We start from the raw sequence: 69407 nt of genomic DNA on the forward strand, positions 1-69407 counted from the left end.
AATATAGATTGTGTAAAATGTAAAGCAACTGTATGCATCCCAAATGTTTATAGAGATGGAAAGGTGTCATACTTCTCTACAAGAAAAGAGATTCCAAGAACACAGTTGATACAACTTTTACCCCACTTCACCAACAATTAATATAAAGCAAACTTTCACAGGATGCCCTAAATCTTGCCCATTTCTGTTTCCATTAATATTCTACCAGGGTGGGTAGGCATGAAAATTACCCCAATAGTTAAATGAACACGAAAAAGGGAACAGGAAAAGGGGGAAATTAGGACTTTAAATTTGTATGTTAATATATGCTAGCATAGCTATGATTTTCAATCATCCACAATGAGAATATGCCACTGCTTTGGGCACCAGAACCTCAAAGCCATTTGTTTCATGGAAACAATCCAAATGCATTATTCACATGTTGTCTTCAGTGAACAGTGCAAGCTCTCTGTTATGCTAATTAACATCTTACATATGCAATATTGGGAGTACAAACAATTAAAGAATGAAATTTTCCTCTTTCAGAATCAGATATTGGCCAGCCATTTAAGGCACAATTAAACAGGCGTTCGAAGCTGGGATGCAAGAAACTGCTATACTCCTAGGAGTCATAAACAAAATGGGACAAGAGAATTTCAGGCAAACTGCTTCTGACAGAGTGCGTACCTCTTTTGCCTTGCTCTGGGGTGCAAAGAAGTGAAGTCATCTAAAACTACAGAAAACAGGCCTGTGAATTCTATCTACCAGACTACAGAAAACATGCCTGTGGTGCAACAGAATCAGAAACAATTAAGTACATCACCCTGAAAAAAATCTGACTTAACAATTAACAGTCTGTTGTCAGTTGTCCACCAGAAGTCTGTTTAATAGTTGATCAGCTTTATAGTTACAGCAAGATGCATGCTGTTATGAAGCCATATAAATGGAAAAAAAGATCCTTGTTGGGACTTTGATTTCATTTAAAGATCTGTGATGGTAAATACTCCCAGTGTTGTCTATGCAGTAAGTGAAGGGAAATTATGAGTTGAGTGTCTTGTCATGGCTTCATATTTTTGAAAAGAGGATGGAGCAAGGCATCCTTTGCAGTCATTCTTGTTGCAGGATTTAGGTCTAGCAGCTTATCAAGAAGATTATAGGCCTCATCAGGGACCTTGTCCCATCCTTTCAGATCAGCTGCTGTTTCTGAAGTCCTAACATTCATGCCATCACCGTCATGACAATTTTTCTTCTGATACTGGATGTATTTTTGGGGTGTCTGAGACACAAACTCTGAATTATTGCTTATTTCAGGTGGTAACACATGTTCCTGAGAAGGGTTGATCTGTACATCACCTGTTGAAACATCAGAGCTAATACTTTTTCCTCTCAGCCTTTCACACAACTTTCTTAAATCCTGTGCTGGGATTTCTTTGCTGCACAATATTGATTTACCTGTGTGAAAAGCACAATGGGTATAATGTTTGTTACTCAGCATGCCACTGCAGTTTTCAAAATACACCATTCTAATACTAACACAGAGACTAATACTATATACACATACTTTAAAGTTATGTAGAGCTACACAGATGCCAACTAATGTAGCTTAACTGTCACTTCTAACCTTTCATAGGAATGTAGCATTTTTCTTCTGTGAGTTTACTCCGCCCTGTGCTGAAACATTTTTTATATAGAGGTTTGATGGCCAGGATCTGTTTCTGACATATTACTGTTTCTCAATGAAACATAAAACAGCTAGCTACAGTGGGGCAAGTCCAGATTAAACAAGCTGAGGCCCAACACAGCAAAAGTTCATATTGGAACAGATGGCTGGAGTCCTAGCTTCTCCATGCTGAGGGCATTATTCAAGGCATGCCTACCTATACTGAGACACAATAAATGGTAAAGAAAGGCAATTCACTGTGTAATATGAAGTTCCGGGAACACCATCCGCTTTAAAACACACTAAACAGATGAATTTACCCATCTGCTTTTATTTCCACTCATACATCTGTAAATACCAAACTGATTTTCTGTTTGCTTGCTCTCTAATGTTCACATATGGTTATTCGAGTACTTTTGTTATGAATAAGTTTCTAAAACACTAAGAATGGCTGATACCTGATAAACACACATTATGATGCATGAAGGTGTTCTTTGAGTGAGATGATAACAGTGCAGTTACTGGCCATGATTGACTGTGCATAAATATATCATAATTCTTGAACTTAATTTATAATATTTTTCATTAGCTGAGCTGCTACAATTTCTTTGAAGAAAAAATAAAATGCACAAATCCAACATGTTCTGAGCCTGGCTCCCACCAGATTTCTGCTTCATCTCTTCCCATTTCCCTGTTCCCCACAGCAACTGTCATTCCTATGAGGCTTTTGTCCCCCTCCACAAGTCTCACAATCCTCAGCATGTTTAATGTTCAAGAAGGGTTCCTCTCCTCCCTCTTTTCCCAGTGAAAATGCTGGTAGGATATAGCCTCTAGCATTTAAAATAAGGAATTCCAATGCCACGTTATATGAGGTTATATAAGTATCTGGGAAAATAGATTATCTATAGAAGACAAACTAATAACTACAAACAGACTGAGAGTACTTTTAACAATAAAAATACAAAATTTGCATACCAAATGTTTTAGCAGCCTGAATAGTTTCCTTGGAACCTCGAATAGTCATGATCTGTGCCAAAGCTGTTAAATCATCACTTGCTTTATAAAATGGATACCGGCCACTCAACAGAGAAAGGAATACAATTCCTGCAGCCCACATGTCAATTGCTACAATAAAATAAAAAAAATAAAAAACAACAACCCTTCAGCAACATATAACTGCAGTTTTTCTCCCCTGTTGAAGAGACTTAGGAGTGGTAATCACAAGTTGATTTTAAAGTATATTTGCTCACTCATTTAATTTTATATATAGTTCTAGTTCAGGAAATTGCTCTACATGAAAGGACTACTGATCTAAGCAAAGCTGCATATGTATAACTGTGACACTAACAAGGTACAGCCAGTGACAAACCTTACTGCATATGTAACCAATGGCATGTTAACTTGCAGGTCTTCCAGATCCTAGTCCAGCACATTAACCACTACAACACACTGGTTAGCATGTTCAACTGAATATTGAGGAGAGTGTGCTTGTCAAAACGTTTAAATGGTCACTTTGCAGAACTGTCCCAATTCAGAACTCCACATACCCACATCAAGATCCTTCATGTCTGCATTTCTCCCTACACTTCAATGTGATATATTGAGTCATGGGCTGGAAGCAGTCAGAGCTTGAAGCTAGAGATCTGGGATGTCACATGAAATCAAGATCAATGGGATTTCACACCCTCAGTTTGGGGCCCTAAAAATCACCAGTGCACAACCTCTCAGGGTTTGTTCATGAAGTTTGGTTGGCTACAGAATGTGGATTGGCTATTCCACCTTCCATGTAACTGGGATAGGGTTAAAAACATACTGTTCAGTCTGTTGCAGGGAAGAAGCCAGGAAGAAAGGAAAGGAAACCAGGAAGCAAGGGGATGCGAGAGAATGTGCAGCATCTATTGAAGAAGGAAAGATGCTCCAAGGGCATCTGTACAATGACTCCTGCCAGGTCCTTGCTATCCCTCAGAAAAGGTGATGCCATGTATGAATGTACACAGTGTAGGTTAGATTATTATCTTGTTAGCTTTATTTTCTTAGATGAAGTACTTGTTCTTGTAGCTCTAAACTCTCTGTACATCCAAGACTTATGCTATCGTGCAACACCAGAAGCACATGATAAGGGATTATCTTTGCAGGTGGGGGTGGCAGAGCCTCTTGGAAAGCTCAAGGAGCTCTGTTGGAGCTGTGGAAGAGAATAAAAGAATTCCACTGAGACAGGGATGGGATCCTAAGGGAAGAAACGCCACAACTTACTCCAGGCACCTCTCTATGTTTTGGCAGCTAACTATCACAGAGGAGTGACAGGGTAGGAAGAAGGGGAGCTTGACCTGAAGGGATTATGACTCTTCCCACCCCGGCCATCCCTGCAATCCTTCTTGAATGCGTCTGACCTTGGGCCCAGCAGATCGTAGATACAGTGGGGGTGATTCTAAGGCAAGCAGAGGAAAACACAAAAGACATACTCAGACCTCATAAACTCTGCTTCCTGTCTATTAGACAATACTGATCTAGGAGGCTGGAAAGTTTCTTCCCAATGTATGTGAGCTGCTTTATGGAAATCTAAGGAAGAATACCTATATGCTAGTTGTACTAATACTGTTCAGTTGACATCCAGTAATGTAAACATTGCACATTAGCTTTTAAAGTATTTTAAAAGCTATTTGTAAGCACATTAATTATGCATGAACCAACAGCCACACTGACTGGATATGATCTCTCAAAATCTTTGAAATATTAACAGTGAACACGTTAAAAATTATTAAATGGATGGATGCAAACGAGCCTTGACTACTTACCATGAGGGCTCATTCTGCTCTGAAGGGCATCTTGCAACTTGTGGGTTCTTCTTATCCCATGCCTAGGGAGGCAGGATCAAAACTTTATTTTCTGTTTTCCTGGGCGGAGATTGCCCAGATAGCCCAGTTTGCAGACTCACTGAGCTAAGACAGAGAAACAATGAAAAAATGCCCAAGAACGGGCCACAGCAAAAGACTTCAGTAAACAGTAATGAGTAAAAAACACAAGAAACAATACTTTGCGACAAAGTCACCATTCTGGAACACAAACAGAAAAGTAGTCAGAACTTTGCTCCTGAAAATAGATGGCCTTATAGTAACTCTTTGCTTTACTGATGTCCGAATGATGCTTGGTATGTTGCGTTATACTTGTCCACATCTTCTGTTCCTCTTCCATCTCTTCTCTGGGCGGGCAAGATGCCCTTCTGACCTCAGAGCAGAATGAGCCCTCACGGTAAGTAGTCAAGGCTCGTTCTCGCTCTGAAGGAAGGGCATCTTGCAACTTGTGGGATCTCCAAGAGCTAACAGACAGGGCAGGCCTTAAGAAGCATCCAAACGTGCTGCAAGACCCTACAACCAAATGCCATGTCAGCAGAGGTGAAGGTGTTAATCTTGTAGTGTCTGTTAAAGGTGGAAACAGAGGACCAGGTGGCCACACGGCAAATCTCTTCTATAGAAGCTTGCTTTTCGAATGCAACAGATGTTGCCGCACTGCGGACCAAGTGAGCCGTGATCTCCAGAGGAACCGGAATATTGCTGGCTTTCTATGCCTCTGCAATACATTGTCTGACAGCATAGCTGACGGCCGCTCGAGACATCTTCTTTCCCTTACTGGAATTAGTTAGAGAAATGAAAAGAGCATCCAAATACCTGATGTCTGCTGTTCGTTTGAGATACACCTGCAGAGTCCGTCTGAGATCTGAGTTGTGCCATTCCTTCTCCTGCGGATGTTTTGAATTAGGACAAAACAATGGTAGCTGTAACTCCTGTTTGCGATGAAAAATGGAGTTCACCTTGGGTATGAAGGTGGGGTCAGGTCTCAGCACTACCTTATCTTTGTGGAAGGTGCAAAAACCAGGCCGAGTGCAGAGGGCTCCCAGCTCGGAAATTCTGCGGGCTGAGGTGACTGCTGTCAGAAAGATGGAATTCATTCTTAAGAATTTGAGTGGAATCTCCTTCACAGATTCAAAGGGCAGTTTTGTAAGAGCCGCCAGCACCACGTTAAGTCTCCATGTGGGGAAGCGATGAATGACTGGAGGCTTGTTCTGTATCACCTTTGTTAGGATGGATATGACATGCGGGTGTCTGCCTAGCGGGAAGCTGTCCATGGATGGAAAGATGGTTGCTAACGCTGCAACTTGTCTGCGAAGAGTGGCTGCCTTTAAGTCTTGTTTCACTCCATCCTGTAAGAATTCCAATATTTTTGCGATGCCCGGGTTCAAGGGATCTATTCGTTTCCTATGGCACCATAAAACAAAAGCCTTCCAGGATGTATAAGTTACGCCTGGTAGATGGACTTCTGGAGTCAGTGATGGTATTAACGATCTCCTCAACGCAGCTGCATCTTAGAAGCCTTCCCCTTTCATTTTCCAGGCGGTCAAGCGATACCATTGAGGGTCTGGGTGGATCAGCGGACCCTGCTGAAGGAGATACTGAGATACCGGGATTGTCCAAGGTTCTTGTACAGAAATCTCCTTCAGGGTTGGAACCATGGTCTCCTTGGCCGGTAAAGGGCAAGTAGGATGACCAATTCTGCTCTCACTAGCCTATCAAAATACTCGGGAAAAGGAACAAGGTTATTCTGATTCTAGTTCCTAGGGAAGTATTCCTTAACACCCTGTTTCTTAGATTTTGGCTTAAGCTCCTCAGGGGAGTCAGGCTCTTTATTTTTAATCCAGAGCCAATAAGGTTTTAGAAAGAAGTCCCTGAAACTCCTCAGCGGCAAACAGCCTAGGCTGTTGCTCCTCTACAACCATGGGTTCCTCCTCATCAGAGGCAAACTCTCCTTCCTCTCTCTTCGCAGTCTGAATCTGCTGACGAGGAGCACTCATTGCGGTTGCTGGGCCCAGCACCAGAATATGCTGCTCTCATTGCAGCCTTAGTGGGCCACTGTTTGCCCAGTCTATCTGAGATGGCCTGTTCTTCCCCTCCCAATGGGCTCTGTGTTGAACACGAGAAGGGGAAAGGCTCCCATGAGGGACTCTGCTACCTGATTGGGAGAGGGGGGCAACATCCCTCATGGCCTGTAATGCTCGGAACTGCCTAAGGCCATATTCACAATATCTAACACCTCCGCATGGGTGATTGGGCTAACATTCTGTCCCTCTGCAAGCTGGGGAGAAATTATGTTACCACCCAGAAGCCTGTTTGTAGCTGCTGCTGCTGTTCTTTTCTTGCCTGATGAAAGGCAGGCCGCTCCAATGGCTGTTCGCCTGCTGTGCGATTTCGTGCCTTTTTCAGAGGCCCGCCTGCGCTTTCTTGGGCACACAGGGCCCACCAGCGTCCTCCTCTGTGGGACCACATATGCAGCAGTTAGAGGTCTCGTCAGAAGTCTGCCCTGCAGAAGCAACGAGGGCACAGTCATAATCCTCCTCGGAAAGGAGCTCGTCCTCAGCATTTCTCCTCCCTTTGTCGGAGCAAAGCAGGGAGGGAGCCATAGGAGGAGGGAAACAGGAAAGAGGAGGAATGGGACGAGCAATTTAGAAGGGAACAGAGACTACAGAAAGGAGGACGAAGGTAGAAGGTAAACAGCAGGAAGGGAAGAAACTGAGTTAAGATGAAAGTAATAGGTTGAGAGAAAAGTTTCCTATTAAGAATATCGGAAAGGACTTTTTGGGGGGGGTAGAAAAAACTGGTTCCTGAGGCTTTGGGGGCCGTGGCTCAGTGGTAGAGCCTCTGCTTGGCATGCAGAAGGTCCCAGGTTCGATCCCCGGCATCTCCAGCTAAAGGGACTAGGCAGGTAGGTGATGGGAAAGACCTCTGCCTGAGACCCTGGAGAGCCACTGCCAGTCTGAGTAGACAATACTGACTTCGATGGACCAAGGGTCTGATTCAGTATAAGGCAGTTTCATGTGTTCAGGTGATGGGCAAGAATTGGAGCTACTCTCCAACACTGCTCTCCCTCTTCAAGGGAGGACGGAAACTGGGCTATCTGGGCAATCTCCACCCAGGAAGACAGGAAGTAAAGTTTTGGTCCTGCCTACTTGGGCATGGGATAGGAAGAACCCACAAGTTGCAAAATGCCCTTCCCTCAGAGCGAGAAGCCAAATGCATAGGAGTCTTCTGCCTTCTCTTCCTTTTTAGAGTAGACATGCTGCTAATCCAGATACTGTATGGGTCTCAAATAAAACACATGTCCTCAATTAAAATATTTTTCTCTGGAATAAAATTAAATAGTTTTAGATAGGAAGTATCTATCTGATCTACTGTACCTGTAGTTTGAGTAGGGCACTTGGTTAATACCTCTGGTGCTCTGAATCCAGGTGTGCCTGCCCTTGGGGCAACCTGCTGACGCCTTGGGAATTAAGACACGAAACACAAATTTAGGAAGATATGAGCTTTTTTGTAGCTTGACAGCAAAATACTAAGATATGCCTTCCTATAGTAACATTAATTAACACTCTGCAAGAAAACAGAATCCCTCCCTTCTCATCCCAAGCAGGAGGATGAAATTCTCTCGAATCAGAGTCAGAAAAGGGTATTTCTACCCTCAGTAATAGACTTCTGCAACTCTAGGAGTATAGCTGCACACACGGCTTGAAGACTTACATTTCTTTAGCTGAGACAGACTTCCTCTTAGAGAATTGTATGTGCACAAGATTTGCACTATCAGCTAGGACAAGCAGTCTGTAATTGTGAGGAGCCTGCTCTTGTGGGCAAATCCCATCCAACAAATCAGCTAGAGCACAAAACACTGCAAGTATTATTTACCCTACAGTTGCACGTTGCCAGTAAAACCAACATTTCATAACTATACTTCAGATAGCCCCACCTTCTGACATTAAGGGGGTGGAAACCCAGGAGAGGGCCTTCTTGGTCATGGCACCATGGGTGCTTATGCAGACTACCTTTACCTTTATACATATACAACAGGTCTCCGGGGCGCATGCACCCAGGGACGCCAGCTAGTTTGCGCATTGCCTGGTCCTGGCCTAGGCCGCGTTTTGGGTAGGGGCGGTGGGCCTGGTGCATGCCATGGGCTGCAAGCAGTGCCACAAGCAGCAGCAGAGGTATGAGAGGGGCCCTGATGGCTGGCCTGAAGGTGGCTACCTGAACATCGTGAAGGAAAAGGAACTGTTCAAGTGCTACTACCGGAAGCTGCAATTGGTACCTCCAGGGGAATGGGGCAGCTTCATGGCAACAGTGGGAGCCACTCCCTGTCACCCTCTGCATCACCGAGCACAAAAGCCATACCAAAGAAGAATAAGCATTGCAAGGAGCTCGAGAACCAGGAAGTAGATGGTCAAATCCATATACAACAACCAGCACTTAAATGACAGGCCACGTGATGTTTTGTAGATTGTATAGAGGAATACTGACAAGATTGTATAGAGGAATACTGACAATGTAACAAACCTTCTACATAAAATTATTTATGCAAATATACAATCAGAATGTGTGCATTCTGAGAATACCACTGAAGTTGAACACCTGTTTGAAATTGTCAACACAAAATGAGAATTTGGTATGCATCTATGCAAAGGGCTTTGTCTATGTCTCTAACATTCTTTACAGCACAGAGGTTAGTTTTACTGCATCAAAACTAATTACCTTGAGAGACAAATACTGCAGACTCTGTCTTTCGCATAACAGTTGCAAGTCAAGTTAGCTGGACAAGTGCTGGCAGCTTTCTTGGCTAAGCCATTATTCACAGCAGAAGTTATCTTCTTCTTTGCCGACAGTTTTTTAGATGCAATATCAGTCACCCTGGGATGCTTTATGAGCTGCATTTTAATACAGGACATATTTAAACACAACTTTGACTCTAGTTACTCTTAAAGGAATAAAAAATGTATTATGTAGCATTTATGAAGGCAGCTTGCCAAATTCACAAAACTTGCTAGCATAAATCCCAATGGCTATTAAACATAGCAAGGTATTTCAGGAATTCCAGTTTTAAGTGGATCGAAATGAAAGTAGACATTTTACTAACTGCTGCTAATATCCAGCATATTTTAACACCAGGGAGAGGCTTGTAAACACTGGGGGGGGGGAGCAATCCCACCTCACAATGCCCCTCCTCTCCCAGTAGCACATCATTATGGGAATAGAACCGTGCCATACATTCCCCTGCCCATATTACTTGTTGGCATTGGGGTGGAGAAATGCATGTCCCGATGGCATGTCACATGCTTCTACACATGCACATTATTGAAGGAGGAATTAATCACTTCATTGGATTTCAGTTTCTGGCGGCTGCCCTAGGTCTGTAATCAAATTTAGTTCTTCCCTTTGCTGCAATGAAGTTTCCCATTGATTCCACCGGGGTTTAATTCTGACTAATTGGCTTGTGTCCTACTACTCTGCTCAGCACAGTCTGAAGGCTTCCTCCAGCATAAAGGGGCCTTTCTCGCAAGATAAGTGGCTCTTTCTGCAATGGAAGAGCCACTTGTCAGAGCCTTCAAACTTTGCTGAGCAGAATGGTAGGACTCATGCCAGTATATCTAGACCTGGGCTGAGTGGTTAGCCGGAAAAAAGAAATACTCTACCAATTGACCAAAGCTTTCCCACCTGGCTGCCTAAAAGGAATTAATTGCAGAGCAGACAAGTAGCTATTAACAAACCTGAGGAAGAAATCATTACTGCAATATTACTACCACTACACACTTCTATTTCCAGTTATGCATAATCTTTACAAAAGTTACCTGAAATCTAACTTTGTTTCTGTCTGGCTGTCAAGAAGAAGAGTTGGTTTTTATGCCCCACTTTTCTCTACCTTTAAGGAGTCTCAAAGTGGCTTACATTCACCTTCCCTTCCCCTCCCCACAACAGATACCTTGTGAGGTAAGTGAGGCTGAGAGAGTTCGGACAGAACTGTGACTAGCTCAAGGTCACCCAGTAGGTTTCATGTGCAGGAGTGGGGAAACAAACCCGGTTCACCAGATTAGAGTCTGCTGCTCCTAACCACTACACCATGCTGGATCTCAACATGCAACAAATGACTAACATCAGTCTATGTAGACAGAGGATAATAAAATTAGTAATTTTGAGCATTTATTATGAAAGGCTATTCAAGTTGTACAGTTAAATATTTTTGACAAAATTAAATACATTCAGTTCTCTATTATGTAGGGCATATCTGGCAAATCCAAGCAAAATGTTTCTTACAGAACTTTTCTCTGTTGACCAGCAATTACAAAATGAAAAAAAAAAAGTTTGACAGGTTTTTGGTATTGTCTTTAGTTAGAGCGGTGCATTACTAGAAGAGCACTTGAATCACAGAAAAGTAAAAGTTCAGACAAGGAAACAGACATACTTGAAGCACGCCAACTGGTTTTCATCCAAGCAGTCTGAAAACTAGCATCATAGGAATATGCAATAGATTCTGAGTAACTAATGTTCAGTTTACATTCCATAGCCACCTAATTAGCTTAATTTAGTCTTAAAATACAATTAACTGTAAACGTGTTACGAATATTGATGACTTAATTCATTTAAAGCAAAGTTTACCTTAACTGTTGAGCTGTCTTGAAATGTGGAACTTCGGACATTGAAATTTCTCTCACCAAAGACAGATCGCTGAATAGAATGGCACTCGGACCCCTCCTACAGTGTCAGGAAAAGCATAAGGGTTCTATCATTAATACACTGTCAACTGTAATCTGTCTTTTAAAAAGTGTTAAGTAAAATAACACAAAAATCAGCTGCATGTACACCACTTCAGCAAAGTAACTTCTTGTGAAGAGAGTAATCTAGACTAAATAATAAGCATTCTTGCATAGTGCATCGTGCCTCATTTAACAGAAAGGGGCAGGCATTTCTACTGCTATACAACATTCTCATTATAAAAGTTCACATAAACAAGAGTCCTACTCCTCAAAATTCACTGTAAGATCTCCAGCTATCCAGAAGCCATGTTTTCAAAATTGTGATAGTATTTGACAATTTAGCTAAACGAGACTGAATTATATACATACTGAATTATATACAGAGCAACATTATTTGGAAAGTATTAAATATGGAGCTAGGCTATACATCTAAAATTTTAGTTTTTTAAATTACTACTTCTTGCCCAATGCAGGAAAGAAACAATTAATTTTGGCAACAAAATAGTCGACACATGAATTATGCTTACATGGGAACACTGACAGTCTCTTAATATGGTTTACTTGTCCTTATAGACAATTAGAACTAGTAAATTGTGGGCAAACGTGCCAGCTTGGAGCCTAAGTACCCTTTCTGCTAGTGGTAGGCACTTCCAATTGTGGAAAGGGGGAGGGCGATTTTCACCAATTCACCCCTCTCATGATGTTCCTGGGGGGCCACCGGCCCACAAGGACATAATTTCAGGAGGCATAGATGACTGCAGTGGGAAGGGGGAAGACAGTAAAGTTACTGTTTATACAGTGCAGTCCTGCTTGTGGTACATAGGATCCAGGCCAAACACTTCTGGTTTCATACATGTGTTTATACTGGACTTCTTTCTCATTGTTCATTGTCTAGCTGTTCCGTACACTAAGCTTTATTCCCCTCTTACTACTTCAAGAATGGGATGGGGGGAAAATAGCTAAACACTGACACTAATATTTGAAATACTACATCTCAGTACAGAGAAGTGACTGTAACAGAAGGATCCAGATGCATGATATTTGTTACCCTGTGATAATTTATCTTATAATTTACAGTGTTTTTGCAAGGCCTCCAGATAAATGCTGTGCAGGAATAATTACTACAGAGAGAATAGTTGCAGTTTTGAGAGTTGCATGATTTTATACATAGTTTTTATTATAGAAGCACAAAGAATCTGAATCAGAGACTGAAATTCTATTCTAGGATTACAACTCCCCCTGTTGGATGAAGTAATAATTAAGCATATTAACACAGACAAATTAAGGAAGTAGTACAGAACCTTTCTTTTGTGTCCTTGTTTAATCTGTGCTTGTGGAAAGGAACAGGGCCTTTTAGGGGCAGTTTTGGAGGCTGACTGATGAGCTAGCTGTCTAGATGCTGTGGAAATGACAGAAACCTGACTTCCCAAAGTTAGGTGAGGCTTGTATGCAAAACTTCCCTGCTGGGCTTCCGACTGGGCACCTTTGAGAAGATCTATTTTTGTGTCAGGAGTTCCTTGTGCCAGACCAAAGTCAACAAGGGCATACCTAAAAGACAATTTAGGAAAGACACAACAATAAACAATTTTAAATTTATACTTCAAATGCATGTGGGTATATCAGAATCCCTGCCACAAACACCAGCAGTTTCTGATGGGGCCCCTCGTGTACTTTAGCTGCTGTCTTGAAGAAATAAAGGAAGGCTGTATGTCTGACTGTGCTGTAGCCTGCATTCCAAATACATATTTAATTTAAATAGCATCTTTTTGGCCCTCTTTGTGAAAAGGATAGTTATTTCCTCTTACTTGCTGAACCATAATCTTTGGGCGGGGGGGGGGGAGATTCCTTATATTAAAATATAATTTGCATAACATCACACATGATAAGTTTCAGATGGGATAATATAAGGGATCTTAAAGGGAATTTCTACTTCTCTCTGGACAAATGCTGAAGGAGACAAAATACTGGAGAATAGCAGGATGTGGTGAACCCTCAACACAGGCCATGGAATATTGAGCCTACAGTTCCCTGGCAACTAGAAAGGGGAATATTTCAGTTTGGTCTGATGTCTGATCATAGAGAAGTATTAATTAGGGATGAATTATATATTTGGTTGCAGGCAATGACTCAGAGCTGCAATTGCCAAAGAAATGCAAAGGTGTGCGTGGGGGAGAGTTTGCGGCAGAGAAACCAGGGTGGGGGTAGAGAAGGTTAACCTTCTACTATTTTCCTCCTGAAACCCCTTCCCTCTGGCTGTAACATGTATAGATTTGGAAAACAGTAAGGGGGAGTAGCAAGCAGAGAAACGGTTAAACACCCCCTTCCTCTGCCTGTTGAAATCACGTCTTCCCCTGCTGATTTGCAGTTGTTTAGCAGCAGTTCATAGCCCTGCATGTGCCACTAAACACTCAGGGTGGACTTAGCTTTACTGACTAGGTACATGTAGTGCTGGAGCAGGGAAAAAGCTAAGTTTACTATGTTTCCCATATGAGACACATATTCCCCATATGAGAGCATTAACACATTCAAATTGGAGCAGACTTACTCTTTCAGCTGTCTGTTATATAAGAAGTTACTGGGTTTGATATCCCGGTGAACAATACCAAAATGATGAATGCGCCTCAATGCTTTAATGAGGTTGAACATATAATCTCTTACTTCTTCAAAAGAAAGAGAGTTCAAGATGTCCTGAAAGAATTGTAAAATAAATAACTAGGCAATTAATTGTAATTGTAAGTCTTGTAATTGTTTTAAAAAATAAATTTGAAACTTACCAAAAAGGATTCATGTTCCAGATAAGGCATAACAATAACCACATGGTCATTTTTTCTAATGCAATATTTAACTCCCATGACGTTATCCTGCCCCCTAAAAGGGTGGGAGGGGGGAAACACAAACGTTAATGTCCACATACAAAGTTTCCATTGCCAACATTTGAGAGCATAACTTTTTCCCCATACTCCACTGTGTTGTGTCCAAGACAAAAGTCTTTGCATACTAACAGTGTCTCAGTTATTGACATGGACTTAGATCCTGTCCATTTATCTGATGCCAACACACTCTTCTGGTGTAAGAAGCCTTCTGCCGGCAGAAGAACCTCTTCTGCTAGCAGAGGAGCCTCTTGGGGTGACAGGACATTCCTTGCGTCAGTAGAATTGACTGGTAGGCTCTAACGCATACAAAGAGCTCAAGCAGGAAGAACTATGCAAAAATTATGCAGAATGTTTATTACCTTGACAAAGAATTAGAAAATAAATCTTAGTGTATAGTACATGCAGGCCTGCCAGTACACACTGTCAAAATACTTCACTGGAAAACATTGCCTCATGAATCATGTTTTGATATACTGTGTGTATGCGCCTAACCATGCCACTGGTACTTCATTAAAATGTTAAATAAGAATACAGCTGTACTTTTCTTCCACTAAAATAATCTGGCTGAACAATGTACATATAATAAATACCTATACTGGGATGTAAATGGGATCTTTTTTTTTTTAACACAATACATCAGAACAACTGCTAACTAGACTGCTATGTTTCCTTTCAAAAGCTGACTTTTGCATAAAATAAACTACACACACACACACACACACACATATATATATATATATATAACAAATCAAGACTTTTGCATGTTTCTAGACCTACCCAGCAATTATAAGACACTGAAGTTCAGCAGCAATTCGAAAAGGATGACTGGTAGGCACCAGGTGTTTCAAAGCTACTTTTTCTTCACGACCTCCTCGTAATTGGGCTATGGCCAAATAAACAGAGCTAAATGTACCTGTAAAAAGGTAAGTTTATTTAATACACATTTCACATTCTATAATTTAAAATATATAGCTAATTTTATATTTCTATAAAGTACTTCTGTTTCAATAGTGTCATTCTACAGTTCATGAAGTTAAGAGTCGCATACATAATCAGGAAAGCAATGTTATTTAAAGCCAGTATTATTTGATCACAAAGGCAGTCAGATGAACAGATGCCCTGTTTTCATAAAAGACAGCTTATCTATATTTGCCAAGAATATCAAAGCAACCATTACAATTACCTTCACCAATTTTTCCCTTAATTTTGAACATATTGCCAAGCTGCGGCACTGCTTGATACAGCTTTTCAGTATCCGTACTTGCCCCTGTTAAGACATTAAAAAAAAGATTTTGCTAATTCGAGGATATCACAGAGAATACTTGAAAAATACCCATGTTTTAAATAGTGAAATTTAAATATTAGCATACAAACTCCTCTAGTCATAAACAATCCACTCCAATTAAAGTTTGTAATTCTCATACCCCTAAAAGTCTATAATAATGATTACAACAGACACGTGTATTCCATTAGAACTGCTTGTCAAATAGGAACAAGCACGACTGTGGCTGCTTAAGGGGCTACCAGCACACCAGAGTTTCTCAGTTCAAAGCTTGGCTTCTAAGATTTTAAAGTTGGTGCTTTTCATATTCCTGTCACTAGATGGCACAGCAAGGATGTTACATTGCATTTTTTATTTTTATTTTTTTTGCAAAACCAAGGCAAGGTACTCAGGAGCCATAGTTACATTACAGAATTATTCTCTGTTACATGTCTAAAAATGCATTGACAAGAGCCTATTTGTTCTGAAACTTACAAAAAAGCCCTGTAACCAGATTCTATTAAGTGTTTCAATACTGTAATTTTACAAAGGACAGTTGTTGCCACCGCAATAAGATTTAAACAAGCTTATAGGTGATATAAAGAAAAACAGAGTTGCACTTACCTGTAACTGTTGTTCATCGAGTGGTCTTCTGTGCAGGCACGCATGGGACTGCGCTTGCGCAGGCCAGCCGCGGAGAACTGACTAGAAAGCTTTTAGGAGCTTCAGAACGCCTGGAGCGCTCCCCCTCCCCTCCGTCCCAGGCCGAGAGCGAGCCGGCTTCCCGCCCAACGGTCATGTGACGGAGGGAGGAGGGGCGCTCCCCCCTCAGTTCTCCCTTCGCCGCCGTGGAAGACCACCATAGCCACCAAGCAGTAGCCCACAGCGGGGAAAGGAGGGAGGGATGCGTGCCTGCACAGAAGACCACTCGATGAACAACAGTTACAGGTAAGTGCAACTCTGTTTTTCATCTTCGTGGCTTCTGTGCAGTCCCGCATGGGAGAATAGCAAGCTCACCTACCATGGAGGCGGGTGTGGGCTTGTCACCTAATTAAAAGACAACTCTCACAAACAGCTGTTTCCTCCCTGGAGACCACATCTACAGGGCAATGCCAGAGGTATGTGGATCGAAGGACCAGGTTGCCACTTTAGAGAAGCCTCAGAAATCTGTCATGGCAAGGAAAACAGCGAAAGAGACATGAGCCCTGTTGCAAAAGGCCTCCATATGGAGTGGACAGCATAGTTCAGCATTGCTATAAACACCATAGGGAAACAGTTTCCAAAGAAGCTGCTGGTTCAGCCTTCCATGCACTAGACCAATAGGTTGTTTAGGTGCTGCATGGAACCTGAAGGACATGGTCTTCAGGCACTTGATTGCATGAAGAGATTGCTCAGTTAGCGACTGAGGATTTAGAAGAAAACAGGTTCAGCAACGGGACCTTACCCAAGGTCGAACTTCAATCTAGGTAATACTACCTTAACCTGATGAAAAGTGATCACAGACCAATAATTTAAACAGGTTAAATGACAGCAACCAAAAACAGCACCTTAGTGGATAAAAGAAAAACAGGTTAGATGGTGCCATTATACAAAAGGTTTAAAGCATAATGCAAAGAATAATAAGGGCATTAGCGTAGGAAAAAAATTAGACTAGCCAAGGCCCTCAAACCATTAGCAAACTGGTGTTGCAAATACTGAATAAGAATTAATCAGGAAACAGAGGGCTGAGATGACCACCAGATGTGCTTGACGGGAATAACAGCCAGGCTAGTATCATTTAATGAGTAATGACACACCACATATAAAGGTGAAGTAAGAGGTTGCAAACCGTCTGACCCTGATCATTCAAAAAAATGAGCCCACTTGGCAGCATAAGATGACTATCTGTGTGGTATGCATAATACTGTTAACAACCTTGTGACTCTAGGTAGGTCCCGTTAGATGGTTGAGATGACCACGCCACCCACTGTAGTGAAGCGACATTGTGGCAGAGAAGGAAGGGGCTATACCCTGATCAGCTAGTCTTCTTGAGAAAGTACCCGAAATCCCCATCAAAAGTAATCTACAGATTGGGAACACAAAACATTGTGGTCAATAGGGACCTATGAGCATCACTGGTGTCCTGGGTCTGTGAAGCCAGGGAACAAAAATGCAGCATTAAAATAAATGTGACCAGTGAAACTGGAGAATCTCTCCGACGGCCTCATGGCATCCAGTGTTCTGTAGGAAGCAGGGACATATTGCATCTGCACTTGAGATAATAGGACTCTACCTGGGAAAAAACCATTCCCTTAAAAAGGGAAAGCAGGGAACATAGAGTGAGGGATTACTTGTGGGTTGATGAAACCTGTCAGCTTGGGAAATCAGAGAGTAGGCTTCTCTCACCACCTGGACGTCCAGGAAGGAAACGTTGTGCTGTTAGGTCCTTTGCCACAACCGGAAAAACCTGGGACAGCAGGACAGGGAACTCTCCCTCATGCTATAGATATTTACATTGCCATGCTATATACACTCATAGCAGTGGCTGAAAAAAGGTACAAAATGGTACTGGATTGTCCTGACTTCCAGAAGAATAATGTGATTTCATGAAGGAAAACATTCAGGTAAACACCCTTGCACAAGTGCTTGTGAGAACCTTAGTACTGGAGAGAACACAGCACAGTTCTGGATATAGGAAGACTATGTCTTCAGGTGGTATTAGCATAGTTGCCCTGTCAGACAGGATCTGCACCACTAGTCTGGGAAGGAGCAGGAACCAAAGCGATATGCAATAGAACCAACCGTAGTAGGGGACGATGAATGGAAACATATATATTTGTTTGTTTGTTTGCCTTTGGTAAGGTATGTTTTTTAATGTTCTCTTGAAAACCCTTGTTTTGTAAATTCAGGTACCAGAGGTCTAATGTTCTTAGACTGATGATCCACAATACACACAGAGGAGTATTCCCTAGTCTCAGAACCAAGTTGAACCCCATTAGTTGTTGGTCTTGTTTTTGTTTTTTAATTTTTATTTTATTTTATTTTGAAGCCTATCGGTAGATACCCTAGGATATAGACCAGTAACAATGGTGATCAAAATTATTCCTTTTAAGAACTGATCTACATTTGCACATAAATCGTGCAGCTAAAGGGACAGAAAAACCATGGGCCCTTGAGTTGTTAAGGGCTCGAAGAAAAAACTTTCAAAGTAGCAAAAAGAATGCTATCCTTTGAGTAGGGAGCAATTGGGATTACACAAATTCAACTAGCAAATCCAACGACACATAGGGCTGACAAGGTTAGAGAAAGGCAAACCTGCAGGACTGGTAAAATGAATTGTCCAATAGCCAATAATCCAATTACGGATCAACAGCACCACCTGCTGACAGGAGGAAAGCAAGTGCAACAAGCCTGTAACATACTGTAACATACAATTAAGATAATTGTCCTTAGATTCAGGACTACAACCAAAAAGGCTCCCAGGCAACTGAGGAAGGACATCTGAAAAGGGAAGTATCCTGAAATGTGGGCACCTGTGGATCCATATTAAGGAGTCTGAGGTCCAGTCGGGGTCCCTTATCAGCATTTTCCTTTATCCAAGATAAAAATACATAGATTAAAATTTGCGTGTTCCTAAATAAAGGGGTTTATTTGCATTGCAATATAGAGATCTCAGCTGCAATGAACTCAATATGGAGGGAACCCAGTGCCTTGGATGGTTAAGAGCACCATTCAGCATTTAGCACAAATCTACCCAGGAGTTATGCATTTATTATCCTGTAGTCATGCCTGTTTGTCCCTGTATGAAAAGTCCTTGGGAAGTCAAACACCCTGTGAGTTGGGGACGTCTCCCCTTATGCTGGATAAACGCAATATGTACAAGACTTATCAGTGTACATAATTTGCTTAGGCTAATTACAGCCCTAACACTGAAAAGTGTTCTTAATGGGAGATTCAGTGCTCCTGCCCAGAGTCAAAGTGGGCAGCCCCAGCAACCCCCGGATAAAAATGGGAACCTGACCCATATTAAGATAGAAGTGTCCCAGCAACTAGCAACTGGGTGAGGGATACTGTAAGAGGAATCAAGCATCCTCTTTTAGCTTTATATAGATTTCCCACCTTCTAGGGAAAAGAAGCCAAATGTATACCATATTGGTTTCGCATAACACAACTCCTTGTCAGATCCGACTTCGAATCTGAGGGAGATTATAAAATCTTCCAAGCCTATGCCATCCAGATTAAGTATTCTAAATAGAGCTGAATGACCCCATGGGTGAGACAGGCAGGAACCCAGATGGGTTACACATGAGAGGAAGCGTATTATGAGCCCTCGCTCCTTGACGCCAAGGTGACCATGTAAATTGACTTCGAGGTCGGTGGGAAGACACTTGTCACAGAGGGGGTGAGTGTCTATACACCCATGGGGATATATGTATTCCCGCAGGAGCATCCCACGGAGAGGCTCAGGGAACATAAGGGGGGGGGGACGGAACATGGCTGAGAAGCCTTCCCCACATGCTGGACAATGCTTCAGCCCAAGCTTGCTTACCCCACTAGCGACGGCGATGCCTGACGTTGAGGGAAGCGGGGGGGGGGGGAGCTGCAACGCTGAGATTCCTCCCCTTCTCCGAACAGATGCCGCAGCAACAGACAGCTGGCATGGAGGCAAACTCGAACCCGCTCATCTCGGCATCGAGGAGGAATCGGTGTATGACATCGACAAGAGCCAGGTGGCTGTTGTGTTGGTGCGTCAGAGGTGAGCCAACGTCGAGGCTTTTACACCCTGAGGAGTAGGTGTTCCCACCTCCTTGGAATTGCTCGACCTCGAGACCTCTCTCTGCACGTCATGCACCTTACCTTACCTTACCTTACCTTAGGGGACTGATCCCCTAGTGCTGTAGACTAGCAGGCTTTCCACGGAACCTGTTGACGTCGAGACATCATCCATGCATGTCATGGGGTCCAGAGCCCCTAGCCCCACAGTAAAACGGCTTTCCACGCAGCCTGTCGACTTCAAGGTCTCATCCATGCACATCGTAAGAGACGGAACACCGAGCCCCTAGTGCAACCATACAGTGGCTTTTCTCAGCCTGTCGACTTCAAGGTCTCATCCATGCACATCGTAAGGGACGGAACACCGAGCCCCTAGTGCAACCATACAGTGGCTTTTCTCAGCCTGTCAACTTCAAGGTCTCATCCATGCACATCGTAAGGGACGGAACACCGAGCCCCTAGTGCAACCATACAGTGGCTTTTCTCAGCCTGTCGACTTCAAGGTCTCATCCATGCACATCGTAAGGGACGGAACACCGAGCCCCTAGTGCAACCATACAGTGGCTTTTCTCAGAGCCTGTCGACTTCGAGGTCTCATCTATGCACTTCATAGGGGACAGAACCCCTAGTGCTGCAGCATATCCAGTCCTTATCACAGCCTTTGGGTTGAGACCTCTTTCCACACACGTCGTGGAGATAACCTAAGCATTAGTAAAGCTGGATTTCCTCATAGACATTCGAACTGGAGAAACACAGCCTGAATGACTTGTAAAAATGAAAAAGAGACAAGATTAAAACAAGTATCTGAAACAAAACCGACCATTAATTAGTGGCATACTTATTCTGCATTTGGCAGAATTGTCAAAGAAAGTGATATTGGCAAAACAGACATCAAATGCTGAAAGAAAAGAATTTCTGAGGTAGAAGAAAAGACACAAGTCTCTCAAATAGAACAAGCATTATTAATTTGTACCATACTATTGTACATTTGGCAAATTTGTTAAATAAAGCGACATCGACAAAAGAAAAGAAATCAAATCCTGAAGAGAAGACCTTTCTAAGTGAAAGAAAAGACATAAGTCTCTTATACAGAACATAATCATCGTTATTTTGTGCTATAATCCTTTCATATTTGGCACATTTGGTACATCAAACCATATTGGCAAAAAGGAAATCAAATCTGAAGAGAATTTTTTTTTTTTTGAAGTAAAAGAAAAAGCACAAATCTCTCAAACGTAACAACAGTCATTATTTTGTGCCATACTATTTCTACATTTGGCACAGTTGTTAAATAAGATTATATTGGCAAAAAAGAAATAAAATCCTGAAGAGAAATTTTCTCTGAGGTAACAGAAAAGACGCTCTGAAACAAAGCTAGTGCTCTCTCCACGGCGGCGAAGAGAGAACTGAGGGGGGAGCGCCCCTCCTCCCTCCGTCACATGACCGTTGGGCGGGAAGCCGGCTCGCTCTCGGCCTGGGACGGAGGGGAGGGGGAGCGCTCCAGGCGTTCTGAAGCTCCTAAAAGCTTTCTAGTCAGTTCTCCGCGGCTGGCCTGCGCAAGCGCAGTCCCATGCGGGACTGCACAGAAGCCACGAAGATGAACATCTGACAGTCAATCTGGGTCATAACCAGCTATTCGTTTTGAAACCCTTTCATGTTCACATCAGTACACAAATAACACGCACACAAATTTGGCAGTTGTGTATTATTGTATTTAACTAGCCCTAGTTACTAAAAGATACTTAAAAAACAAACAAACATACATGTATGGGAACCCGATGGCCTACACCCAAGCTCAGCTATTCCCATTCTGAGTTCTAGAAAGCTGTAATACATTGCTCTTTCCCACAACAAATGTTTTTATAAGCCATGGCAAGCCCGCCTCACACCAAATAAAACACATATTGCATCCCCAACCACAGAACGCTGTGCACACTTTTCTCAGCTGGATGCCTTCTAGGGCAGCTTACTCAGCTGCCTAAGGCTAGATCTACAAGGCAGTATCATCTCCAGAAGCTCTCCATTTGTGTTTCACCCTTTCTTAGCCCATTCCAAGCCATGTCCATGCATGCAGTTCACACATGAAAAACTGTAATTTAAAGTCAGAGGCCAGGATTCAAAGAACTCTAATTATTTCCATTACCCCAAGAGGGCTTTCAGTTTGTGTTTTTCTAGCAGCAGTCTCCCATGCTATATGTAGAAAAAAGGCTTTTGATATTGAAGCTAGCTTTGAAAGAATTTTGTGATATGGAGTCAGCTGTTCAAAGGGAAGGAAAGGCAAAGATTCCAATGATCTACTGCTTTAAGTTTTGTAAGTTCAAGCAGTGATTTGGATTTGAGCCATATACTCCTATAAATCAAATACTCTTATAAACCTCATCACTTTGACCTCTGCATCACTCTCACGTTACACTGTTTTGAATGAGCTTAAATATTAAAAAGTAGGATTTTTTTGAATTTAAGGGAATTAACATGTACATTTAAAATGGTCTATTACTTTAAAGTCCACCTTCCTCTACAGCAGTGGCTCCCAAACCTTTCGGGCCACCATCCCCTTGTTTCCACAAACTCAAACCCAGCGCCCCGTATCCTATCCAACTACACAGTTAAAAGGGGCCACCTCTACCACCCCCCTGCTGCCCCCTTGCCTCTTAGTGCCCCCCTAGGTAATCCCACTGCCCCCCAGGGGGTGGTACTGCCCACTTTGGGAACCACTGCTCTACAGGCTTGTCTGTACTATAGCATACAGTCATTCCTCAGCTCCAATCAAATTTATATGAATTGTGTTAAAATAATCTAATCATCATCATTGTATGCCAGATTCCTATGCTGAAGGGAACCAAGAGGACAATAAAGGGAGCACTAATGAAAAGCGCAATGAAAAGGGTATCATGATATGTTAAATTCCAGAGAAGTTGGTGTGTTGCAACTAAAACAAAGAGCCTTGCAGCATTTTAAAGACTGGTACATTTAACACTGTACACTTTTTCATGAATTATAGCCCACTTATCAGATCATGTGTTAAAATGCATACCTATCAGTTTCTTGTTGTGTTCATATTTCTTACGTGGATCTTCACAATGCAGGTGAGGGCCATCCTCATGAGCCGCTTCCATTGCAAAACTACCAAAAAGCCAGCAAAAAGACTGTGAGAATGGTGAGTGACATGATCTTTTCAGGATTGGTGGACCATGCTTTCCAGGGACAGACAGGTTCAAATAAATCTTTTCCCTTCCTCAACAGCTTCAATATAAAGAGTGACACCACAAGATGTTAAGGAAATGGTATATTCATTATTTATTTATCTATGTACACCCTGCCTTTCCTGTTGGCTTAAGGCAGCTTGCAAGTAATCAAAACATTACAATTAAAACAAAATACAATAAAAATGCCCAATACCTTCCTCCCCTTCCTAAAAACTGACTGCTCTTCACACCCCATCATATGCCCTGGCTAACAAACAAGCCTTGCAGTGCCTCCTGAAAATTTCCAATGAGGGGGCTCCTATCATCTCTTCAGGGAGCCCATTCAATGGAGTGGGGGCCAAAATGGAAAAGGCCCAAGCTCTGGTTGATACCAGGCTGTCACCCTAAGGGGGAGAACAGCTAGTAAGTGGCAGCCTGAAGATAATAGCTGGCACAAATGAACATACAGGAGGAGACAGTCCTTTAGATATGCAGGCTCTGGCCTGAGGGCTTTAAAAGACATAACCAGCATCTTGAATTGGACTTGGAAACAAACTGGCAGTGAATGTTGCTTGAAATGGGCAACATCTGTACCCATCAGCCAGCTCCAGACAATAACTGGACTGCTGTATTCTGGACCTGCTACAGTTTCTAGGTTATCTTCAAGGGCTCACGATGTAACACACGTTAAAGTTCTCTAACCTCAACTGAGGTTACAAGAGCATGGTTTCCATGCGGCCAAATTGGCTGAGTCTAAGAAAGGAGAAAGTTGGCAAACCAGATGCAGCTGATTGAAGGTTCTCTTGGCCAATGCACCAACCTGCTTTTCGAACAGCAAGGCTGGGTCCATGAGCACCCCAAGCAGTGCACTTGCTCTGAAAAAGCCAACGCCACTCCATCCAAGACAAGTGGATCCCATCCCTTTACAACATATTACGTATGTTACATAGCTTAATTTGGAACGTCTCTCATAGTCCAATGACAGTAATGCTAAATAAGTGTACAAAGGACTTTAAAGTGATTTGCACTGCACTGTGGAAAAGCATTAAAGAACGTTAGTTGAACTTACTGAATGTAACAATACAAAGCAAATTGCTAGAATACACAAAAGGATAGGTTATTGGTAATACAAAGTTCTAAATTATTTTGATTACTACTAGTCATATGCAGCCCTATTAAAACATCTAAGGAAGTAGACACTAGAATGGCTATTTGTAGTAGGAAAACACCTCCTCTTGTAAAACTGTTGGAAAAGTCAGTTGCTTTGGCAGTCAGCAGGTGGCACCCCTTGTTACTTTTAAGTACCATCGCCTTGAGAGAAATTGGAAGTGAATAATTTAAAATTGCATAATATTTAAACTGCATTTCATAAGAAAAACTTTATGCAAGAAATCGTGTTATATATGTCATCTAATAAAAACTATTTTAAAACAAACAAATATAGAAACAAAGATATTATAAGGACTGTTCCACCTCTCCTTCCAATACTCAATAAATAATTATGATCGTTTAATTACTCTGATCTTTTCATATTAATCAGTTTTAACAACGTGGCTATATCCCAGACTGAACGAGTTGTACAATGAGGGAGCTGACAAATCAGCAATTAAATACAAAGTTTTGATGTTTTGTGAAAATCTTTCTTAAAGTTGACAACAGTTGGTCATTTTTTTCTAGAAAGTGAGTGTGTGTGGAAATTAGGTCTTGATGCATTAGCAGTGCGATCCTATATAGTTACTCCAGTCTGAGCCCACTGAAATCAGTGGGAGTAACTTTGCATAGGATTTTTATTTATTTATACTTATATTTATAGCTCGCCCACCCCCAGCACAGGGCTCAGGGCAGGTAACAACAATTTAAGACACACTGAATAAATACACAGATTAAAAACTAAGTTAAAACCCCAGGATTACACTGGGGTAAAAGAACAAAGTTTTCTAATTTTAAATTGCATTACAGACCACTAGTACCATCTTTTTAAAGTGGCCAAATCTGCGATGCTACTAAAAGACTGTAAATAAAATGTGCCGAATTTGGAAGTACTAGTGCAGTCCCCATTCTTCTTAAAGGCACTTTCATAGGCACATTAGCGCAATGAAAATCTGGACTAGTTGACAGTCTTGTATAAAATGCTAAGTAATGAATTTAGATACAGTTGAGTGTCCCTTATCTGGACATCCAATATCCGGACTCACCTGAAAATCAGACTTTTTGAGCCAGCATGCAGGCATTACTCAAAGGCCCTCAGCAGCACGCCAGTTTGCTTTCTGATGGTTCAATGTACACAAAATTATTAAAAATATTGTTTAAAATTACATTCAGGCTATGTGTATAAAGTGTATATAAAACATATGTAAAACATAAATGAATTTCGTGTTTAGACTTGGGTCCCATCCCCAAGAGATCTCATTATGTATATGCAAATCAAGCGTTCAGTATACTATGTTCTCCACTTTCTCTGATCTAAGAAAAATACCTTCAATGGTATAAGCAGCCATATAAATCATTACTGTGGGACAGCTTTCCATCATCTACCCTCTCCTAGCTAAGACCCCTCTCCTCATTGCCCCCCCCCAATTTTCTTCTAAGAGAGGAATCTCCCTTTGCCTAACTGTATTAAGACAACTAGGTTCTATAACAAGAAAAAGAGGACCACAGAAAGTCACATGGACATCCATGTGGTGTCTGTGCACTGAACAGAGCCATATGGTTGTCATATACATAACATTATCTCTCCCCAGCAGTCATATACTTCTAACATAAACATTGGTGGCAGGTGGGATGGGGAGAGCATGTCCAACGCCCAAGGTGAGGACACATGAAAAGTTACCCAATCCAAGACCTAGAGAACAGAAATCTGTTATATTATTTTGGTTCTTTACCCAGGGTAAATTATTTGACAGAAAAGAAAATTCTGAAGCACAGGCTGACAAGGAAAAAATTGAGCCAGAGAACAAGGCATTTAAAGTAATCTGATGAACCTGAAAGCTGCCACTTGCCTAGCCAATTAACCTCTATGACATGTACTAATTCCATATATTTTAGAGGACATATACTAACAGCATAGTACATTGCTGAAGTACTTCGTTCTTGTACCAATGTACTCAATTTTTATGTTAATGAATAATCAGACTTATACAGATATTATTAAAATACTCTTTGTGGACAGGGGATATCTCAGGAAGCAGATAACGAAGCAGAAATTCCTTCACCTTTCATGACATGGTCCAGAGTCAACCCATTTCCTTAGCGTTTGGAAAGTATCACTGTCCAATTGCTATTTGGAAGATGTTGTACCATGTTCAGATGGACTCAGTTGAGACATTCTCTGTCAAGTGATTGCATCACAAAGGACATTATTGTAATGGTAATGCTAAGATTAGGGACTGTTTCCCAATAGCCTCTGCCCTCAGTTACCTTTTCTTGTGTGGCTGAGGCAAAATAAATGAAGGGGAAACACACAGAAGAACACACCTGAGAACAACAGCCCCAGAGCAGGCTTGTGAGAACTGGAAGGTCATCAATGGGGATTATGAATGTTGTAGCAAGAAAGTTCCACTATTTAGATTAAAGGGAGACTTTGATTAAAACTGACTGTGCCCTAGGAAGAAAGTCAAATAGCATTCCTGCTACTTGACTGGCAACCACAAGAGGTCTACCCTTGAACCCAGTTACTATTTCCCATCCTTGTTGTATGACGCTTTCATTTTCCTACGACATCAAAGTACATGTTGCTGTTAGCCATGAATAAGTGCATCTGCTGAAACCTACTAGGGATAATATAGAAGTTGCTAGCCTTAGAGGTGCCTTCATCACTTGCCTCATATCCTGTCGGTGCAGGAATACTACTAATTTAAATTGACACGACATTATTTTAACTGCTGTAGACACTTGGTGGAGTCCTCTGGTGGACAGATTATCATATCACCCCAAAGGTTACCCCAAATGAGCATTAAAAAAAGTATTACAAATAAGTATTAAAAATATTACAAAGATGATTATGATAATTATAGATGGACAGTTTCAACAAAGCTTATACTGTGAAAGCTGTGTTGTAATTCAAGGGTTATGTTGATTCAGTGATTACTAGCTTCAGGAAAATCAAGTTTTGTTCTGCAGAAAGTTCAAGTTCTAAGGGACTTCTTGCTTCTCACTGGGTTGTATGTACCTCTGTGGTTTGTTTCCCAGCTTTCCACATAGCTGTCCCTACTGTAAAGCATGACCTGCCCGTAGAAATGCAGAGGGTATCTTCTTTGGTGCATTTAGGAAAGCCTGTAAAGCAGTACTCACTTGCAGGGCTTACTGCTGACTTTTGGATACAGCTGTTAGAAATTGGTTCCAGCTCTCCTTTCTGGATGTCTATCATTGTGTCTGATGGTTTATATTGGACCATATGTGAATACATCTTGTATTTATTATATTAGTGTAATTTTATTGTTTTCATTATTTTTAAAAGCTATTTGTAAGTCTTGAGTTTTACAGAAAGATGGGTTATAAATATTTTAAAATAATAAATAAATGCTAGATTGAAGAAGCCCTGGCTTAAATAGCCCAATCTTGTCAGTTCTCGGAAGTTAAGCAGGGCCGGCCCTGGTCAATATTTGGCTGGGAGACCACCAAGGAATACCAGGGCTGCAACCCAGAGGCATACAATGCCAAACCACCTCTGAATGTCTCTTGACTTGAAAATCCTATGGGGTCACCATAAATCAGCTGTGAGTTGATGACAAAAAAAATATTGAAGAAAGGAACAGAAGTTTGAAAATGATGCAGAGCTTTGCAGTTCGAAACCTAAAGAGAAGAGCACTACTATGACAGAACAAAAACATTAGTTTAGCAAAGATTAAATTAAAATCCAGCTCCTAGAATAAATTTTATTCCTGAAATTTTGACTAGCCAGCTTCATTTCAGTCCACCATACGCTTGCACAGATTAATGGCAAGAGGTAATTTGTTTTACCCATATTAGTCCAACATGTAAATGTGCATAACAAAATTGTAATTTAAAAAAATGTTAAAAATTTAACAGCCAGCTAGCTAATGAACTACAAGAAAACTGTAGGAAACATGTAACAAAAGAAACTGGATTACCTTTGGGGAAAAATTGAAATAGCCAAGATATAAAACCACCACTAAACAGCATTAAAATTAAGATTATGGTTGTATATTACACTGACAGCTTCAGGACCAATTCTGCTATCTTTTAAACTGTTTAGTAACTGCTGTTAAATTTGTCTATTTTCTCAGTTTCTGTTGCTGGACAAATATACTCATCTATTACGACTCAAAATGTGGAAATCATACTTCCATGATCATTATGTGAGCTCCATCAAGTCATTGGTCTGGAGAGAACATCTGGGGCTTGTCAGAGCAGGTTAACTTTACATGGTAGCTCCTTTTAGCAAGACTCCTGGTCAAATACAAGCTTTCCACTGCATTTAAACTGAAGGTTGCAAGCATAAATATTAAAAAAATCAAACACAATCTACCATAAACTTTGTCATTTAGTTTGTACATGATGTGAAACTATTTCTAAACTCACTGAATACAGTGCAGTCCAAAGGTACGGAGTACTATACTTTCTGTACAGTTTTTCTCCTGTAAAATTAAAACTGTTGTTCTTATCATTAGCATAGTTTGTTTATTTTGGCCATTAATCACATATGTCTATATGATATATATTTATAGATTTACAAATTAGAATATATTCACAATTAGAATATATTCACAATCAAAACACGAATTCACAAAGCTTGCAGGGCTCTAGTCAATCAAAAGGTTACCTTCTAAGAGAGCCAGCATGGTGTACTGGTTAAGAGTGATGGTTTGGAGCATTGGACTCTGATCTGGAGAACCGGGTTTGATTCCCCACTCCTCCACATGAGCAGCGGAGGCTTATTTATAAAAAAACAACTCTTCTTCTTCTTCTAAGTAATTGCCAGATTTCCTTCTAGCCAGGAGGAACAATGGTGGTCCTGGACCCAAAGGCCATCCAGCTATTCTCAACTAGGACCAGAGCCTTCTCAGCTGTGGCCCTGGCCTGGTGGAACTCTCTGTTGAGGGAGAATGGAGCCACTACAGATCTGGCCCAGTTTTGCTGGGCCTGCAAGATGGAGATGTTCCACCAGGTCCATAGTTGAGAACAGCAACAGCTTACATGGCTAACACCGGATGCTGGCCTAGATCATGGGACCCCCACTGCTGTTTGCCACCTGGTCTCTCCACCTTACCACCCACTGCCACCTGGGCTGTGTTTAGCTGTTGTATCCCCCAGGACCTTTGTACCGCTAATATCTGATATTTTAATCCGGGGGTTGTTGATTTTATTACCGGTAAGCGCCATCTTTTATGGTTTTAGATGTAATCTAATTAATTTATTGATGTGGTTTTAATAAAGTTTATCGTTATTATGATTGCATGTATTGTTAGCCACCATGAACCCTGATAGACAGGTGGAGGGTGGGATACAAGTATCAACAATAAACAAACAAACAATGTATCTTTTGTAGACCTGACCAGTATCCATTTTTAAAAAAAATCAGAGCTATCCCTTTTACTTCATGACAAATAATGAAACATCCTCTGTGCTATTATTTCCACAAACACAAAACTGCAAGAATCAATGGAATAATTAAGTCTATAGTCCTATGCAAAGTTAAAAAGGTAAAGGTCCCCTGTGCAAGCACCAGGACATTCCTGACCCATGGGGTGATGTCACATCCCAACATTTTCTAGGCAGACTTTTGTTTACGGGGTGGTTTGCCAGTGCCTTCCCCAGTCGTCTTCCCTTTACCCCCAGCAAGCTGGGTACTCATTTTAATGACCTCGGAAGGATGGAAGGCTGAGTCAACCTTGAGCCGGCTACCTGAAACCAACTTCCATTGGAATCGAACTCAGGTTGTGAGCAGAGCTTTTGACTGCAGTACTGCAGCTTACCACTCTGCGCCACGGGGCTCTTAAATGCAAAGTTACCTGGGAATAATCTCCATATGCAAAGTGGATTTTTCTTCTAAACCAGGGCTCCTCAAACTACGGCCCGCGGGCCAGATCCGGCCCGTCAGGGTCCTGAACCTAGCCCTCAGGCGAAAAAAAGGGGGGGAAGCCGCGCTTCTTCCTGAGGGGGGCAACACGGCGAACAATTTAGGGAGAGGGAGAGGCGTGACGTCGACGACCCCGAGCGGAAGGCGCAGGTGCGAGGGGCTGTCGTTGGCGCGCCCTGAACTTGGCGCCGGCCGCCGCCGCCCCTCAGGGAGGGTCTCCACGTGCACTGAAAGTAAGCAGAGGGGAGAAGGGCGGGCAAAAGACCCCGCCGGAGAGGACGAGGTTGGAAACAAGGGAAGGAAGCCAAGGCTGAAGGGAGCCGCGAGAGGGAGGGTGAACTTTTGCCCGGGGGGCTCCTCGCCGGCTGGAGTTGGCAGAAGCGCAGCAGCAGCCGCAAGCAGGAAGTCAGTGCTCACCGGTGAGGAGGAAGCACCCGAAGATAAAGCAAAAGCCGGCACAGCGAAGCGGTAGCCCGCCGCATCCCTTTTGCCCTCGCGCGCCGGGCGAGCATCCTCCACCTCGCCCGCGGCTGCCATGGGCCAGGAGAATGGCGAGGAGGCCGCCTCATGGAAGAAGCTGGCCGACGACATCAACAAGATCTTCGCGTTCAAGGAGACGCTGGGAACATAAGGCTCGCTCGCGCCTGCCTGCGGGTTGGCCGGGGAGCGGGGGAGGTGGGCCGGGGCAGCTAGTAGGGAAGGGCGGAAGGGGGCTGCTACTGCAGCTGAGGAAGGCGAGGGCGACCCGAACAGCTGCTCACCTGTTGGTCCGTCCAGCTCTGGCTGCGTCCGCTGACACCGGCGGGCGCGAGTGGAGGAAAGGATCACCGCCTTCGAAGTGGTCCGCATCACGGAGACCCCCCAAAGCTCCAGAAACTCGCCGCTTTTCTCCACCCTAGAAAACTCCGACCACCCCTTTATCCCTGACTTTCCCAGATTCATAGGGTAGACATTGGCCACATATGCACGGGAGGTTTTTGCCTTGGATTTGTCGCTCTCTAGGTGCACATTTTCCCCATCTGAATTCTCAAAACACTGCATGGGGGCTTATTGTTGAGTTTTGAGAATTCAGATGGGGAAAATGTGCATCTGGAGAGGGGCAAGTCCAAGGAAAAACCTCCCATGCATAAGCAGCCATATCTAACAACTCTATCACCACAGAGTCCAACAGAAATGTGTAGCAACGCACATTTCTAGCTTAACAATAGAGGCCCACCCCCCATAGATGCAGCCGCCCTCCTGGCTCAGAGGAGCCTCAGAAGTCAAAGACCACCTGCAGTCTAAAAGACCCATAGCTCTGAGAAAGGACTTCAGTAGCTCTCCTTTTATACCTCCATAGTCCCATAAAACAGCATTGACCTGCACAGAACTGATGCTTTAGGAAAGAGCTATAGCACGCAAGAGGACATGCACTGTAGGATGTTCATTCATTGAATCCTTATTTTTTAAAATGCATCATCTGATAATTCTAGTTTGTTTGTGGCTGTCTGTGCACCAGCTTATATGTGCAGTATGAATAGGAATTTGTTCATATTTTTTTCAAACTATAGTCCGGCCCCCAACAGTGTTTGAGGGACAGTGAACTGGCCCCGTTTAAAAAGCTTGAGGACCCCTGTTCTAAACAATTATACAGACAATTGCACTATAAAACACTAACAGTGCAACCCTATAAAGAGCTACTCCAGTCAAAGTGGGTGTAATATCTTTTTCTCACACACATAGGTCTTTTATGCATGGGTACTTCGACTCACGTTCGCCCATGGACTGACTCAGTTGTTCCTTGGAGTTATGCATGAGTTTTCTGTTCCCCAGAGTTGATCTCATGCCTATCCTGCACTTTTCTCTGTTTTCCCAATGCTGTTTTGCCTTGGATTTAAAGTCTGCTCTGAGATCAGCTCAGTTCAAATTGTAGCTATTTGTGTGCATAAGGCATTCCAGGTTTCCCCCTTCTCCTCCAAGCCATGGGTTGGGGAGGAAGCGAGTGTTTGCATAATCAGGAACCAACTTAGCTGCACTTGCATGGGCTCCATTGAAATACATTACAGCACAAAAACAGTTGCAAAGAAAATGTGGAATGTATTTTCCATTAAGGTCACTTGGCCCAGGTAGACTGCTCTGGCACTGGATTGAAAGCCCCCAGAGTGGAATAATGGACCCAGGGAACAGAACCTGTGCTCTGGGACTGGAATGACAGCCCCCAGAGTAGAATGACAGACCCAGGGAATAGAACCTGTGCTCTGGGACTGGAATGACAGCCCCCAGAGTAGAATGACACACCCAGGGAATAGAACCTGTGCTCTGGGACTGGAATGACAGCCATCATTCCACTCTGGGGGCTGTCAATCCAGTGCCAGAGTAGACGACCTGGGCTGAGTGACCTTAACGGAAAATCTATTCTGCATTTTCTTTGCAACTGTTTTTGTAATGTATTCCAATGGAGCCCGTGAAAGTCAACTGGCAATCCTGGCTCCCTTGATCTTCAATGGGCCTTCCAGCCTCTTCATTGTTTCCAGTGGGCAATCCTGTCATTCCTTTTAGTACAACCCTTTGCAGAATACAGCCAAATACAAAGCAATGTTTTCAAGGGGCAGGGATTGAGACACTCCAGATTTGTGCTGGTGATTCTGCAGTACAAAAACTTACTCCTAATACTCCAGGACTTTCTTCTGGGGCAAACAACCACCATGCATAGGATTTTGAGAATTCAAATCAGAAAAGTGTGGGTCAATGGAGCGTCAAACCCAAGGTAAAATTCCCATGCATTAAAGACCATAGTGTGAGGATCCTGAGATAAGGAGAACCCAGTTCCCCCCACTTGCCAAGAAATTAGTTGAAAGTAGGATTGCCAGGTCCCTCTTCTCAACCGGCGGGAGATTTTGGGGGTGGAGCCTGAAGAGGGCGGGGTTTGGGGAGGGGAGGGACTTCAATGCCATAGAGTTCAATTGCCAAAGCAGCCATTTTTCTCCAGGGGATCTGATCTCTATCGGCTGGAGATCAGTGTGAATTAACAGGAGATCTCCTGCTACTACCTGGAAGTTGGCAACCCTAGTTGAAAGCCATCTGGCAAAAGAACCCAAATGATCCCCTCTGTCCTATCATCTCACCCTGATTTGGGAAGAAGTGAACCCAGGAACAAGTGCAGTTTTAGAATAGTGATGGCTCCTTAGGAGTAGTTTTAGGAAGAAGTCCAACATTCTGTTTTACTCCATTTATAATACTAACATTAAATTAGTGCCACAGATCTCCACCAGCAGCAGAACACATACAACTGCACATGAAAATCTCAGCATGTTCACCTGTGGAACTCATTACAAGCACACAAGGTAGAGCACGTTCTGAAAGGAGAAAGTTCAAAAACATGGAAAACGCTGAATTAAGACAATGGGGATAATTGACAATCAGAATCTCCAACAAGAGTATCCCTGTTGAAGGTCTGTAACATACATGATAAAAAATGAAGTGGCAAAATGAACTGTACCACTGCAGACTACAGATGGAGCATGTTTTCAATGCACCCTCATCTAAACTCTCTGCCAATGGAGAAAGCCTATCACATTCAGCATATTTGTTTATTTAGTAATTTGTATCCTGCTCTTCTTCCAAGGAGCTCAAGACAGCATACATCACTCTCCCCATTTCACCCTTACAATACTATGAGACAAGTTAAGTTGGGGTAGTGTAACTGGCTCAAGGGCACCTAGCAGGTTTTATGACAGAGTGGAGATCTCTGCCTCTAACGACTCACGTACCACTAGAGAAAGCTAGCTGTGCAAGCTTTCTACATACACAAAATTATTAAAGTTGGGGGGGAGGGCTTTGAACTGTTTACCTGCAAATTGAAGTGGGGCAGCTCATTCTACCACCTCAGCAGTCAGCCATCTCATTTTGCTACACTGATGCAACGCCGGGCCTAAAAACCAAGGTTCTAGCATGATATCCACATTAGACTATTATAGCCAAAACGGTAGGGTAGTGTGGCCCCTTTTGCGGCTGCAATCAAATGCACACTTCTGTTGGGGAATAGCAACTCTGGAAGTCAGCAGGACTTATTAGGAGAGCTAGAGCATCCAAAAGCACACAAAGAATATAAATCCCTACAAGCTGCTGCTCTACTTTGGGGCGCACATGTCCCTTAAGAGTATTGCGTGTGCAAACAAGACCGTTTGGATAGATAAAATGATGGAACTGGCCGAAATGGCAAAATTAACTGCATTAATAAATCAAAAAGAAAATACTGATTTTTGGGGAGAATGGGAGGCATGGACAACATACCGTGTAACGGAACTTAAATTGGGAAATATCAAGGGATATGAATTGATCTAATTCAAAATGTTAGGAGTAATTAAATTACCAAAAAAATCGATTGTAGGATTGACAGATTTGGTTTATTGTAGTGAATTAGAACTGAATACAAAGAGAGAAACATGGACGTTAAATGGGCTGAGGAGGGGAGAGGGGAAGGTAAATCGATATATACTTGCTTAGAGATAAGATAGAAACCTATATTGTGGAATTTTGCGAACTGAAAAATAATTAAGATTGTAAACCAATTTGAAAATAATAATAATAAAAATATTGTCGAAGGCTTTCACGGTCAGAGTTCCTTGGTTCTCGTAGGTTATCCGGGCTGTGTAACCGTGGTCAAGACCACGGTTACACAGCCCGGGTAACCTACGAGAACCAATAATAATAAAATTTATAATAAATAATAATAATAATAATAATAATAATAATGAGTATTGCGTGTGTGCGTGGGGGAGAGGAAACAATGACTGAGAAGGCACCCCTCAGCAGCCCCAAGATAACCTGGGCAGGACCCCAGTAGGCTCAAGGCCCCCAACGTAAACCACCCTCTGCCCCAAACTCCATTCAGAGGCACTCGAGGAAACCTGCCTAGCGAGTTTGGCGGGAAACTGTCACAGACCGCCGCATCTCTCCAAAGCGGAAACGGAGCAGCAGAAAACTGTTCTGGAACTACCTACGGTGGTCAAGGAGTCGTCGCTCTCCGCGGGGAACCTTCCTCGCTCGCCAAGGCGCCTCTCCGCCGCCAGGTTCCGGTCTTTGACTTGACGGTGCCGCCTTCCGCGGACAACCTCTCGGCAGCCAATCGCGGAGCCCGTCCGACGCAACGGACTCACCCAATCCGGCAGGCTCCTGAAGAAACGGGGATTGCAATAGGCTGCCGCCCACTTCCGCCCAGAGGTAAACGGAGCCAGACCCTCAAAGGACAGTTTCTTTTTGCGAGCATGGCCGGGGCTGGCGACGGGAGCGGCTTTCTTTTCTTTGCGGATAGTTTTCTTGGCACCGTTGGTGATGTTTTAGGTATGCGTGGGACGAAGGGCAGGAGAGAAGCAGGCAGCATTTCTCCAAAAGCAAATAGAGTGTCCTCTTAACAATAGCATCGAACTTTGGAGTTCTGCGGAAGGGTCCTGTGATCTTTTTGGCCTGTAACCCGTGGTTTATGATTAGAAAAATCGAGATTTCTGGTTCGCTTTTATGATAAACCTTCTCCACCCCCACCCCGCCCCCCACGAAACTCAGTAAAAACAAACATGGGGGAAAGATTTTAAATTTCCCCAAATACTGTAGATCGCACAGTCTCAGATTTTGGGATATCTGAAAAACTGTATATACAGATGAAAAACTGTAATAATGTGCTATTTTTGTATTTTTTTATTTTTAGTTAATTGTTTATGTGATTTATAATTTGTTCTTTTTTATTGAAAATTTAATAAAAAATGATTTTTAAAAAGATTTTGGGATATCTTAAAATAGTCACAATTTGAAAATCAATGCAACCACGTATAAATCTGCAAGAGCATTTTTGAACTGGACAAAATTAGGTGTTCGTTTAAAAAAAAATTCAGAACAATTGAAAAAATAATAATTTCAAAAGAAAATAAACACGCTATCTAGTAACCTTACTTGTTAAAAGGACATTTTCAAGACAAATGAAGGCAACAGAAACATTATTTATTTTACCATGTTTTTATCCTGCTATTCCAGCAAGTGGCTGCAGGGTGGCATATCTTGTTTCCCCCTTCATTTTATCCTTTCAAAAACCCAGTGAGGTTGGTTAGGTCGAAACAGAATGACTGGCCCAGGATCACCTAGCAGGCTTCACAGCAGACTGAGGATTTGAATATGAGTTTCCCAGATATCCAACAGTAACCACTACACAACACTGGAACATTTTTGCTGTTGAGAAAGCTAAAGGCCTGCTATGGAGAGGTTAAAGATCCTGCCAGAGTTCTTTAGGCAAGCCTATAAAATTTGTATACTGCTAGATAAGTGGTACTCTGTGGCTTATGGAGAGCCGCATTCACAATTACTGTAAACCAAAGAGTCACATTTACTTCCATCCCTAGCATAATGCCTGCACCTCAGGGAGACTTAGGCCTACTTGTTCCTCTAGGGCACCTGTTTCAAGGTAGGAACCAACTGCCAGCTACAAGCCCCACCAGGTAAGGAAGGGCCTTGTCTACTTTCCTTAAACATGGGGCACATGTCACACTGGGGAACGGTGCTCAAAAGAGGCACATGTAGCTCCTGAATATCACTGTAGTAAATAATGGGGGCAGTGTTGGTGCTATAATCTCTCCTTTAACCTAAAAGAACAACCCAGAGGCAAAAATAAATAGGAATATTGTGGCAGGTTAAAGACTAATAAAATCTTACTCTGGCATAAGCTTTAATGAACTAGAGTCTGCTTCTTCTGATACAATGGTGGATCCTCACTATGCTGACATTTGTTAATGTAGGAAGTATGAAAACAGCAGGTCGTGAAATGTAGGAAATAAGGTGAAATATAATTGTAAAATTCCAATTAAAAAAAATACAAAGACCGTTAACTTCTTCAAAAAATTAGTTCAAAGCAGGTTTGAAATCACTAGTATTTAATAGTGACGTTTAACTAATTCCAGCTGCAATAAAGATCTTTAAGGCTAAACCCCTTGCCCAAATTACATACGGAGCACCATTGAGCGTTACTGGTAACATAACCATCCTGGAAAGGGTACAGTCTAAGTTTCTCAGGAAAATCTTTCAGGCACCGAATTCTATCTCAAATGCAGCTCTGAGAATTGAATCAGGGCTGATCACAGTTCAGGCCAGGCTTTGGGTTATCACAATTATGCTTTGGCTAAAACTGCAATACCAAAAAAAGGGGCTGACAACCCTAATATTATCAGATTCATTTGCAGCATCCTGGCAATCAGCACTGAATAAGAAGCTGGACTATTAGGGCCTATCACGTCAATTTCTCTTAACAATTACCTTTGAGAAGACAAAGGAGCTACTTAAGAGCAGAGTAGACTTGTTAGCCATCATGTTAGGTTTTTAGAATTTTATTGATGGTTTTATTATGGATTTTACTGTATATTTATATTGTATATTGTTGTATTTTTAAAATGATGTTACCTGCCCTGAGCCGGCTTGCTGGGGAGGGCGGGTTATAAGTCTAATAAATAAATAAAATAAATAAAGAGTAGCTGAAGTAGAGAGGCAACAGACTTAAATAAGATTCTGAATCCTCTCTTTAGAAAAGAGCTGCTTGTTAGGAATAGTTCTATGCCATATCTATTTAATATTATTAACCCTAAATATCGCAGAGCTTTTATGCTTCTTCGGCATAATAGCCTGCCTTCCACATTTTTGGATGGGTTATATAATAAATGACCATTAGAAGCACGTAAATGCATATGTAAACAGGAGGCACTTGAAACCACCGAACACGTGCTATTTGAGTGTAATCTTTATGATCACATTCGTATAGGCTCATTGATCCCATTATTAGTGGACTGCCCCAGACCTTTAAGAAAGCGACATTTAGAGCTCCTCCTATCGGATACTATGGCTAACCTATCTGCAAGCATGGCCAGGTTTGCTTGGCTAGCAATTAAAATCAGGCAGAGTGTGCTTAAGAACCTACAATAGCTAAAGAAATAGAGAATGAATACTATTTGATCTTGCAGTTTGAATACATGCTGTTAATGAGAAGGGAGATACCAGACTTCAAGCTAACAATTTTTTTTCAGAAAATGGAAGAACTGGAATTTGTGTTTATGCTTCATTTTTGGACTCATGTGCTAGGTCATTTTCACAAGGTCAGCAAAGCCATTCAAAAATCAGAACTGTTATTGAGTACTTTTGGATGTTTGTACAGTTCACTTCAAGGTTTTTTAAAGGAGCTTTTTAAAGCAAAATTGGAGAACATTTTGATGAGCTTGAGCAACAAGCAAAAGCACCTTGCAAATGTTAACTACAGAAATATCACAAGGAGACAAAGAATAAGGAAACAGCAAGGAAATGACGGAAGTGCACCTGGTCCTGATGCCTTAAACTCTCTTCAAGAAATAAGTTTAGGATAAAATCCTTTATTCATATGCTAGATGCGCTTGAAGCCAATTTACTTTGTACAGTGATGTTGCACAGATGTTTTCCTTTTTTGCTAATCTGACAGCTTCTAAGCAAGAAATTCAGCAAGGTGTTGGACTGTTGATGGAAGGATACCCAGAAGATGTTGACCTTGAACTTACTGATAAACTTATGCACTTTCACTTATATGTGAGACAAAGCCATCGACCTGCAGAAGAGCAGTCACTGTCGCATATAGACCTTTATCAAATTATGTACAAAGAAAAAATTCAGATGGCCTTCCCTAATGTGGAAATAATCTTGCAGCTATTTCTTAGCTTAATGGTCAATTACTGCTTGGGAGAGAGGTCTTTTTTAAGCCTCAAAAGAATTGAAAATGAATTAAGGGCCACAATGTCTCAAGAGAGGTTGTCCACACTGAGCATTCTGTGCATTGAAAGTGACACTTAGACAAACAAATTTTGATGAGCTTTTGGATGGTTTGGTTATGAGAAAGGCTAGAAAAAATGTATTTGATGATTGCAGTTTCTTTATTTCTTTATATGTATTTAAAAGAATATATGTATTTTAAAGAATATAACAGTAAACTTATAATTTCATTTTCCTAAAAATTCCTGCATATTCCACAAAATGTTTACCAAGTTCGGTTATTGCAAAAGTTTTTTACAGTATTATTTTTAACATTTGTGCTTTTTTCCTAATCACTACGGTATTTAACAATAACATATGTCCTTTAGAGGAGGAATTGTGAATTGCGGAATTTTAAACACCTGTCATCGTCCTCGGCTTCACTGAATTTTGTTTAAAACATCTTCCATCTTCCTCTAGCCGTGAGGGTGGGGAATTGGGAGGGGCCTCACAGGTGGAACAGCCTAGGGCCTCTCTTCATCTCAATCTGGCACTGATTGCAAGGCATCAATTGGTCCATTTCACAAAGGGTGGGTAGTCATTATTTCCCCAGTCATGAAGACTTTTTCCTAGTAAAGCGTAAGGCTGGGGTTACCTAAAGATACTTTGGTCATACTGTGATTCTTCTGCTATAGGATACTTCCTATAGCATTGGCCCCTGTAGCTTTTGCCCCCAAGCTCTCAGGATATTTGATCCAGCTTTGAAAACAGACTGCCTATTAAAGCCATGAGTTAGTGACTAAATGTAGAAATATGCTTTCCATTTATCTGCTTTAAATTACTTGTAGGTTTAAACTGTCTGCACCTGCTTACATACCTAAGCATGTTTTAAGCAATAAGTAAATTGATATCTTGCTTTTGTGGAAAGCGGGGGGGGGGGGAACAACCCTGAGATTATCAGCACATTCTCCAAGTGTTAGAGGATATACAGGGCGATCCTAAACATAAATACATACTTCTAAGGCCATGGTGTAACTATTTTGGATTTGCTTGAAAGAGCCCGGTCTATAGCATTGTTGCATGATTGCCTCTGGTGGCGATTTCATGCAGTAGGAAAAAATTCGTTTTGTTTCAGGTGGGTAGCCTGGGAACAAAATTCTAATCCAGTAGCACCCTAAAGACCAGCAAAACTGTCCAGGCTATAAGCTTACATGAATCAGCACTCACTTTGTCAGATACAAATAGGAACGAAGATCCTGAGGCTTTAGCTCCTTAGCTATCTGGAGTTGGATCCAGATTTGAAAACAATTAGAAATTTTCTGTGTGACTGATTTTTGAGGGGTAATGGTAAGACTTCTGCAGCCTAAAAACAAACAACAAAAAAGACAGACTCTTGGGTCATGACAGCATATCCCACAATGATGTGCTAGTCTTTAAAATGTCACAATACTTATTTTGTTTAACTTTTTTGTGAATCTGGGGTTGTAAATATATTAATAAGAATGTATGTAGCAGGGCAGGCAGTTGTTCACTGCTTAGACCACTTACCTTGGCCCACTTTAAATCTGCCTTGCTTTTTAAATGAGGCTTTATAAAAAAGAAACCTGCAGAATTCTTAAAGTTTTTTCCCCCTATTCAATTTATACAGCCTATCACTTTTCCCAATGCATATCTTCACTATCTTCATGGATTAGCATCTGGCACTTTGTCCTCTACTATCAAATATAGCACTGCATCTTCTCATGTTCCCCATGTTAATTCAGGCATTGGACTCTGACCACTCACACAGATACGGCAAAGCAGGATTTGGCCTCTCAGTCACACTTTTGCAACTGAAGATAAGATGAGATGTTAGAAAATCTCAACTTATGACCTGAATATTTATGACAGTGTCAGCACTGCACTGTAAAACTTTATATTATTTAATTTTCAAGTCTGACAACAAAGCAGCATTTCATTTATATGCAAATAAGAAGATGCTCTGCTATTTCTTCACGGCAGTAGCTGTTTGAATTATTCACATCTTATTAATAAAGCTTCATAAATGCATATTTTTTCACTCAATTGGTAATGGCCAGCAGAGGGAATCTATATATCAAGACTTTGTTGTTATGAGAACTGTAACAAAATACAAAGATTTAAGGAGTACATATTTGTAGGTTATAGAGTTGTAATGGAAACTATGCATTAACTAGATGAAACATTTTGTTTCCCTTGCATTGTCTCTTTGCCATTCTCTTTGCTGCTTAGCAGAAATACCTTTTGGAAAGAATTAAAGTTCCCTAAACTTTGGGACAAAAATTGTGTAATTTGAGTTCCATTTGAGAAAAATTATGTTATATAATATCTATATAGTTATCTCAATCTTAAACAGGATATTTAGACTATGATAATGATGATGAATTCGTTTATTTGTTTAGCCATAGGCCATTACAAAATAGCCTTACATATGTACAAAAAATAAACCTAAAATGGTATCTAAAAAGGATAAAATTGCACCAATATACATTGCCCGGATAAAAATATTTCATACACAATCTCTATTAAAACAAAGGTCACACTCATTTGATTTCCTATACAGAATTTTTCTTGATAGCTTCAAGGGCTCTAATCTTCCTGGCAGAAATAGCAAATTGAGACATTCTGAGGGTGACATGCGAATCAGAAAATAGGAAAATCAATTTATCGATTTCAGAACGAAAATTTCCTCCCTTTAAAATTCTATCCAAAAATTTGGCTGTAGGCTCACTATACAACAGACATGATAACACATAATGAAAAATGTCCTCCAGTGATGAAGATCCACAGATACGTGTACAATGTTCCTTTGGGGTTTTATTATACCGTCCTGTCAGAAAGGCCAAAGGCATGGTCTGAATTCTTAGGGAGGTAAAAGCCACCCTAAGGTTCTGGGAAGTGAGGTTAACCAAATACAGAGATCTAAGATGATCTTTCTTATAGGTATGGAACCAGGGGGGAAATTTAGACTCTCGGATTGTTGCTTTGTCAATTAAGGCATCCATCCTAAACACCCAGTCACCAAATAGAGATTTATCTGAGGCAGCATCTAAAAGATTGTCAGATATAGTGATGGTAGATATTATTAAGATGTCTCTGGCGGTCTTGATCTTTTGCCAATAAGTAATCAAACGCTTTGCTACCAAACCTGTCTGGCCTGACAGTCCTATGTTTTTAACAATATTTCAATATAGCAAGATGCGCACGGGCCCTTAGGGACAGGAGACCTGTTTCAGCTCTCATCAGAGCTGCCGGGGTTCCTTTAGAGAGAACTGGGATGCACCTAAGAAAATAGTTTTGAATTCCCTCTATACGGGTAGCATCCATCTACCGCCATACTTCCACACCATATAACACATGAGGGACGACCTTGCTCTTAAATAATTTTAAGGCCGGGTCAATAAGCAAAACCTCTTTTGAATAATAAAACCTCACAATAGAACCCACGATTCGAAGAGCAGACACTTTAATTGTGGCTGTATGAGCGTTCCAGTTTAGTGACTCTAAGGTAACTCCCAAATACTTAAAGAGGCTACACTGTTTGATTAGGTTCTGAATGCTCCAAACAGATTTTGTTGGCCTTTTTCTAAAGACTAAAACCTTTGTTTTTTCAAAATTGATCTGCAGGACCTCTTCCTTGCAGTAGTCACCCAATTGGTGTAATAATCTTCTGAGACCAATTTTGGTAAGCGAGACTAGGGCCATATCGTCTGCATATAGCTGGACTGAGACTTTTTGTTGATCAGTGGATGGAGGGGAAAATGTGAGCCAGAAAGCCTCTCTACTATGTTATTGATATAGAGATTGAATAGTAGAGGGACCAAGACACAACCCTGTTTAACTCCTTTACTTATCTGAATTCTGTTTGTCAGAGAGCCTGAGGACCCCACTCTGATTTTTGCAAACATGTCCTTGTCCAGCCTACAGAGTAGAAATAGTAAACGACTATCGATATTCAGGTCCCCTGATTTTGTCCAGTGGCAATTCCTGTCTATGGAATCGAAAGCCACAGCCAAATCCACGAGCACCACATACAACACCTTTGTGGGACCGTTAATGCCTGAGAAGGCCGGTTGATTGAGTCTATAGTTCCTTTTATTTGCTTCTAACCCAGCCTAGACACATAAAACAGGATGAGTGGCTCAGATTCCTTATATTCAATATTCACAATAAATAAATAAATAAATAAATAGCCTAAACAAATAATCTCCTTTATATCAAAATACAAAATTCCAATTTATTTAAGTAAAATCTGTTGTAAATAATTTTCAGGTTGTTTGAAGATAGTGTAAGCCTTTATCATGATATGGAGCTAGCATCTCATCAAGTTGATAAACCTGTGGGTTGGATCCAACCAGTTTTTTTACTGGTCAGAAAGGAAGGAGGCGGTTCCCTTTGACTACCAAAAAATACTATGTTGTTGATCGCGGGACTTACAGGTTTGAAAGCCATGTGGGTTGGAGACTGTAGTGAGGAGGGGAATTGGGTGAGATTGAGTGAAAACGTTGGCTGGATCTAATCCTGTTTCTGAAATATGCCATGTAAGCAGGTGGGATTCATATGACCAAATGCTGTACCATGTCCCAGCACACAGAAAACTAATCAGGGATGTTTCAGCTTGATTTTTCCCCAACATGTTGGTTTTCGGTATGGAAGGAATATTTTTGTATGGAGGAGCATTCAAACATGTGATCTGTATGTGAGCTTTGGACTTTAGTTTTGGAATATTAATGGAAAAACTATCTTCATTTTATTTGAGCAAATACCGGGTCCTATTTTTGTTCATGCTGGGCCCATAGTCCTGTGCAATGAAAATCTGTAGTCACACACATGGGGCTGGGAAGGATTTTGTATTGTAATCGTGGTTCTAAAATGGATGCATAATGTATAGCGGAATTTCTATGCATCTGGTTGCCTCATCATCACTATCTTGCACTGACAAATGAGCTTCAATATATGTAGTTTGGGTAGGGATCGGGAAGAAGACAGATGGTGAAACACTTGTTGGTGAACTTGCAAGAAATACTTTATTTTTAAGTGGCTGGGTTGAATGAAAAGAATTTGTGCTTCTCATCCATAAACACACATGAACCTGTCCTACACCGAATCAGACTACTTGGTCTGTCAAATACTGTATTGTCTATTCTGACTAGCAGCAGCTCTCCAGGATTTCAGGTGAAGGCCTTTCATATCATTTACTGCCTGTTCCCTTTAACAGGAGATGCTGGGAAACCTGGTACCTCTGCGTGCAAATCTTAGCCACAATCCCTTGATCCTTGATGCTTTTGAAATCCAGAGGAGAGAAGCTGCTTCTGTTTGAGGGAAATCTTGAAAGCCAGTACACATGTTATATAAATGTTGAGCAAATGAAGTTAGAAATAACCTCTGTGAGATGACTTAGCCCACTGCAGTGCTGGACATCACATCATAATGGCACGAAGTGTGGAGCATTCCCATCCAGTTATTATACTGTTGTTATTCCAATGGGCTGATAACCAGAATTCTTTGATGATCAGGATTATGACTGTGGTAGGGATAAAGTAAGCACACACTGATAATTTCCAGCTTATCTATCAGTGCGATGTTTGCAAAGTACCGTATGCTCTTCTAGTATCACCGGATCACTTAGAAATTGTTACATTGCAAAAAAAAACACCTCATGGACACAAACTGAATATCCACTAGTAAATTAAGACTGCAGGATAATCATTCCTGTCCACTAATGAAAAAAGTCAAAAAGGTGTTATTAGAGGACAACTCCCAGTGCAATTTTAAACAGAGTTATACCCTTCTAAGTGTATTGATGTCAATGGGCTTATAACTCTGTTAGGATCACACTGTCCATCTCCAGCTTTTTTTCTTTTTTTTGCTTCTATCTACCCTTATTTTATCAAATTTATTGGCCTAGGAGCTGCTTCCTAATGTTCAGGAAAGCTATATGTACTGGCACCCAAGCTCGGTGTCAAAATACATTTTGAGGGGGAGTAGTGGTAGAATATTAAAGGGACACAATCTTCATTTAATTCTGCACTGTGTTTAACACCATTTTTAGCATGTTTTAGTATCTGTGGCTTGGATCGGAAGAATTGAGTGAGGTTCCAGACATCCGAAGAAGCAATTTATAGTATGTCACACAGGTCTGCTGTTCAAAGGAATTAGTCAAGCATCTCAGTGGGCATGCCTGAACCTTTTGGCATACCTGAGGTAACTCTTTAAACCCGATATCCCTTTGTTCCGACTTCTTAATTTAAAATACTTACATTTTGCTAAACCAAAATGGGTTCACTATGAGGATTTGTAAGAATAAGAGTGACCTGTTCTTGAATTTGATTGCCTTAATGAGGCCTCCTTTGATGCCCAGAATCACCAGAAATTCTGCTGCATCTTTGCATCCAGCCCGATTAAGTGATCCAATGAAATCAGATGCCGAGATGCAGCAGAATTATCCTGCTGCTCAGAGACTGATGGCGAGGAGGCAAGGCCAGAGCATTTCATTCGCTCAGCGAGGAAGTGATTATTTTAATTTCAAAGGAAGTTTTAATTAACTAATTAATTTCTCATGCTCGTTCACCCTACTAAAGTTTGAGAATGAAAGCACTTATTTTTGCGTGTGGTACTGTACAACAGCTGTGTGCTACTTTCAAAGCTTTGTTCCCTAAAGCCAGCAAGTAGGAGCGTCTTTCTGCATAAAGGTGTAGCTTTTTTGCTTCCACTGATGGCAGCAGAGCTTCTCCTTTTCTTACACCAAAATAACTGGCAGAAGAGCCAGCAAAGAACAAAACACAACAATTCACAAGGAAACTATTTCATACCCAACACCGAAGAACGAAGAACTATATACAAAGAACTCAATCTCCTTACCCCCACCCTCACCACATTTCTGCTCCCGAAGAAAGGTGTGTCGAAGTCCCAGCAGGCAGAACAACTAGTTGTGGTGCCCATAGCAGAGAGCAGCATTGGGCCCTGAAACAAAAGCGGCTCCATCAAAGGCAAAAATTGTATACTGAATGGAGAAGTAATACTTACGGCGCTCAAGGCTTAAAATATTAAAAAGGAGGACAGCACTAAGGAAAGGATTCTTTCTTTTAGAAAATTGCCTGTGGACTGTCTCTCAGTGTTCTGAAGCTGCTCCCTGAAGCTATTTTATATAATGCCTTATTTTCTCCTGTTTCAAAGGTGCTAATGATTCTGTGGTTGCAAAATCAGAGAAAGCTTCTGGTCCTTTCTTATGCCCCCTTTGATTCCCTTGAAGTTCTACACTCCAGCAATTGTTTTAAAGTTGGATAGCGCTGGGGGTAAAATGGCCTCTAAAGTATTAAACCGATACTTGTTTTGAAAGGGTCATTAAAGAAAGTTTTTATGCTGTCCCCAGGAGCATTAGTGGAGTATTAAAAGGCAGTGTTAAATTACAGTTGTCTAATTTAGTGTGTCTGTCCTGTTCATTCCCATTTCTTAATTATGAAACATTGTGTTTAATCCTTTTGCTAAGTAGGGTTGCCAGGTCCCTCTTCGCCACTGGCAGGAGGTTTTTGGGGCGGAGCCTGAGGAGGGTGGGGTTTGGAGAGGGACTTCAGTGCCATAGAGTCCAATTGCCAAAGTGGCCATTTTCTCCACGTGAAGTGATCTCTATCGGCTGGAGATCAGTTGTAATAGCAGGAGATCGTCAGCTGGAGGTTGGCAACCCTATTGCTAAGATTACAGTGAATGCCTCTTACGGAGAAGATTTGGTACGTTCATACATCCAGTCTCATTAAAACGTTTGGATTTACTCCTTTACCCATCTCCCAAAATATGGATAGGATTTCTTGATCCAATTAAGAATGTAAATCTAGGGCACATACGGTATACAAATATTCCCCCATAATTATATAGATGGTATATAGCATACACCATCTATATACATAAATCATACTGTTTTCTTACTGAAAAACATATGCTTATATTTACCCCCATAATAAATAATATTGCATACAAATCTATTAAATTGACATTGTAATAAAATATGCAGACTGTAACTGAAATTTCAAAGGAACTGCTGCTTGTGAAATCTTGTCTTTCTGCCCTCCTGAGGAATATTCACCCAGAGAGCCTGTTCAGCTGGAAGTAAACCAAGCTTTCTTGCCTCAAACAAACACTTTGAGTTTTATAGTCAGCCTTTATTTGGATTAGAATTGGTGTTGGGCCTGGAATCTCACTAGCTTCTGCTTTTCACTTGCATGCTTCCTGCATCCTCCCTAATGAAAGCCTTAGTGTTGAAACAGAAAATGTGTCTTATGTTTCTCTTTGTTCAGTTTTTCTCTCTGTACTTTCAGATTTCTTTTTCAAGTACAGGGGGAAGAAGTTTAAAATTATAAACAGCACTGAGCCATCATATCATAGCAAGGGAGGGGAATTCTTGGGAAGAGCTCTGCCTGTTGCACAACATCTTGAATTAACTTCTGTGTCCCTTTCTGTTTGCAGTTATTTCAGCCTGGGCATGGTCAGAGGTCAGCCTTTTGGCAAGAGCATACATACAAGATCCAAAGGGGTCTTAGCTCATAACCCATGACTTGTACCCTTTGGTCTTGACTAAATTGGACCAGTGGATCCAGGTAGGGTTGCCAGCATGTAACGTCACTTCTGGTGCCCTGCTGCCAATACTTTGGATCTCCCAGATCTTTAACACTTTCCACTTCACAACACTCCTTTATTATTTTTAAACTGTATATCTTGCTTCTCCTATAATAATATACTTCAAAGTAGGTTGCTGTTAAAACAATAACAGTTAAATGCATAAAAATCATTCCCTGCATTACAAGGCCATCAACACAAAGTCTATAAAATTCCCGTCTAAAAACAAAAGCCTATTAGAAATAATATGGGTCTCTTCTGGATATACTTAGGTAGTATATTCTAAAGCTTGGATGGCACCAGTGAGACAGCCCTGGTTTTGTTGCATAGATCTTTATGGGCAGATAGTATTTGGAGGAGAGCTTTTACCAATTAATTAAAAAGATGAGAAGGTTCATATGATGAAGGCACTTCCTAATATACAATAGGCCCAAACTGTAATCGGGAAGGCTCCCACACTACTGTCATTCCACAGAACATGTAAAACAGAAATGTTCAGGAGGGCATTTGTATAAAGGAAATAGGTTTGTAATATAATGGAATGGTTCAGGAGACTGCTTTTATAAATGGGATAGGGTTTCAGTCTATTGCACGGTTTCACATTCTTATTGTATGTATTATCTTGCTCTTACTACCTACTTTGGTAGTTCATTCTCTGCATTGTTTATAGTGTGTCACATTTTTGTTTGTATTGTTTTCTGATTTTGTAATCCTAGTCCTATTGCATTGTTTGTTGGATGTCTTATGTTGTCTGATTGCACTGTTTTTATATGTAATCCACTTTTTATATGCAATCCCCTTTAAGTCTCAGCGAGAAAGGCAGGCTATAAAATAAGTAAAAAAAATAAAAGACTTCATTCTCAACGTATTGCTGATAAATGAATAGGAAGTCAGTGCAGTTTCAGTTGTATGGAATTTACCTGCTTCTGGCTACCCATCAAGGCATTCTGTACCAACCTCTGGACATTCTTCAAAGCCAGGCCCACACAGAATGTGTGCAGTAATTCATCCTAGGGACTATTAAAGTGCTGATGAAGGCATCAGTGTCATTCCTGTTCATTTTAAGTATCTTTACCTGCCTAAGGCTCTTGAGACAGGAAAGGTTAAATATCTAAATAAAAATACATTTCAAACTATATTGAACGAATTGATATACTGTAAACTTTATTATATTACCTTGCTCTATTTTAAAGCAGCAATTACACAAGCTATGGAACCAAGCTGTTGTGTGAATCTTATTACTCAACACTGGTATGTAGGGTTGCCAGCCTCCGGGTGGTAGGTGGAGATCTCCCGCTATTACAACAGATCTCCGGGCGACAGAGATCAGTTCACTTGGAGAAAATGGCCGCTTTGAAGACTCTATGGCATTATACATAATTGAAGTCCCTCCCCAAACCCTGCCCTCCTCAGGCTCCATCCCCCGAATCTCCAGGTAATTCCTAACCCAGAGCTGGCACTCTTACTGGTATGCATGTGGTTTACTACCAATCCATGGCACAGTGCAGAAGGAGTAGACAGAGTGTGCATAAGTGTGCAGCTAATGTAAAACTGCCTGGTTTTATACCACTGCATATATATCCAAAGAGACTAAAAGCTTTTGGGAGAGGTCAAGATGCTTGGGAGGAAATGAACAGAAATCCAATGAAATAAGTGTTTTTGAGAGACACTGAACTTTTGGGTTAAGCTCTTAGCACATGTTACTGACTTCCTGCTCTCCCCCTTCCCAGAAACTCAGAATACTCAGTTGGAGCTAGAAATTCAAATTCTAATGTTGACTGTCTGCTGAACCTCATCTTCCAATGAATAAATATTCTCTGTTATGAGAGCAGTAGCTGGAAGGAATGGTTTGGCATTATGATTTCTCTGAAGGGAATTATTCTAACAGTGTGTTTTCCTTGATTCTCCTGCTGTCTCTTCTTCTGTTGCCCAAGGAGACGTGGCTGTCTTAAATCCTTCTACTACAGAAGCCTCAGCACCTACTTAGAATATAGGCTGAAGGTTACCCTTCAGATAAAAGAACAGAGTGTGGAATTTAGACAATAGGAATTCAGAAAATAATAGAAAAGCAAGCGGGGCAAAAGATGACAGGAGACAAAGAGGGAACAAAAGAATGGTTATTCACAAATATTATTACTAACACATTATGAAGATGTTTTTGAGATCACAGGGGCATGTTATGCACATGAAGTACAGTAATAGTAAATAATAAGCCAAATGTATAATCATTGTAATGAATAAATCATCTTCCTGTATGATTTTTTTTAAGTACTTGACATTTCAATGGCTATGGGCCATGTGAGCATTCCTTTCTGACAGCTCAGTCCTTTGGGTTTGCTTTCAGCTGCAGTGGTACAAATAGTGGTTTGGGGCCTGCAGCTAAATCAGCATCTTGAGTTTTTACAAGAAGGAAAGGGTAGCTCAGATCCACTTACCCAAACAATCCCCCTTGTTATAAAAAAACAGAGGTTCAGGTCTGTAGTGGTGGCCCAGATTGTGTCTGACTGCCTTTTTCAGCAGTGTGATTTATGGTGGAATGCTTTATGCTGGCACTGCTGACATCAAGTGGTTTGACAATAATTTTGCATCACTGTGGTTCAGAAATATATGCCCTGCTTTCAGATAGTACCAGTTGCAAGGATACATGAGGGACTTGGCCCAATATGGGTTAGGGTAGGTGTTCTGTTATTTGATTGCACCAGAATAGGGTTTTGTTTTCCCAGATGTTAATGAATAGTTTCCCAGTTAAGCACAGAGATGTTCAGATTGCTGCTGCCGCTCTTACAATGGTACTGTCCAGATGTGAGGAGTTCAAGTGGTGCTTATGATACCATGAATGGAAATCTCAGTTACCTTTCCCATTCCCTTATCGTCCTGCCTCATTCAGTGCCACACAAAATACCAACATGTGACACTTTTTTACAGCACTGAAAAGACAGCACATCACTTGAGCTACACCAGTTTGATTATTTATGTTTTGATATGTTTTTTTTAAATATATCAGTAACAGAAATATATATATTTAAAAATATCAGTAACAGTAAAGACAGAATACATATCTGTTGATGAGGTTCAGTGGTTTAGGCATGGTATTACTTCTGTGTTGTACCCATGATGTGATCAGATTAAGTGTCAATGGTCTCGAGTAGAGTTGTGCATTGCAATATACCTGAGTTAAAAATAAACCCAAAATTAGCCATTTCAGCAATATTCGGGTTTCAGGTCGACATGGAGAATGGGGTTTCAGGTCGACTTGGAGAACAGGTGAGGTGCCAGAAGACTGGAGGTGGGCAAATGTTGTCCCCATCTTCAAGAAGGGGAAAAAGGAGGATTTGGGTAACTACCGACCCATCAGCTTGACTTCTATACCGGAAAGATTTTTGAACAAATCATCAAACAGACAGTCCTTGAGAAAGGATGGATCTGATTACTAAGAGCCAGCAGGGGTTTCTCAAGAACAAGTCATGTCAGACTAATCTTATCTCCTTTTTTGAGAAAGTTATTACCTTGCTGGATCAGGGGAATGCAGTAGATATAGTTTATCTTGATTTCAGTAAGGCTTTTGATAAGGTTCCCCATAAAATTCTTGTTGACAAATTGGAAAAATATGATTTAGATCCTATTACTGTTAGGTGGATCTGTAATTGGTTGACAGATCGCATGGTTCCTCATCCACTTGGAGAGGAGTGACTAGTGGAGTGCCTCAGGGATCTGTCCTGGGCCCTGTGTTATTCAACATCTTTATAAATGATTTGGATGAAAGAATAGAGGGAATGCTTATCAAATTTGCAGATGATACTAAATTGGGAGGGGTAGCAAATACAGTAGAAGACAGAGCCAGGATACAGGATGATCTTGACAGGCTGGAGAATTGGGCTAAAACTGATAAAATGCATTTCAACTGAGCTAATTGTAAAGTTCTGCATTTAGGTAGGAAAAATCAAATGCATAGTTATAGGATGGGGGAGATGTGTCTTAGCAGTAGTGTGTAAAAAGGCTCTTGGGGTAATAGTAGACCAAACGCTGAACATGAGTCATCAGTGTGATGCAGTAGCTAAAAAGGCAAATGTGACCTTGGGCTGCAACAACAGAAGTTGTCATGATCCAGACAGGTCTAGAGGACACCGATGACTCCTCTGATGAAGAGTCAGCCAGCAGCCCTGGCTTCTATACACAGCCAGCACCAGAGGTGGCACAGGAAGAAGTAGCCCCTGCAGGGTCAGACCCAAACCCGCAGCTAGGGACCAGCACAGCAGCTCCTCAGCCCTCCAGCTCTGAGCCGGGGCCAGACCCAAACTCGCAGCCAGGGACTAGTGCAGCAACTCCTCTGCCCTCCAGCTCTGAGCCGGCTGCAGAAAGCCAGCTGCCAGTCTGCTCACCCCCCCTCATCACCAGAGCCTCAGGAACAGCGCAGAAGGTGGACACGTAGGATTGTGCAGGATCGGAGACCAAGTGCTTGACTGGTAGCTAGATACCAACCCAGCATGGACAGCGGGGATGAGTGTTCGCAGGAGCAGGTCTGAGGAAGCTCACAGGTGCATAGCATTATAGGCTGCCTGCACAGCGTGCTGCTGATAAGCAGCTGAGAAGAGCACAGCTGTGTAGAAGCAACATGTCTATCTACTCTTGACCTTGCGATGAACTGTTTTCTCTGACTGGACTTCGGCTTCAACCCTTGGACTTGGCTTTTGGATTACCTTTGGACTTGCCCCTGTGAGGTTTGAAACTGTTTGGTGTGTGTGTGCTGGGGGATCACAACAGAAGTATAGTGTCCAGATCACGAGAAGTGATGGTACCGCTTTACTCTGCTCTGGTTAGACCTCACCTAGAGTATTGTGTTTTGGGCATCACAATTTCAGAAGGATGTAGATAAGCTGGAACGTGGCCAGAGGAGGGCAACAAAGATGGGGAGGGGTCTGGAGTCCAAGTCCTATGAGGAAAGGTTGAAGGAGCTGGGCATGTTTAGCCTGAAGAGGAGAAGACTGAGAGGGGATATGATCACCATCTTCAAGTACTTGAAGGGCTGTCATATAGAGGATGGTGCCGAGTTGTTTTCTGTTGCCCCAGGTCGGACCAGAACCAACGGGTTGAAATTAAATCAAAAGAGTTTCCATCTAAACAGGAAGAATTTTCTAACAGAGTGGTTCCTCAGGGGAACAGGCTTCTTCAGGAGGTAGTAAGCCCTCCTTCCCTGGAGGTTTTTAAGCAGAGGCTAGATGGCCTTCTGCCAGCAATGCTGATTCTATTACCTTAGGCAGATGATGAGAGGGAGGGCATCTTGGCTATGTTCTGGGCATGGAGTAGGGGTCACTGGGTGTGTGTGTGGGAGATAGTTGTGAATTTCCTGCATTGTGCAGGGGGTTTGACTAGATGGCCCTGGTGGTCCCTTCCAACTCTATGATTCTATTAATACCAAAACCTGGGAATCTGCCCGAAGCCGAATAGGCGATTCCTGGAAAAGCTGAATAGCTATTTGGCTTTTTGGGTTTCTGCTATTTGCCTTCTGCAGAGTCTCCATTTTGTGGCCATTGTTGTGTTTAAAGGAAAGCTATCTCTTTTCTTCATATTCCTGCCCCCTAGCTGGTTTCCAGGGCAGCAGAAAGGAGGGAGCAGTCATGTTGGAGCGGCCAATAGGAAGGCTCACTGAAGCTTCCCATATGGCAAACGGCACCAGCCAGCTGGTGCAATCTACCTGTATTGCAACAGAGGACAACCTAGAGGAGGAGGGAGGAGGGCCAGGAATTCTCAGTGGCCAATAGGAACCCAGGTAAAGAAGAACAGTGTTCTTTCACCAATCATAGAAGGTGTTTTTTTGGCAGGAATTATTTCCAAACTTTTCTGTGCTTGGCCAAAGATTATAAAAGCAGGTCTGGTTTCCAGACCAAGCCATTTGAGAGTGTTTGGTGGCATAGCTTGGCTTTAGCTCCTGCTGCCTGATTTTTCCTCTGTGATCCTGGTGCCTCATCCTGACCTGCTGGATTACAATTTGCTGCTTGGGTGGAATTCCTTCCTGCCTGGAGGAGAAGACATTGAAGGGTTTGCGATATCATCATTTTCCTTTTAAACATGTTGTTCATTGTTGAATTTAGACAGATGGGGGTTTTTTTTGGCAGTTTGGTGTCTTCTTGTGTGAATATTGCAATGTTTTTCTATGGGGAATGGGGGCAACCCTTTTGGGACCCCATACAACTGGACCCTCTGACCCAATCTTCATCAAACTTTGGGGTTCATGTAAGGAGAGTTCCTTCAAGCTACTCTGAAAATGTGGGAACTCTACCTCCAAAAACGCCCCCACAGGAGCTTCAAATTTTTTCCCCATAGACTATAATGGGCCTGATTTTTTTTGGTAAACCTGGAAATAAGTCAAATACCAATATTTACCAGTATGGGTATTCGGCTTATTTCAGGTTTACCAAAACAAACAAACAAACAAACAAAAAAACGGGCCCAATAAACCGGAACCTGAAATTTACCAAAAAATATTTTTGTACAACCATAGCCGAGAGAGAGAGAGAGAGAGAGAGAGAGAATATGGCTGACCATCCATGTAAAGTTAAACATTTAAGTCCCATTGATTTCAATAGGAGAAACTTAAATGTATGCTCACGGTTGTTTAGATTTGGTCTGAATTGCACCATTTTACTGGGGTGGAATCACTTTTTACTGACTGTGAGGTTCACAAGAATGTCATGTTTTTGGTTAGTATTCCAAAGATTCTTAGCTGCTCTGCTTTACTCAGAGTATTTTGCTTTATGCCATAACAGTTGTTTAACTTGCATTACATGAAGACATTAATTATTTGAGAAATTGATTTTCCGTTGTATATTTTGCCCTGGCAGTATCTAACACTTGTAAAAAAATGCTGTTTCTTTTGGTCAATGCAGTTTTACTCTGCTAAACCTACAGAAATTTAATTGCATTGATGGTCTGCATTAACAGATTGTGTAAATATTTTGCTGTTGCTATGAAACAATTTCATGGATCATTTTCAACTAATAACTCCTGATGAGGTGAAATGTTACTTGCTCAACATAAGAATTGGGCACTAGCAAAAAGCCTTTTGGATAGAAATAAAGAGCTTTTGCAAGGAATGTTCATAGGAAAAAAAACAGTTGGTAAAAAGCCAGACATCTATACTAAATTTTATCTTTGTTTTGTTGTTGACCTTACGTTCTAAATGAAGCTATATTCAAAAGTGACATGAATCATGTATGTACTCACAGAATTCTCACAAGTAGTACTTAAATAATATATACATGAACACTTAAGCATCTGGAGCATGTAGTCTTCAAAGGAAATACTTATTTTCTGTATAATGTAAGCAGTACATTTAATAGCATTTGCATTTTCAAACCATTGTTTGTCATAATTAGTTTCTACAGTCTCCCTGCAAAGTGTGCAGGGAATTCTACTTTTGACTATGTCACATCTGTTTAAACCATGGGAAAGAAGACAGGAAAGAGACTGTATACGCCTCAGTAGACTTACACCCTTATAAACCCATTGATTTCAGTGGGCTTAGAAGCATGTAACTTTGCTTAGGATTGCACTGAAAGTTATTTACTTCGCTGCAATAATTATAACGACTCTTGGGCATTTTGATCTTAAACATTAGGACCCGTATAGCTCCCTGCATGGTGTGTGTGTGTGGGGCGGGGCGGGGGCGGGTAACATCATGGATTCTGATAGACTGCAGCAAACCTCTACAGCCTTTGCCAAACCCTAAGCCCATATCATACGTTGCTTTGAATGGTCCCTTCAGCTTTGATAGATTGCCATGTGGCATTTGGCGTGCTGTTCAAGAAACAGAAACCCAAGCTCCCTCTGTGGAATGGAGTGGAACTAGCTGTGCAGGTTCTTCAAATTGCAGCCCTGCAGCCCAGTCCTGTGTATATATATTCTTGGAGGAGGTAAGACCCACTGATTGCAGGGAGCGTAGGAGTGCAGTCATAGTTTCCATACGTCCCTAGCTATTCAAGATCTATGGATACAGTTCCACCTTGTATCCATTCTTGTGAGCAGAGCCCAGGATATAGAACTGGTCATCCCCTTCTCCTAGAATCAAGTGTTCAAACAACCCCTCTTCTCAGAGCAACAAGATCCACACTGCCTCCTCATACAAAGGTTTTATACGGCTGTTGGGTCTTTCTGAATGCCTTCACTTTTAAGCTTCATCTTTGAGCTACAGCTAAAGCTGCCTTCCAGAATTCTCCTAGATTCCCCTTACCATAGCTCAGAGCAGTCCTAGATTTCCATGGGAATCCAGGCACCACAGTATCCGTGGTTCCCCTCTTCCTCGAGAAAATGGAGCCTGTTGATACTATGATTCTGAGAGAAAATTGGTGGTCAGTGGCAAGAAGGAGGAGCAGCAGAGGGCTTCATGGTGCTATTCCTGGTCACAATGGGTGGGTGTCCCGAGCTGTTTCAATGAGCACGTGTCTGAAGCGCCAGCTTCCTTTGCTGCCTTGGAAAAGGAAGATGAGGGCAACATAGTCCTAACAAAGAAAACAGAGTCCGAGGGCAAGAGAGACAACGAAAAGCAACGGATGTAGCGCTTCAGTGCTTTCTGTAAGTAGGAGGGAGATGAGACGTAGGGAGCCACGAAGTGTATCACACATACTTTTCCCACTCCGTTTGAGAGTTCTTTTTGGCCTTTCCCACTCCGAAGGTCTATGGAGATTGAGTCTGGCCCAAGAGAGGGGAGGGGCAGTGAGGAGGTGGCAATTTCAGGAGTTCTTGTGGTCAGTTGTAGGCATACTGCTAGGGGCATGGGCTCTGGCAGGTTCTTGCTATGATATTGACCTGCTTGAGCACCTTTCACATGAATTCCTTGAGCCTGGCAACAATCATTGGTGATGATGAGCTCGGACCACACTAGCCATAGAACAGCTTATCTCTCTCTGAAGTTGATCAGGAAAATGGGAAGGGGTGGGTTTGTTGCAGTACTATTTCCAGGTCTTGCTGCTAGAGTATCCCTCAAAAGAGAGGACAGGAAGGTGGAGTTGCTAAGGAAAATGTCAAGGGTTGGAGAAAATAAGAAATAGGTTTTTACTCCGTCAAGATATTGATCATCAGCTGTTCTTTTTGGAATAGGTGGGGCCATAGAATATTTTTAAATAATTAAATCCTCAGAAATTAAACCACTGTCATATGTTTAGTTAGGGTTGCCAGCCTCCAGGTGGGGCTGGATATCTCCTGGAATTACAACTGATCTTCAGCCTATATAAATCGTTTGTTTATCATTACATTTAATCCACTTCTCCTGGTGAAAATGTCTGCTTTGGAAGGTGAACTGCATGGCATTATTCCCTACCAAGGTCCCCCCCTCCCCAAACTCTACCCTCCCAGGTTCCACCCTCAAATCTCCAGGGATTTTCTAACCCGAAGTTGGCAACGCCATGTTCAATTTGGGATTAAATTTGCAGTTCAGTTTGGAAGTACAGTGGTGAAAGTTAAATCAGGCTCTGATATATTAGAAAAATACTGTTTTAAAGTTCAATTGGATATTGGAGACTTTTTGTAGGGAAAAGCATTCAAGAATTGGAATAGAAAGGTAAAATAATATGAAACACTGCACTAGATTGAGTATGGCGTTATAAATTATAAAGTTTACCTTGATGGTTTTATCCAAGAAAATGTTTTAATAACTTCATCAATGTCAAAAGCGTCAGCTGATACTTCTCAGTGAAATCTTGAGACTATCCTTTCATCTGGGTTGTAAACACATCAACAAGTGTGTAGAACGTCTTGACTTTGAAATGCTGGCACCTACTTTCTGTAGTGTTGTCAGCAGTCATCTTGTTATAAAAGTGTTTCGTTTCCAGCTCTGTTGCCTTTTGGGGGTCGACATTTCTCATTCTTCCGCGGTGTTCATAATATCGTCTGTTTTTACCAGAAATTTAGTATGACAGAGTCTCTCCTTCCTTTTGTATCACGTTGTTTTCTTTGGTTCTTTGCTGTCATTAAGGCAGTTCTACTTTGAGGCTACATCAAGAGTGTTTAACAAAGTATTTTTAGCCAAATGCATTGCAGGAATTTGAGTGAGAAATCACTCAGGGCGTTTAGGCATGGCTGTTTTCGCATTTGTTTGACCCTGTCCTGTCTCACGCCTTCTGATCCCATGTTCAAAAAATTGAACGCATGGGGACAGGACAGGCTCAAACAGGGGCAGCGGCAGCAGCGGCTCCTTCCCCCCACTTCCGGACCCGTGCCTCTCTCTCCCCCCCCCTGCTCTCCTCCCTCCCTCCCTCCCCAGCACCAGCCGGTGTTTCACTGCATCTCACAGGAGCCTGCAGGCCAGAGTCCCACCATCAGAGGCAAAGCGGCAGTGGCTCCTTCCAGTGCCAACGCCGTGCACTTCCAGCCACCGCATATCTCCACCCAGCTGGGTGGAGGTATGCGGCGGCTGGAAGTGCGTGGCATTGGCACTGGAAGGAGCCACTGTCGCTTTGCCTCTGATGGTGGGACTCTGGCCTGCAGGCTCCTGTGAGGTGGGGTGAAACACCAGCTGGTTTGGGGGTGGCGAAGGAGGGTGCAGAGCGGGGGGAGAGAGAGGCACGGGCCCGGAGGGGGGGGGAGGAGACGCTGCCACCGTTGCTGCCACCTCCAGGGCCAAGCAGTGGCTTCTCCCGGCGGGGAGTTTACCAATGTTCAGAAATGCACTAGCAAACTCCCATGTCTGTAGTGAACCACCCATTTAAATCGGGACAACGCAGGACTTTAAAAGCCTGCGAAAGTCCCGGAAATGGGTGGGGTGATCACGCGGCCGGGCGATGACCATTTGTGCTTACTTTGGAAATTTGCTACACTCACAGGCAAAATGGGGGACAAGACGGCCATGCGTTAACGCCCTCAGTCACTATATTTGTCTTTTGATTTATAATATTCCCACTCAGGGTCAAGTTCATGAATACCTTACTTCCTGTTGAGTAAACTGTTCACTTAGAATGTGCACATATGTTGATATCACAATTGGTATGTTCTGACAAATCTGTTATTTAGGCCTAGTTTTCACACCCAGCGAGCAGGGTATAAACTTGTACCTTGATTATACTTCCTTAGACTGTAGCTTTGGTTCACATGACTGAATGCTTCTCTAAACAAAGAAAAACCCTGCACTAGTGTTGTCATCTTCTAAAATTCAGTTTTTTAGATAAACCTATTGGTTCCTCCTGGTCTCTTGTTATCTTTGAAAAAAGAGATTTCTTTTTCATTTCTCTTTAAAGAGAAATCAACGCACCCTTTCATAACCTCAGCCCTTGCAGGGTTTTTTGTTTGTTTGTTTGTTTTTTACACACACCCCAGGGCAGTGCTCTGGCAGGAGAAGAGAAAGGTCTGTCCTGTCCTGAGCATCTACAGAAGCATTCCCCAACCATTTTGAGCCTGTGGGTATCTTTGGAGTTCTAACACAGGATGCTGAGTGCAACCACAAAATAGCTGCCAAAGGATGTGGAGCTACACACACAGAGAAAGCATAAGTGCATGGGAAAAGAGGAATAATGAAAATACACTGTGAAAGAGGAGTGAGAGAGAATAAAAACAACACTGTGGTGGCAGTTGCTGGTGAAACAGCATGCCCAGACAATCAGATATCCAGTGGCTAACCACAAGGCCGGTTGGGTAAGTGTCCCACCTGGCGCCACCCACTTTCTGAAAACATTTGGTGGGCACCAGAAAATATATCAGCGGACGCCATGGTGCCCGTGGGCAACACATTGGCAACCTCCAATCTACAAAGTGAAATTCTGAACTTTTGCAGAATCTCCCTTCCTGCCCCCCTCCTTTCTTCGCATTTATCTTTTTATCAGAACATAATAGTTTAGAAACAGACTCTATATTCCTAAAAAGAGGGAGGAGGCTGAAATGGATTGTAGGTTTCAGTGAGAAACTGAATAAGTCGGCTCAGGGTGGATCTACACTGTTCCATCTACACTGGCTTCCAATTTGCTTCTGGGTGCTGGTATTGACTTTTAAAGCTGAATACGTCCTGGCACCAACATACCTTAAAGACTGCTTTCTCTCATATAAACCTACCCCTACACTCTGGTCATCTTCTGAAGCCCTGCTTCAGTTGCCCCCACCATCTGAAGCTAGTCAGCTAGCAACCCAAGAAAGGGCCTTCTTGGTCATAGCACCAAAACTGTGGAACTCTCCCCCCAAGGAGATTGTCTTTGTCTCCGTCTATTGTGCTAGCAAGTAAAACTTTGTTGTTCGTTTTGTCTGGCATACCCCGATTAACGGTTACTGGCCTTTCTTTTGGTGCTGTTTGTTTATGGGTTTTAATTGAATTATTTTATAATTTTAAATGTATTTTTAATTCTTCAAATGTTTTAATTTGCTTTTTGAAATGTTCACTGCCCTGTGGACCCTGATCAGGTGAAATGGTGGTACAAAAATGTTTTAAATAAATAAAATATCATTTCAACTGCTGCTTGTGAGACCTAGGCTGCACTCCTAAGGATGCTTTCTTGGGAGTAAGCCCCATTGAATAAAATGGGACTTCTAAGCATACCTGCTTAGGATTAGTTCCATAGTTTTTATCACAGGACTGTGATGGTATCTCTGCTACTTCTATGCTAAAGATACTGACAGCCCACACTTTTCTTATTGCTGATGCCTTACAGAATATTTTTTCCAAGTTACAGGACATTAGCAATAAATTAGCTTTCTTATTACCTAAGAACAGCTCAGCTGACTCAGCTAGGGCTTTGTAAGTTAGAAGGGGCTCTAACAAGGAGAAACGGTTAGTTAAGCATCCAGCATAAATTACCTTGAACGTTTATCCTTTCAATGGTTTTATTCCTTTTCGCCATACCTTAGACCAAGCTAAAGCTAATTTGAGCCAACTGTTAGAGAGACCCATAGAGACTATTGATTTGAAATATGTGATGATGCTACTTAGTCCTCTAGGAATGAAGACACTTTACTCTCTTTTTATTCTACAGAAATGCCTACTGTCATTTGGACCAAGAAAAAGAGGTTTTTTTATTCATGTCTTTAAGCAGGAAGGAATTTCCCCCCTGGTAACACCTTGTAAAGACTCCTTGCATCGTCAGACCGCTTTAGCTAGGTCAGGGTCTAAGAAACTGCTACAGCCCAGTAAGTCGAGAGAGAATAAATTGGAACTAGACTGTTCAGAACTAAGGTTGTATCAATCATACAAACAGCTACCTCCTGTGGAACAACAGAACATAATTATGAGATTCAATAGAATGAAAAAGGTACTCTTAGGTACTCAGTCACCAGAAGCAGAAAGGCAGGATGCTCTCTGAAACCCTCCCAAAGTACAATTTGCAGAAACTAAACCCTCCGTTTTTAACTTTTCTGCTGTGCAATCTGTTGGGGGACAAGGGAAAACCAGTTACCCTGGTAAGGAGAGTTTCCAGGAAAAGGTGTTTGGGCCACTTTCTAAAGCAATGGTTCTTAACCTTTTTCCAATCGTGGCCCTCTTCCGACCTTGTTTCCTTCCTGTGGCCCCCCTGTCCTACCAGTAGAAAGGTAGCTATTTAAATGTTTTATTTGTAAATAGTCAAGGAACAAAGAAGCATAAACAGCCACACAAAATGCACACATTCAGTTCTTATCGGAAAACTGGAATTTACAAAAAATACCCCACAAAAAGGGAATACAACACGCTAATAAACAACAATGTTCACATACAAGGGAGAACAAAGCCACCGTTGCACAAGATTACAGCGATACAAAAATCCACAGTTGCAAACGATGCATAGAAGTTCAATGAAGAAAGTCATGTGTTAGGTTTTCATGTGTTTCTGTTTTCTTCACTTCTCACTTCCCCTCTGTGGCCCCCTAGTCTCGTGCCATGGCCCCCCATTTACACAATTTTCACCTGTGGCCCCCTTGGAATATCCTGGGGCCATATGGCCCCAGGTTGAGAACCCCTGTTCTAAAGCCCTGAAAAAGAAAAAGCCATCCGCTTTGGACGTTAGTACTCCTTTTTTTCTTAGCAAAGGAAATCTCTTGGCCCAGAATTTTTTTTTTTTTTACTTTCCCAGTTGCTCCAACCCCTGAATCCTCCAAGTCTTGTGAGGAAAGGGAACTGGGTGGAAAACATGTTCTACAAAAGATTTCTTCTCAGCCTCTCAGTGTTCCTGAATTAGCAGTTGATTTGACCACATCCCCGCAAGTGCTCCCTTCTAAGTGTTCATCTAGCTTAGTTGACTTATCACATCCCTTTCCTGTTGACCCACCCCTGCTATTACAAATGCCCTTCCCTGAGTGTTCTCCTAAGTTAGTCAGTGCACTACCATCACTAGATAATTGACTACTGAAGAATGAGAATGGGATTTTGAGGATACTCTCTTGGAACTTTGCGGGTTGGAAGGGTCGTTCTTTGGATTCAGAGGTTGTAGATAGGTTAAGAGAATTCCAGGTGATCCTCCTGCAGGAAACTTGGGAGCAGTATCCTTTTTTTCCCCTGGACATAAGATGATTACATGCCAAGCTATTGTAGGGTCCAGGGGAGACGTCCTCAGGTTGGGATGGCATGTTTGGTGGCCACCTCTCTTGATGCTAAGGTTTTAGAAATTGATTGCCAGTAACCCTTGGCTTTACCAGTTCTCCTAATTATCAATGATCTGCCCTTTGTATTTATTTCTGTTTATATCCCTCCTGCCATATCAAAACAAGCTCTTTTCTAATTGATCATATTTATATTGTCTACTTGAAGTCCTTCAAGTGGCCAAATTGATCTATGCTAGAGATAAGAGTTACACTCATTTTGATGCTTGGTTATCTAAGGGAAATCTTCCTTCCTAAATGGATTCTCTGGTTAGTCCAAAGTTATATAGAATCTTTATGCATTCAAGATTTAATTGCCCTTTTTCAATGGTTTTGCTGGGCTGTATGCTAAAGATCCCTTTTTCAGACCGGCTGTGTCCCTGCCCTCTTCAGTCAGTGGACTCCTTGGTGCATATCCCTTTGCATTGTCCTTACATATAACAACTTAAGCTAAAATGGATCATACCATGTTTTAACAAATGGCCTGCATCTTCTCGAGCAACTTTGGAGCAAAAGGTTCAGTTCTTCTTAGAGGACTCTGACCCTCAGTGTGCTTATTTTGTTGCTCATTTTTTGGAGGCTGCAGAGAAGAGCTGAAGGGAGATGTTTTTAGAGATGGGTCTTATTTAAGTTTTATGGTTTTATTGTTCAAGACTTTGGTCTAAGAACAGGGGGAAAGAAAGAAAGAAACCATAGTTATGGTTGTTGCTCTGATTCTGAAGGCTAAAGGACTTGGAACAGTTAGAAAAATGGAAGCAGTTAAGCAGCTCTAAGCCATAGTTTATCCTATATTTTCAAACTCAAACCATAATTTGATGTCTGAATTAAGCCAATGTGTGCAGGAACAGAAATGTTGTCATTTCTATGCTTAGTAGTATGTATTGTAGTGTCTAGATATGTGAAACTATGCTAAAGGTTGTAACAATGTAAACTGAATTTTCAGTTTGCGGATTTATCACTATTACCAATCCCTTACAGTGCAATCCTAGTCGTGTCTACTCTGATGTAAGCCCCACTATGTTCAAGGGCGGCTTACTCCCAGGTAACTGGGCATAGAATTGTACCCTTACAGCGCATTCCTGAGCCTCTAGGGCGAAAGCCCTTAGGTGGCCTGGAAGGTGCTGCATCAGCGTCCAGGGGCCCCGTGCCGTCGTGCGGGCAGCCAAAGCTGGCGTAAGCGTCCCGTATGCTGGTGGGAAGGCCCAGACGCCGGTTGCAGGCCGCTGCTGCGGCAGCACCAGGCCAGGACACTGACGGAGCTTTACGCCGGCATCCAGACGCCGGCAAAGGCCACGGCAATGTCCTAGGAGGCATTCCCGGGGCGTTACGGCACCGGGCTGAGGGCGGAGCCGTCGTTAGGCTGCTTCCTAAGCTGTTTTGGCCCGGGAACGCCCCTTTTTATTTTTGCAGAGATATGCCACCTGTGAGGTTTGCACGGACTTTTTGCGCCGGGAGGAGGCAGCGCCGCTGCATTGCCTCCTAAGTCCAGTGTAGGCATTCCGCTCAGGAATGCACTGTTAGTGTATTATTTGGGGGGAGAAACAATTTTGTAATCAAAAAGGCTCACATTGGTTTTACAGAGGAATGGCTGAAGTTGATTCTGATAGAGAATGAAGAAAAGTTGTAAGAAAAAAAATCTAAAATGGGAAATAAGGTTAACTGAAAACTGTTTTGCTATTTGGAATATAGGCTTCAGCATTTGAATTTCTTGAGTAGGCATGAGTTAGTGCAGTGCTGCATAAAATGTGTGTTCAACCTCTGGAGAAGAGAGGTTTGCAACACTCTTGGGAGATTCCCTCTGGTTGACATACAAACAGTATTGGTGGGGTCCAGAGGGAGCTGTGTTTAGTTCTCTTAGGGCCCAATTTGGCAAACACTTATGCACATGACTGACTTCAGCGGAACTGTTTGCATGAGTGTTTGCAGGACACAACAGTAAAAATACTGGGTACTGTCATCAGTAAACTTATGTAAAGGGAAATACAATCTAAACTACATTTTTCATTTGTGCACATGTTCTGAAAAACTGGAAACAATTTTACATAAAAATATTGACTGGGGTTACAAAATCTGGTTGGCATAGTAAAAAGCAAATCAGATAGCAATCCTACTCCTGGTTTTAAAGATTATAATCTCAGAGTGATCCTAAGCAGGACTACTCAGAATCCTTCTCTCAGGTCATAGAATCATAGAGTTGGAAGGGACCACCAGGGTCATCTAGTCCAACCCCCTGCACAATGCAGGAAATTCACAACTACCTCCCACACACACACCCAGTGACCCCTACTCCATGCCCAGAAGATGGCCAAGATGCCCTCCCTCTCATCAACTGCCTAAGGTCATAGAATCAGTATTGCTGACAGATGGCCATCTAGCCTCTGCTTAAAAACCTCTAGGGAAGGAGGGCTTACCACCTCCTGAGGAAGCCTGTTCCACTTAGGAACCGCTTTGTTAGAAAATTCTTCCTAATGTCTGGACGGAAACGCTTTTGATACAATTTCAACCCATTGGTTCTGGCCCGACCTTCTGGGGCAACATAAAGCAACTCGGCACCATCCTCTATATGACAGCCCTTCAAGTACTTGAAGATGGTGATCATATCCCCTCTCAGTCTTCTCCTCTTCAGGCTAAACATACCCAGCTCCTTCAACCTTTCCTCATAGGACTTGGACTCCAGACCCCTCACCATCTTTGTTGCCCTCCTCTTTGTTGCCTTCCAGCTTGTCTACATCCTTCTTAAATTGTGGTGCCCCAAACTGAACACAATACTCTAGGTGAGGTCTAACCAGAGCAGAGTAAAGTGATACCATCATTTTGTGTGATCTGGACACTATACTTCTGTTGATACAGCCCAAGATCACATTTGCCTTTTTAGCTACCGCATCACACTGCTGACTCATGTTCAGTGTTTGCTCTACTAAGACCCCAAGAGCCTTTTCACACACACTACTGCTAAGACAAGTCTTCTCCATCCTATAATTATGCATTTGATGTTTCCTACCTAAATGCAGAACTTTACATTTATCTCTGTTGAAATGCATTTTATTCGTTTTAGCCCAATTCTCCAGCCTGTCAAGATCATTGTGTATCCTGGCTCTGTCTTCTACCATATTTGCTACCCCTCCCAATTTAGTATCATCTGCAAATTTGATAAGCATTCCCTCTATTCTTTCATCCAAATCATTTATAAAGATATTGAACAATACAGGGACCAGGACAGATCCCTGAGGCACTCCACTAGTCACTCCTCTCCAAGTAGATGAGGAACCATTAACAAGTACTCTTTGGGTGCGAACTGTCAACCAATTACAGTTCCACCTAACAGTAATAGGATCTAAATCACATTTTCCCAATTTGTCAACAAGAATATTAAGGGGAACCTTATCAAAAGTCTTACTGAAATCTAGATAAACTATGTCTACTGCATTCCTCTGATCCAGCAAAGTAGTAACTTTCTCAAAAAAGGAGATAAGATTAGTCTGACATGACTTGTTCTTGAGAAACCCGTGCTGGTTCTTAGTAATCAGATCCATCTTTTCTAAATGTTCAAGGACTGACTGATGATGTGTTCGCAAACTTTTCCCGGCATAGAAGCCAAGCTGATGGGTCGGTAGTTACCCAGATCCTCCTTTTTTCCCCTTCTTGAAGATGGGGACAACATTTGCGCACCTCCCATCCTCTGGCATCTCACCTGTTCTCCAAGAATTCTGAAAAATAATGGACAGAGGCTCTGAAATTACATCTGCAAGTTCTTTGAGTATCCTCGGATGCAATTCATCTGCCCCGAGTACTTCGTTTCATTTAAAGAATGGGGTAGTGTTTGTGCACTACTCCAATGCCAATCCTAGGCTGCAACTCCCTTCCCTCATCATGTGTTCTGTTTATGCCATGTTGAGCACCTTTTTCCTCACAAGAAAAGACTGAGGAAAAGTAGGAATTGAGCAGTTCTGCCCTCTCTTCATCTGTTACAGTTTCAGTGCGGCTTATTCCCAAGGAAGTATTCTTAGCAGGGCACTATCTGCTACAAAAAAAAGAAGTTTTAAAACTGTTTCATTGAAAAGAATAAAGGCATCACTCCAATGACTTTAAACACATCAGTGTGAAAAAGCAATAACACTTTATTTAAAGCTCTTTTCCCTCATAATATTTTGTGACAATTCAGTCTTGGTGTTTTTCAGGGCAATTCTAAGAACCCTTTCCTGGAAGTAAGCTCTGCTCAATAGACATGAGTAGGATTCTGAGTAGACCTCCTTAGGATTGCTCTCTAGCTCTTAGGGTGTGTTTTTTTTTTTTTTTGCAATAGGAAACTTCCATAGAACTTCTCAGGCTTTTAACAAATTTGTACATAGCTGGGATATGTCTTATTCTGTTGTTGCATGGATCACTGACCCATGACTTTCTGGTGTTCGTGATTTTTCTAGTCACATTGCTCCAAAACATGCAGGTTTATGGCTTGTTATGTGATCTCTGTGAGCTGAAAAGACTCCAAACATATGGCTGATCAGATGTTAGGCTTGGGGGAAATCAAAAATTAAACTGTCTCAGAGCTGTTGAGAGGCTGCTTTGCTATATATTTTATGTGATTTGTGTCTTTGTATGTTGAGGGAGATGCCATCTTGGGAAGAGACTCTAAGAAAAAAAAGCTCTGAAAAATAAACAGTTTGTATGGCTGCTTTAATCTTTAAAGTCTGGTCAGCTAAAAGCAGATGTTGCAAACTAAGATGGAAACTTGCCTGAGGCCAAAAGATTTGGAGAGCACAGTGTTTAATGGTAAGAAAAGGGAAAGCAGTTTCCACAAGTACGGTGGGTACAATCCAGTCAAAGTTAAGCCTTTTTACATCTCATTGATTTCACTGGGAACTGTTTAATTTCATGTCATTGCAGTTACTGGAGCTAAAGGTTTTTTCACTGGATGTTGTTGAGAATATTTGTATGCATTAGATAGACATAACATGATCTTATGTTAGCGTAAAAAGTTTCTGATGGTTAGAATTATGTGACTTCTGACAAGGAATTAAGTGGAACGTTGAATGCATTTCTAATTACTCGGTTGCTTTCTTTTGTAGTGGCTTTCAAGGTGGTGGCCAAACCAGAAAGCTGGGTGAAATGCCCCATTTCATGTGATAAAAGTTGTTTTCAGTTGATTCAACCAGGTATTCCAGGGTTTCACTAATGCAAGCATGTGTTACCTGAGGTACTCCTGATAGGGTAATGCATCACTCCACCATTCTTGTTCAAATGGAACAAAGCTGTATGTGCATGGAAAATCCATGTGTTGCCCTGTTCACATGAAATGGCAACAGCACGTACTGGGAGCATTGTGAGCATCATGAGCTCCCACTGGTGGGCTTCCAGTATTCATGGTGTAACGTCTGAAGAGGAGTTCAGCTGTGTTTGTAAGGCATATTGTTCTCATCATCTGCACACTGTGGTGTGCCAGTATTGTGGCTTCCTCCCCAGGGAACGATCATTCTATGGTAACAGCGTATTAAGTAGGCTAGGAGACCTTAATAGGGTACATTCTGTCCTAACTTGGGTGCTTGTATTTTTTTGTCATTGATTTCAGTTTGTCCCCACCATTAATTGATTTGAATATTGTCTCTGTTTATGTTTGTCTGTGTTACTATACATTTTAATTTCTTCCGTACACTTAAAAGAGTGGGGCATATTCCATTCCCCTTTTCCCTTCAGGTTCATGGTGAATTCACTGTTTGCCCTACCCCTTCCCTCTGGCACTCTGCCTCTTATCTGCTTGATCCTTTATGTTCTCTGCCCCTGGGGCCCTCCCTCCTACCGCTGCCACCTTCCAGCCTTTAGCCAGCGCCAGCCAGCTTTAGAGTTGCCAACCTTCAAGTGAGGCCTGAAGTTCTCGCAGAATTACAACTGATCTCCAAATTACAGAGATTAGTTCCCCTGGAGAAAATGGCAGCTTTGGAGGGTGGACTCTATGGCATTATACTCGACTGAGGACTCTTCCCCTCCCCAAACTCCACCCTGCCCAGGCTCAACACCCAAGTCTATAGTAATTTCCCAACCCAGACCTGGTAACCCTATCTAAGCTGCTCCTTCCACAGGATCAGGGTGAAGGCCAAGGTGGCAGCTTTGTTTGGACTGTGAATCTTTGTTGCTCACAGGCTTGTTAGTTGAATAGTTCTGTGCCATCACAGCAGCCCTGTAAATTAGTGTGGAAAGCTTTGTAACTTGTGCAATACTATATTGACTGAATCTTAACATACAGTTTAATTGAAAGCAGACCTATTAGTGGAGGAGCATAAAACAGCCCTCCACAGAGCATCTATAACAGTGTAGTCCAAACAGGCAAGGTTCTTGGCCTGACGTGTGTATCACTCCCAATTTACACAACCAGTTAGACTTCAGAAATAGAGAAAAGAAGATTTATTGCATTATTCAAATAAAGGTGAAGTCAGGGTTTAAACACCCAAATTCCAACGTACACCCACCCTCTAAGGTCTTTTATACAACCTTCACAAATGGATCACGTTTTACCAAGTCCACCTTCTTTTATTTAGCCTTATTGGGTTATTTTATTATAAACACGCACACACATCCATATTTGGGCAGTGATCATGCGCTGTCCAGATGATTTTGGTCTAACAATAAGCAATTGTAAATTGTAACTTCTTCCATGTAGTGTGTGCTGTTGCCCCTCTCAGCCAACTCAGTCCTAGCACACTGTGTGTTTAGTGGTTAAGAGCGGTTGTTTGGAGCAGTGGATTCTAATCTGGAGAACCGGGTTTGATTCCAAACTCCTCCATGTGAGCGGCGGAAGCTAATCTGGTGAACCAGGTTGGTTTCCCCACTCCTACACATGAAGCTAGCTGGGTGACCTTGGGCCAATCACAGCTCTTTTAGAGCTCTCTCAGCCTCACCTACCTCACAGGGTGTCTGTTGTGGGGAGGGGAAGGGAAGGTGATTGTAAACCAGTTTGATTCTTCCTTAAGTAGTAGAGAAAGTCGGCATATAAACACCAACTCTTCTTCTTCTCCAAACTTGCTAAATTTTAGATAAGCATGCCAGCCAGCACATATTTTCCCAGAAAGCAAGAAACAAAGACGGAAAATGCTGAGGTTGTTCTAATTTAACCTTTAACTCAAGATGGCTGTACTCTGGCCTCTTTGCTACAACAGTAGCTGTGTATATGTTTGGAATTAACATTTAAAAGGAAGTCTGCAGTTCATTTTAATGATTACAGTGTTCTAATGC

At 42.0% G+C, this 69407-nt stretch overlaps 1 protein-coding gene across 1 annotated transcript; it reads right to left on the reverse strand.

Moving 5' to 3' along the window:
• Positions 1–1031: 1031 nt before the first annotated feature.
• On the reverse strand, positions 1032–23213 carry CDC7 (cell division cycle 7). The gene is made up of 11 exons (XM_056844928.1): positions 23122–23213; positions 15258–15341; positions 14852–14987; positions 13976–14069; positions 13747–13889; positions 12503–12749; positions 11104–11199; positions 9205–9377; positions 7866–7948; positions 2615–2764; positions 1032–1431 (listed from the first exon to the last, which is right to left on the reverse strand). Exons 1-11 carry the CDS (start codon positions 23201–23203, stop codon positions 1037–1039), a joined length of 1683 nt encoding a protein of 560 aa, XP_056700906.1. The 5' UTR covers positions 23204–23213; the 3' UTR covers positions 1032–1036.
• Between the last annotated feature and the right edge of the window lie 46194 nt (positions 23214–69407).

Source organism: Euleptes europaea, chromosome 2 (genome assembly GCF_029931775.1).
Source record: "Euleptes europaea isolate rEulEur1 chromosome 2, rEulEur1.hap1, whole genome shotgun sequence".
In the NCBI taxonomy this organism is placed as follows: Eukaryota; Metazoa; Chordata; class Lepidosauria; order Squamata; family Sphaerodactylidae; genus Euleptes; species Euleptes europaea.

Bases quoted from the DNA above. Each gene is read 5' to 3' on its own strand.
- CDC7 (XM_056844928.1), bottom strand. From the start codon at position 23,203: ATGGAAGCGGCTCATGAGGATGGCCCTCACCTGCATTGTGAAGATCCA. The intron at 13,890-13,975 runs GTAAGTTTCAAA...CAATTCTTTCAG, and splicing joins TGGAACATGAATCCTTTTTG to GACATCTTGAACTCTCTTTC. The intron at 2,765-7,865 runs GTACAGTAGATC...ATTTTATTGTAG, and splicing joins GTGCCCTACTCAAACTACAG to CAATTGACATGTGGGCTGCA.